Source organism: Staurois parvus, unplaced genomic scaffold (genome assembly GCF_062004578.1).
Source record: "Staurois parvus isolate SC_StPar_1 unplaced genomic scaffold, SC_StPar_1.0 ptg001089l, whole genome shotgun sequence".
Classification (NCBI taxonomy): domain Eukaryota; kingdom Metazoa; phylum Chordata; class Amphibia; order Anura; family Ranidae; genus Staurois; species Staurois parvus.
The window spans coordinates 769378-841466 of NW_028318885.1; the positions used below are offsets into that span (position 1 = coordinate 769378).

General features: G+C 41.2%; 1 pseudogene; it reads left to right on the top strand.

Annotated features, from left to right (window-relative positions):
* Window positions 1-39614: 39614 nt before the first annotated feature.
* LOC149440402 (small ribosomal subunit protein eS6 pseudogene) lies at window positions 39615-40441 on the top strand (annotated as a pseudogene).
* The last annotated feature ends 31648 nt before the right edge of the window (window positions 40442-72089 follow it).

Below are 72089 nucleotides of genomic sequence, written 5' to 3' on the forward strand. Positions count from 1 at the left end.
CAAGATACAATTTGCTATTGCGACAGCATGTGTACAACCCCGTCTGGCTGCAATGGCAGAATTTATGTGGGTGGTAAAACTGTGGCTCGATACCCTGTTTTTAATGCCCCCTAACTACCTCTGTGAAAGTACCCATACAAAAACAAGCTGGGGGATCATATTGGTTCTGGCAAAGAAGGTTCATTTTCAGGATTTCTAGAGGTAGCAGAGGAACTGGCTTGGGTAAACCTTAGTAAAGCATTGGATCCTGATGGCATTCATCCCAGAGTTCTAAGAGAACGTCAAGGTATAGTTGATGGAGGAAGTTTCCATGACTAGCAGGCAGCTAATATTGTACCCAACCACAAGAAGAGTAATAAACAAGAAGCTTGAAACTATGGGCAAGTGAGTTGTAGTTAAATTAATGGAGTCACTCCCAAAAAGAAGGATCAATGATCGTTTAACCACTTCAAGTCTGGACACGTTTACCCCCTTTCTGCCCAGGCCAATTTTCAGCTTTCAGTGCTATCACACTTTGAATGACAATTGCGCGGTCATGCAACACTGTACCCATATGAATTTTTTAGCATTTTTTTAGACAGATAAAACTTTATTTTGATGGTATTTATTCTGTACTGAGATTTTAATTTTTTTTTGCTATATAAATGAAAATTTCCAAAAATTTTGAAAAAGTGTTTTTCTTATAAAATTTTGCAAACAAATAATCTTTCTTCAGAAATCTTGGCCAAAATGTATTCAGTTATCTTTTTAGTAAAAAAAAAATAACCCGATTAGTTTATAACCAAAAGTTATAATTTATCAAAACATTTTTTTACATTTTTATTTAATTTTTTTATACTAATTTATGTTTTGTTTTTTTTTTAAACATACTGCCACCCTAGCAGTACAGTGTCACCATAGTGACACTGTACTACTTGTGGGGGGTGATGAAGATTTTTTTTTTATTTACACTGATTGCTTTTACACCCATAAAGGCTGTAAAAGCAATAATTTCTCCTTCTCTCTGACTGCATCCTTGCAGCCATTGAGAACTACTGTGAGAGCTGTGATTGGTCACAGCTTGTCACATGGTACAAGGCTGTTGTGAATAGCCCTGTACCATGTGACCTCTGTGATCACAGATTTCACTAGTAGTAAGCAATGATGTCAGTAAGTGACATCTTGCTTACTACTATTCATGTGATCACTGATTGGCCAATCAGTGATCACATGATCGGGACCTCACACAGAGGTCCTGTACAACGATCAGTGTTCTGCTTTGTCACCTGGACACAGCAGGTACCGTATCACGGTGCCGCGCGCTGCCAGGGAGTGCGCACAGGCTGTGAATGCGGGCACCATTTATGAGCGGCAACCCGCTCCTGCACTGCTCCCGTCCGGCCGTTTATGTACATGAGCCCGATGGGAAGTGGTTAAAGAATAAGTTCACCTTTAGAACATGTTACATTTCCACCTATTTTTAGGGTAGAACATGTAATATAAATATAAAGTGCAGCGCTAAAATTGTGACATAAAATTAAAAAGGGGGGGAAAAAACAAAATAAATCAAAATAAGTCCCAATGTAAAAAAAGTCCCAATAAAGATGACTTCAGGTGGCCGTGCACACTGGTCAGAGGTGCATGCAATGTGGCAAAGATGGAGTTCAAGATGTAGTCAGGGAACAGAAGTAGATGCAATCCCTGGATCAGTGAAGATCCTCAGACCAAAGCAGCACACGTTCCACTAGACAGCAGGGAAGAAATCACAGCTCCACCGGAGAAAACCACCACTCCTCCACTTCACATCAGCGGTATCTAGGAGGAGATACTCCCCACAGAGAAATCAAGAGAAATGCCCATGGTGAGGTATAATCAAATAGGTTTAATTAGTAAAACAGGATGCATCCAGTAGCAATCAAGTAAATAAGCACACGGCTAGCAAAGCAAAAAGCTAGCAGCAAAGCAAACAGGACTAACCGTCCTGTCAGATGTAGTGGCCGCCGGAGCTCCACAATGCTCCGACGGCGTGGCGTCAAGGCGTGCGCAGGTTCCTCCTTACGCGTTACGTGCCAAGCACATCCTCAGAGAAAAGAACCGGTTCTTTTCTCTGAGGATGTGCTTGGCACGTAACGCGTAAGGAGGAACCTGCGCACGCCTTGACGCCACGCCGTCGGAGCATTGTGGAGCTCCGGCGGCCACTACATCTGACAGGACGGTTAGTCCTGTTTGCTTTGCTGCTAGCTTTTTGCTTTGCTAGCCGTGTGCTTATTTACTTGATTGCTACTGGATGCATCCTGTTTTACTAATTAAACCTATTTGATTATACCTCACCATGGGCATTTCTCTTGATTTCTCTGTGGGGAGTATCTCCTCCTAGATACCGCTGATGTGAAGTGGAGGAGTGGTGGTTTTCTCCGGTGGAGCTGTGATTTCTTCCCTGCTGTCTAGTGGAACGTGTGCTGCTTTGGTCTGAGGATCTTCACTGATCCAGGGATTGCATCTACTTCTGTTCCCTGACTACATCTTGAACTCCATCTCTGCCACATTGCATGCACCTCTGACCAGTGTGCACGGCCACCTGAAGTCATCTTTATTGGGACTTTTTTTACATTGGGACTTATTTTGATTTATTTTGTTTTTTCCCCCCTTTTTTAATTTTATGTCACAATTTTAGCGCTGCACTTTATATTTATATTTATGTGAGGAATTTTTTTGGTTGTTCCTATGTGTTTCAGCTGCTTGTCCATTTAAAGCGCTCACTTCTTCCCTTGATTTATAGAACATGTAATATGTTCCCGCAGTCGTGCCCGCCGTTCCCTCCTCCCTCTGACAGATAGTGAAGGGAGAAGGTCCGCCGTACTATCTGTCAGATTTGAAAACAGCGCGGCCGTGTGGGGCTCCGCCCACAGGGCCGCATCACTCATTGACAGAGTTCTGAGAATGAGTGCCTACAAGTCCCAGCAGCCTTTGTGGCTGTCGGCTTGTAGTTTCAGTGAACTACCATGATGCTGTGGAGTGCCGTGGTAGTTCATTGAAGCTTCCTGTCAGAATATCTGCTTGCCGGTACATCCCATACAGGCAAGCAAATACTCTTGACAGGTCTGCAGGAGGACCTGCATGGCATCAGCAATCTACTGATCGCTGGTGCAATGCTTTCCAGGCTCCTTTGGACAAAAATAATAAATGCACATTTTTTTACCTGCAAAAAAATGTGCATTTATTATTTTTGTCAAAAGATGAACTTATCCTTTAAAATACACAAAACTTGCTGGACCAAAAGGAGCATGATTGTACTGAAGGCAGAGCATGTCAGACTAATCTGGGGAAATTTTTTGATTACATCACCAATGTTTTGGACCTGGGTGGTGCTGTAGACACAGCGTATCATGAATTCAGCAAAACATTTGATACGGTTCCACATAATGATCTCATAAAAAGTTGTACTAGCTAGGACTTAACCCTTGGGTGGTTCAATGGATATGCAGTTGGCTATAGGATAGATACCAGAGTGTGGGTGTAAATATAATTCATTCAGAACAGAGACCAGTCCACCACAAGGCTCTCTACTAGGTGCAAAATCCGGTGGAGTTCTGCATGGAAACCAATCTGGAAAGGTCTGTGTACTGGGAGAGAGGGTTAGGTAGGAAATGATCCTAACAGTCAAAAATTTACTACCACCTATAACATTTGCACAGGAGGACAAAAGACAGGAAGACTCGTTGCAAAGAGAAAGTACGGTAACACAACATCAGAGCTCAGGGAGCTCCACACTTTTTGAAATTTCTGAGGGCACCCACTACTTTAATAAGTGGCTTTTTAGAAATGTAACATAGTTTTTTCCAGGAGTCCACTGTTGTTAGTTCAGGGTCCTGTGCAGAACTATGGTGTGGCCAGCATAGTAGAGTACTATACCCAACAAAGTGTTGCAGCAGTGGAGGGAGTTAGAGATTCAGTTAGGACCAATAGGCAAAGGTGAGGTGATGGTTGTACAGGGATAGTTGTTAGGTCTGTCAAAGTGACCAAAGTCCTATAGGCTTTGATTTTGTGGCAAGTCCAGAAAACAAAATAGGCAGCTGGAGACTATGAACATCACCAGCATTGTGCAGATGAAGATGAGAAGGGAAGTCTCACCATGGTCAAGTATATGCCATGAAGCAACTTTAATTGGATGAGCCTCATAGGTATATATCTACAATGTGAGATCTAAGGCACTACTGCCCATACCTGCTAGTGTTAGGAGATTTGGAGTGAAATTTGTTGATATCCCTATTATTGACTGTGCATTGAGCTTCATAGTTGTATATCTGCAGTATGAGGGACTGCTGCCATTGACTGCCTAGTCTACACATTTTGGAGTAGGATTTGGTCACTACTGTGCTGCTCACGTTCTGCCTGCTGGGGGACCTGTTTGCTGTGGATCTTTGTTTTCTCCTACTATGCTGTTTCTTGAATATTCCCCCAACTTTAGTCAGATCACCAGTCATCAGGGGGCAGGTCTGACACAGGGAAGCAAAACCCTCCCTCTACCATGATGCCTACCTCAACACATAGACATGGTATACAACAAGGCATGGTAAGTCAGTAATACTGGTGACTAGAACTTTGTCTTCTTTTTAGGCACAGCTTCCATAGTTCATGTCCTCTTTAAGCTTGTCACACACATATCTGTTCCCCTTTTTTATTTGATTTTTCTGTAATTTGGGAGTATTAGGTTTTGACTTGTCCCATGTAATTTTACTCTTTTCTTTTGAACTTTTTAAAATTATACTTAGTAATGTTTTCCTCGCGATCAGCTTGTTCTGGTGTTACTAATTTTTCCATCAGAGTACCTACTCTTCCATAATCATTCTGACCATGGATTGTAGCTGATGGCACAGTACTATTTGAGACATAGCAAATACTAGTGAAATTCTCAATTAACCCTCTGCACACTGCTGTACACCCTTACGTATTTCTAGCAATCTTTTGCATAAAAACAGGGTTTCTTGGTTCACATATATTGTAATGCATAATGCCAAAAAGAATCACGAGCCAACACAACAGGCAGCATTAAAATAATCAGGGCATTTTTTCTCAGAAAATAGGTGCAGGTACTCCCCCCTTCTGAGTCACTAATTGTCTCCACCCCCTACCCTCTTTTAAGCACCATCACTTGGTCCTACCCCCTACCCATCACTCAGTACAGCCCCTTTTAGAGAACACGGAACCAAGTATTGTTTGTATGTGTTAATGATAACAAGAAAAACAGTAAAATAGATACCCTGCAGCCAGCAACATTACCTCCCCCCAGTAACAATAGAACACCACAGGAATAATAGGTGCTCCCTAGCAACAGAACACCTCTCAGTAACAATATATCCCCCTGCAACAATAGACCCTCATCAACCTTAGATCCCTCAGAAACAATACCCGCCCCAAAGCAACAATAGACCCTCTTAAACAAAACACCTCTGAATAACAATATATCCTCCAGCAACAACAGTCCCCCCCGGAACAATACAGTAGATCTAACAGCCAGCAACAATCGACCCCTCCCTCAACAGTAGATCCACCCCAGTAGCAATTGACCCCTAAGAACATAAGACCCCCCCAGCAACAATAGATCCCTACCTGCAACACTAAACTCCCCCACAACAACAGATCCCCCAGTGACAATAGATTCCCCAGCAGCCACCATCAATAGACCCTCCAGCAACCCATTCAGTGCTAGAGGTGCCAGGACTGTGTTCCCCCACATTCCCACTGAAAAACGCTCTGAAAATAGTATAATAGGTTGTCTCTAGCCAAAACTTTTTATCTTTGGATAGAAAATGGAACAAGTAAAACTCATTTCAGCTTTTTTGGTTTTCTTCAATATGTCTCTTGTAGAGCGGTACTGTGCTGTCCTGGTGACAATGTTGTCCCTGTAGTAGGAAGTCAGGGGAACTCAGACAGCAGCAACAGTAATACACAGCACCATTAAAAACAATATATAGGTTGTTCTGCAGACCCTACTGGTGCCTAGTGCAGGGGTGGATCAGGAGAGCCTATGGTTAAAAAGTAGCCATAAGAGGTACCATATATTTTTTGCTTAGTCAGTATAATCTACAGTATATACCATTGTGACCAGACCATTCAGATACCATATACCATTCATTATCTCTCCACCCACATACAGCAGTGCTGGGCTAATCAGCAATCACCAGTCCTGGCACGTTTGCTTTAAAAGTGACTGCAGTCACTGAAAAAAAAAATAGACTCTCCAATAAAAGCTAACATAACCTATAAACTAGAAAATACCTGCATACATTCTCCTTGCCCCTCTGCCTCCTTATCTGCAGTCAGAGACCTGTGACATTTAAAGAACAGGTGATCGGCAGAATGATCATACAGGGAAAGACTGCAACTTGCACTTTAGTATTCAAGTGCAAAGTTGTTATCACTAATGCAACTGAGGTTCAGGGTGGCAAAGGACACGCCTATACTGCGGAATAATGCAAAACAGACTATGAAAGCTGCAAAAACATGGACTCTTCACAGCTCTATCTTTGTGACTCAGTCATGGTAACGTGACTACATAGCATGGTCTCTATAAAGTTCTATAACAGAGAATCACTACTTCAGTAAAACAGCTCAGAACATGAACAGCTCTTATCCTCACAAACAAAATACCTCTCAGTGAAGTCCAGGGTAGCTCTGGTGAAACAGGCAATCGGCTGGAGGGATCCAGGACTCAAGGACACAGAGGGGGAGATTTACTAAACTGGAGCACTCAGAATCTGGTGCAGCTGTGCATGATAGCCAATCAGCGTCTAACTTCAGCTTGTTCAATTAAGCGTTGGCAATAAAACCGGGAAGCTGATTGGTTTCTATGTAGAGCTGCACCAGATTTTGCACCCTCCAGTTTTAGTAAATAACCACCAGGTTGTCAGAACCAGGATCTGAACCCATGACCTCTGCTGCACCTGTGTGTAGCTTGTCTTGCTGTGCCACCAGGGATGCTGGACAGACCACCTTGCCTTCTACCTTGTTACTCCTGATCCTTGAACCCTTTGCTCCTCCCACAAACTGCTTATTTAAGCCATGCCTTTGCACTTTCTGTTTGCCAGATTAGTGTGCTCTCTCCAGCCAATACCTTGCTCCTGTGCATACTCGCAGCTGTCCTTATCTCCACTACTACTCATTACCAACTTTGGCTTATTCCTCCACTATGCTTCTGCTCAATCCCAACCTGCAACCATTTGTTACTGACCTTTGGTTTGTTCCTTAGCTTTCGCTTGATCCCAACTTGCAACCACTTGTTATGTACCTTTGGCTTGTTTACTGACTTCTCTTATGCTTGATCCTTACCTGCTATATCTGCTACTGGACCCAGATTGCTCACCTCCTGGTAGGGAAATCCTGAGGACAGCGGCCTAGTTCTAACACACAGCAAGACCCATCTCCACCATCAGGAGCTCTGGTGACTACGGGTTAGTGCTTAGACCCTGAACCTCGGGTGAGCCTTCGTCATCCACCTGTGTGTCCTGCTTGTGTACTTTTTCATCTAGTCAGTGGGAGCCTCTCTACTGCTAAAGTTACTGGTCTTTGAGCCACACCCCTGAGCATGACACAGGCGAATTGGGGGGAGAGGGCATCCCACTGGAACTGGAGCAGTATGGTAGAAATTAGGCGGGGTTCCTCAAAATATCTGTAATCTGCATGCTATTAGGCTCTGGCTTGGCTTCCTGCACACCGGTTCTGACAATGTAGGGCTGCCCACGTGGCTGCAAATCACCCAGCTACCTATGCTTCATCTGTTGTGACCTTTCTGAGCTGCTGAGGGAGAAAAGCTGAGGAACATAACTTCCCTGGGTATCTCACGGAACCCAGGGAGTTGTGGAAGAAGGAGGTAAAAGGGCCAGCACCTGCATCTGAGCTTGATGAATAAATGGGCACTCTTCTAGACATCCCTGGTATTTATGGGTATGCAGTAATGCTTGACTTTCTCCTCTGCATGCCATGATGCTTGTTGCCTAAAATGGCCATTTCCCAGGCTTAGTTGCATTCACATGGTGTGGGTGTAGCTTTACAAGTATTGCATTTAGGAAAGTAGAAATTTGATCAGGACTTTCAAGGTGCTCTGGTAGCGGATTGGGCAGCAGGGGAGTATTTGCAGTTACCTTATGGTGCCTGATACAGCTAGGTCCATATATATTTGGACACAGGCACAATTTTAATACTTTCAGCTCTGTATGCCACCAGAATAAATTAAAACAAAACAATCCAAATGAATTTGAAGTGCAGACTTTCAGCTTTAATTCAAGGGGTTGAACATAATTATCAAGTACAAATTTTAAGAACTGCAACCATTTTTATACACAGTCGCTCCATTTTCAGAGGCTCAAATGTAATTGGATAAATGAATATAAACATAACTAAAATGTTAATTTTTAATATTTTGTTGAGAATCCTTTACTGGCAATGACTGCCTGAAGTCTGGAACCCATGAACATTACCAAAGATTGGGTTTCCTCCTTTCTGATGCTTTGCCAGGCTCTAACTGCAGCTATCTTCAGTTGTTCATTGTTTGTGGGTTTTTCTGCTTTAGTTTTGCCTTCAGCAAGTGAAATGCATGCTCAATTGGGTTTGGATCATTGTTCATCTGTACTGTGAAGCGCCAACCAATCAACTTTGCTGCATTTGGCTGAATCTGGGCTTACAGTATGTCTCTAAACACTGCAGAATTCATCCAGCTGCTTCTGTCTTCTGTCACATCATCAATAAACACCAATTACCCAATGCCACTGGAAGCCATGCATGCCCATGCCATCACACTGCCCCCACCATGTTTACAGATGACGTTGTGTGCTTTGGATTATGAGCTGTTCCAAGCCTTCTCCACACTTTTTTCTTCCCATCATTCTGGTACAGATTAATCTTAGTTTCATCCATCCGAAGAATGCTTTTCCAGAACTTGTCTGGCTTTTTTAGATGTTTTTTGGCAAAGTTTAATCTGGCTTTTCTATTTTTTAGGCTTATGAATGGTTTGCACCTTGTGGTGAACCCTCTATATTTGCTCTCGTGAAGTCTTCTCTTGATTGTAGATTTTGACAATGATACGCCCACCTCCTGGAGAGTGTCCTTCACTTGTCTGGATGTTGTGAATGGATTTGTCTTTACCATAGAGAGGATCCTGCGATCATCCACCACTGCTGTCTTCTGTGGACTTCCAGCCTTTTTATGTTCCTGAGCTCACCAGTGCATTCTTCTTTCCTCAGAATGTACCAAACTGTTGATTTGGCCACGCCTAATGTTGCTGTTATAGCTCTGATATATTTGTTTCGTTTTTAAGGCCTTACAATGGCCTGTTTCACTTGCATGGACAGCTCCTTTGAACACATGATGTAGGTTCACAGCAATAGATTCCAAATGCAAATACTACACTTAGAATCAACTCCAGACCTTTTACCTGCTTAATTGATGAAGAAATAATGAAGGAGTAGCCCACACCTGGCCATGAAACAGATTTTTATTTAATTGTCCAATTACTTTTGGACCCTTGAATAAGGTGGCTATTCTTAAGAGCTGTAATTCCTAAACCCTTCCTTCAATTTGGATGTACATACCCTCAAATTAAACCTGAGAGTGTGCACTTTCCATTCTTATCCATTATATAACTATACCTTGAATATGTTTTGATAAATACCTGAAAAAAAAACAAAATTGTGCCTGTATGTCCAAATATGTATGGACCTAACTGTATGTAACCTTTTAGTTGAGTATGCTTGCCTTTACTACAGAATTGCTATATGGTAGGCTAAAAAGGCTGATAATTGGGCACTGTTGCTTCCAAAACAAAGCTGTGCCAGTTACTAAGTATATGCATAGTAATTATTAGAATGTCATTTCTGTTTTATTTACAACCAAAACTTGGGATTGTGCCTAGTTATTGTTTTTGTTAAGAAGAAATCTAATGAGTAATCTGTAAAAAGGTTACTGGAATAACTTGGCACACTGGCATACTAATTATTGTTCTTCATGAAAGTCCTCTTGTTCGTAATGTTTTTATTATTTTTTCAACAAGAAGAAATACATACGTCTATATTGGCACACAAGTTGTACATTGTCACACCTGTTCTAAGTATACAATTTTGTTGCATTCCCAGTCATGTTTTACAGGTTTAAAGTGATTCTAAAAGTAAACATTTTTTTCATAAAAAAAAAATAACAAACATGTTATACTTACCTGCTTTGTGCAATAGGATGCATTGAGCAGAAATGATACTCTTCTCTTCTCTACTTTTCTTGGGTCCCCTGATGACACTCAGGGGACCCAAGAAGAGGGCACTTCAAGAAGACTCCTCTTCAGTGAGTGCCCCTATAGGAAGCTGCTTCCTATGAGGACACTCGTGTGTACTTGCTCCTGAGCCCTGCTGTCTGCGTTCATAGACACAGACAGTGGGACTCAGCCCTGTTCCCCGCTCCTTCATCATAGGATTTGATTGACAGCAGCAAGAGCCAATGATCAAGATCGCCTTATGTGAGTATAAGGGGGGATTTTATTGTACAGAAGGGTTTTTTTTCCTTAATGCAAAGAATACATTAATGCAAAAAACCTTGAACCTTTAGAACTACTTTAAGACAGTAAAGTTCCTCTACTATTAAACAAAATCTGAATGCATAATTCCCATGGGCCACATCAATTGTTTTGACTCACAGTAGAATGAAAGGAAAAATGAAAAATGTCTAATACCCAATGTAGATAGCAGACACGAGCAGCAAGGAGTAGTTATGGAATAGGTAAGAATTAACCTCCCTGGCGGTATTCCCGAGTGTAGCTCAGGGTAAATGTTCAGCACCACAAGCGGTAACCCCGAGCTACACTCGGGAATACTCTGCAGCGCTGCTCCGGGATCTCTTCTTCACTTACCTTGTCCTGCGCTCCTGCGATGTCCCCCCTGCAGTGTCCCCTGTAATGTCCTCCGGCCGATGTCGGCATCTGTCTTCTGGGTTCCGTCCCCTGCGACGTCAGGATGTACAGGGATGGAACGGCGGGAAATTTAGAATTGTGAAAAAGCGACATTCACTAAATACACTAAAATCACATAGTATAACATTACTGTATCAAACCATTTCACATACATTTTGTCCCGAGTGCTTTGTCCTGTGCACTGCCTGCATTTTTACTGTTTTTTCTGCCTGGAAAATGAGAAATGTCCATGGTGTCCATAAAGCATCCATTTAGGTCAAAAGCGGTTTTAGACCAGCTAGAGAACAGCGATAGTAAATTAGAACCACTTGCAGAATTGAGTGATAATGATTCGTGGGGAAATTCGTCATCAGACACTGAAAACGATTTTGCGCTCTATTTCAAATTTCAGTGTTTTTGGTTTGATTATATTATTGAATTAAATTTATTATTATATTATTATTTGTTATGATTATTTATTATATTATAATTTATGATTTCGTGTTTCAAATTTTATCATACCTGGGATGTTTACTAGACTCTTGTTCGGACAGATTTCAGTGAGTTATTCCTAAAAATTACAGGCCTACATTAAAAAAAACTACATATTTCCATGCAAAAAAAATGTACCGCTTTCAGCACCAAAAATCTGAAATAATCAGACCGCCAGGGAGGTTAAAGATTGTACTGTAAACCCTCACCTTATATAACAACCCCCATTCAGTGTAAAATAGTAAAATACAAAAAAAGTACCGCTTTGAGCACAGAAATACTGACATAATCAGACCGCTAGGGAGGCTACGCCCTGTATACACGATGAGAATATTGGACGAATGATTATCTAGATTATCTAGTCTCATGTCGAAAGTGAAGAGGTTACTAACGCTACAAAAATTTTTGTAAGTCAGAAAATTCAGAAGTGATGTAATGTATTTGTATTGTATTTTCAGATGAAAAATGTGCTGATTAAATGAAAATCGTATGTTCTTGTATCGTACAAAAAACATTTTCTTGCTTGTCCCTTCAAATAATACTGGATGGAAGCTGTGTAGTAACGATCAAATCATCGTACGATCACTTTGAAAGCGGTATTTATCATGCCATTTTCTGATCATGTGTACTAGGCTTAAGGTTAGGTTCACACCTATGCAGTTTGCGTTTGATACGTTTCTGCAGTGCATTTTGCATTGCATTTTGTGTTTTTGCACATGCGTTTTAGATGCGTTTTGTGTTTTTATCATTTTAGGTTTTTTTTTCTTGATGCTAGGCAGATTTAAACGCATCAAAAACACATAACAAAATGTCCATCTAAAACTACATCCACAATGAGACAACACTGCAGTTATTTCACTGCAAAGCGAACAGTGTGTTCACCCTGTTGAAGAAAGTTGAAATTCAACAGAACTACTGGTACAATCAATAGTTAATTAAACTATATTATGGGTGTGTGTGTCAGAAAATAAACTGCTTTGGTATACTATTTTTGCTTTTACTTATAGTTCTCCTTGAACTCTTGGTAGGTGTGTGTGATTATAACATAAAAAAACAACTGACCTTTGAAATAACAGTTTTCTAAACTTCTGAAAAAGTTAAGTAAAATAAAATGTTATTAAAATTGGAGAAGTTACATTCTACGGCTATTATGCTTTGTTATATCTGAATATTTATAACGTGTTTGTTGTGGGAGGGAACCAAAAGAGGACCAATCCTGTTGATGTCTGAGGAATGTATTAATGTGAAGTGCTGCACGAACACAAGACTCTGTGACAGATTTGTCACTACTAAAAAGACACCTGCCTGTCCTAGTGCCAACAGCCCGAAACATGCAGGATGCGTCTGTCATTTCTTTCCACCAGCTGAGAGAAGCAGGCAAGGTGTGTAAGTGTGTCTGTCAAGGTCATAGAAAAATCAGCATAAAGAGGTTGTGGATCATTTTCTTCCCATAGTTTCCAGGCTTTGAAATTGATGTCCAAGTGCACTTCACAGCTCTGCCAGTACATCTAAGCTCTCCAGGTACAAAATGGCCTTCATAAAAAACAAACCATCACACAAATAATAATGATATGATATAACTATGAGCGACATAATCCCATAATTTCCAGGGAGAGAGAAATAATTTTACCTTTGTGCAAATCATTAGTGATACCTCATCTAGAATATGCAGTTCAGTTTTGGGCACCAGTTCAGAAAAAAGAATATTGAGGATTGCAGAACTGGAGAAAGTACAAAAAAGGGCAACTAAACTGATAAGAGGCATGGAGGAGCTCAGCTATGAAGAAAGAGCGTAATTGAATTTATTCTCTCTTGTGAAGAGGCGATTATGGGGGGGAAATGATCACCATGTATAAATACAGTCCATATAGTGAACTTAGTGTAGTGTTACTCACTTTAAGGTCATTACAAAGGGCAAGGGGGGCCCCCTTTATGACTGGAGGAAAAGAGGTTTACGTTCTACATACGGAAGGGCTTCTTCACAGTAAGAGCTGTAGATTTTTTAAAAAGGCTGGCATGCATTCCTAAATGCACAAAATTGGATATTAACACATATAGGTAATAACACTAAAAACAGTTGAACCAGGGAATTTTTGATTGCCTTTTGGAGGATCAGGAAGGAATTTATTTTTTCCCTGCTGGATCAAATTGGATTATGATTTATTTTTTTTTTTTTTTGCTTTCTTCTGGATCAACAATTTTTTTTTCTATTGATTGGAATAGATGGACTTTATGGGCATTATTTACTAAAACTGGAGCGTACAAAATCTGGTGCAACTCTGCATAGAAATCAATCAGCTTCCAGGCCAAGGGTTTTTGAACAAGCTGAAGTTAGAAGCTGATTGGCTACCAAACACAGCAGCACCGGATTCCGAATGCTCCAGTTAAATCCCCTTTGTTGTGTCTTTTTCCAGCCTGATCAACTAAGATGACAGGAAGCAGCCTGGGGTTCTTGCTGCAAAAATTAAAAATACTTTCATGTATGGTAAGGGTCATATCTTTAGAGAACTATCCATCCTATCCAAAAAATCTAGCGCTTCAATGAATTTCCCCCTTTATGATATAAAACATCATTTACTTACTTGATAGATCTGGAAGGATGAGGTTTGTGGGAAAAAGCTGCTTATGACAGATAAATCATGCTAATATATTAAAGTTTATCCACCAACTTCAGACCAAGTTTTCCCTTCTAGGATCTATGTCTTTCAGGTACCTTCAACTACATCATGCTATTAGTAGTCAACAAAAACTCACTGATCTTCCATTATAACTCATAAACTGACTTCACTTGCAGCCTGTTCTCAGTCTCAGAGGGGTCTTACAGTATATCCCAAAAATATAAACTTTTTTATTATCTGCCAGGTACCACAGTCCATTAACATCATCAAGTAAAAAAAAATAATACAAGACCTGGGACCACTTACAGGTGAGCAGTGGGTTAAAGCACTGCAAAAGGTTCCTCAAAAGTCAACATCTCCTTTCCTGAAACTTACAAAGTTATTTCTGTTATAGTATAATGGACCCCCTTAAAAATGTTTATTGACGAAAAAATCTGCCACTGCTTGGACTTTCCTGGATTGATCTCAGCTCTTCTGAACACCCCTTTCCAGTATGTAGCCTGATCTTTATTGTGAAATCGACACCTTTTTTCTGATTCTGTAGTCTGGAATATAAATCTTGGAGGCATACAAATAAATAAGCGCACACATCTTATTAAAAGGCTATCGGCTAAAGTGATGAAGCAATAGCCATAGAACTCTTGCAGCTCTATAAATCAAAAAAATTGTACTTACAGTACTGACAGCATAAAATATTTTTTAGTATATTGTGATTGTAGTTTGGCTGAATTGCTCTTACATAGTGACTATAGCCAGGGGCGGACTGACAACTCACGGGGCCCCCAGGCAATAGGGGATCATGGGGCCCCTGTGTCCTGGCCCTCACTCAAAGCACACCCAAAAGAGCCTATGAAAGGTACCAGCGACATCTTATGGGGCCCCCTACTGACCCTGGGTCCTCGGGCAGTGCCCAAGTTCCCCAGTGGTCAGTCCGCCCCTGACTATAGCCTACATTATCAAACAAGCGACAAACCTCCAAACCTGTTTTTTCTGGATTCATCATGATTCATGATGTTAACTCCATTAATAAAAGCTGCACTCCAGGCAAAAACTTAAATACACAGATAATATGTACAAGGGATCTGGTTTACCTGCCAAAGGATTTGTACTTCTGTCCATCCAGTCCTGAGGTTTACACATCTCTGCCACCTAGTGCAGCCCTGTGTGGCAGACTAAAGGACCTGATTTTTCTCTGCTGTACTTAAGCAGCACTAACATAGTTACATAGTTTATAGCAGGGGTCTCCAAACTTTCTAAACCAAAGGCTAGTCCTTCAGACTTTAGGGGGGCCAGACTGTGGCCAAAGAGAGTTTAAATTTTCCTGGCATCAGTGGGAGTAAACATTACCATATTAGGTATTAGGGGGAGCAATAGTGCCCCATTGTTGCTGTCAGTGTGAGAAATGATGCCCCACTGTTGTTAGCAGAATAGTGTCTCGTATCATTGGGAGGAATAGTGCACCAAGGGCCAGATCAAGGCAAGCAAAGGGCCACATCCAGCCCCTGGGCTACAGTTTGGAGACCACTGGTTTATAGGATTTAAACAAGCCACACGTCTATCCAGTTCAGTGTGTGTGTGTGTGTGTGTGTTTCTGTGTGATTTTACTTCTATACCAATTCCCATAGCTCTGTATATTCTGCTTCCCAAGGAAGACAGAAATGTTTTTTTTTTACACTGTCGACACTCTCATCTAGTACCACTTCCTGAGGGAGGGAGTGCCACATTTTTACTGCTCTAACAGCAAAGAACCCTGTCCCCCAATCTAAGGTTAAACTTCCTTTCTTCTAACCTCAGATTGTGGCTGCCTGTGGTTACACTTACAGGTCTTGAATTCTTGACTCACTGTGGATGGACAGTGAAAGGAGAAGCAGAAGACTAAAGAGGCAATTTCTCTGCCACTCGGCTCTCTTCCAATCAGCATGTTCCTTGTCACTACCTGTGCACTGTAGTACAAATGATTGTCTCCTTTTGCTGCTTCCTCCCCCCCTCTCCCCAGTCTGAGTCAGGAATTGCAAGAGGCTGATACCAAGCCAAATTCAAGTACTTTCACTGCTTGTACAGTTGTACCTCAGTTTACCCCAGTTTTTGGGGTGGGACTGTAACGTCACTCGGAGGGAGTCAGTTCGTTTGCCGGACCACGGTTACATACCTCCGACAGTCAGCGGAGGACTCGGTTCACATTGTGAGACGATTTTCTGAATACAACACATGTGAGTGTTATACTTTGAGTCAATAAAGCCGATCTTTATAAAAGATAAAACACCATGTCGAGATCTTTTTCCTATGTGGAGAGTCGCATGGAGATGAGAATATAGAGGAGTTGAATCCTCTGGAGAAGGGATCAATCCCACAGCACATATCCGTAATTACGGATATCTACTATCCCAAAGAAAGAGTTCTAATCAAGTAGGTTCCAAAGGAGGAGAACCAAAAGCACATATAGCCTAATTGCAGGCAAATAAGGAGGTGAGCGTACATCTGCACTAATGGGAGGATTCACAATCAGTCACGGATTTACATGCAATATGGATTGAAGATTAATTTTCAGCACAAAGTCACTTTTATTATATGGGACACTATCTTCACTGTTGCATTTATTTATATATTTATGCACATTGATTATTTGAATTTTTATAAGTATATTAATATTCATGTTTAATCACAGTTATTATTTTTAGTATTAATCATGGAGGTTTTCTAATTATTTAATTCAATATTTTTTGATGGTATTTTTTATATATATATACACAATTTTCATTTTTTGTATATGATTTTAAGGACAGAGATTAAGTCATTTAAATATATTAATTGGAGGTTTGGGAGCGCAACACTATATGATTTTAGAATGCATAAAGGGGGGAGGTGCAGCGCTAACTTAATAAATATACACTTAAATAGTTACACAAACCAATGTTAAGGTGCTATTAAAGTGCAAAACGGTGACTAAAATGAGTATAGTCCATAACGTGTTCAAAAGGTGTTCAAAACCCAAGAGTCTTCAAAAAGCTCCAATGCCTGGATTCGTGGATGAGGTGATAAAGGTATAAAGATTGCGCACTCACCAGATACGCAATCCAAATGCGCATTCAAAGCAGATAATCCTAGGGTCCTCATATGGATCTGGTCAGATCTGGTCACAAAAGCCCCTCGTCACTCGATGGTGTTTGCCACGCATAGAAGAAATACATTGAAAAAGGCAATCAGCTGATTGCCTTCTGTGCAGAGCTGTACCAGATTTTGCAGTCAGTTTTAGTAAATCAACCCTATAGACAAATTAGACTTAAAAACTTTTTCAATGTATTTCTTCTATGCGTGGCAAACACCATCGAGTGACGAGGGGCTTTTGTGACCAGATCTGACCAGATCCATATGAGGACCCTAGGATTATCTGCTTTGAATGCGCATTTGGATTGCGTATCTGGTGAGTGCGCAATCTTTATACCTTTATCACCTCATCCACGAATCCAGGCATTGGAGCTTTTTGAAGACTCTTGGGTTTCAAAACACCTTTTGAACACGTTATGGACTATACTCATTTTAGTCACCGTTTTGCACTTTAATAGCACCTTAACATTGGTTTGTGTAACTATTTAAGTGTATATTTATTAAGTTAGCGCTGCACCTCCCCCCTTTATGCATTCTGATTATTGTGAAGGTTTTATGGTACCTTTTTGGTGTTCAGCTGCTATTTTCTCGTTTAATTTAATTTAATTTTGTTCACTTATTGATTTTATAAGTTGTTTTAAGCGCTCACTTGTCTTGAGATTTACTATATGATTTTATTCACATTTTTTCCACATTGGTAGTTATGTGTTAGATGTTTGCGATCCGACTACATAGAGGATATATATTTTATGGTGTACAATAGGGAGCCTTTTTTTTCTGTTTTCTGGCTCGCAAGATACTTTAAATATTTTAGATATAACTGTACAGGGACATGATTAAAAATTAATTCATGGACTTAAAGCAACCTGTTGCTTTAAATATTGGAATAAAACTCCAGGATCAGGCTGTGCCTTTAAAAACAGAGTGACATGAAGGTGGGGGGAACAGATGGACCATTGTGTCCTATGGAGAGAGACAGGGGGCGGGTCAGCTGTAAGCCCACCAAAGTTAACGGAAATGACTTCACAGTCACTCTCTGGATAAACGTGCAAAAGGTCCCCACCTGCCCTCCCCTGTTTTTTTTTCTTGTTTTGGTTGATTTGTCATTCACTTTTGTATAGGCTGTCTGAGTCAGGAATTGCAAGAGGCCGATACCAAGCCAGATTCAAGTACTTTCACTGCTTGTACAGGCGTACCTCAGTTTACGAGCTTAATGCGTTCTGCGGGACGTTTCTTATTGTGCAAAATTTGTAAACTAAAACACTGTTTCCCATAGGAATGCATTGAAAACCAATTAATCCATTCCAGAGGTCAGAAAAAAGTAGAAAAAAGTGTTTTATCTGTTCAAAACTCTTTATAAAGTGCACTTTAAAGGCATAAATACTGTACAGGGACATGATTAAAAATTAATTTGTAAATGCACTGAAAACCAATTAATCCATTCCGGAGGTCAGAAAAAAGTAAAAAAAAGTCTTATCTGTTCAAAACTCTTTATAAAGTGCACTTTAAAGGCATAGTACTGTACAGGGACATGATTAAAAAAAAATTTGTAAATGCATTTAAAACCAATTAATCCGTTCCAGGGGTCAGAAAATCAAAAAAAGTCTTATCTGTTAACGCTTTATGAAGTGCACTTTAAAGGCACGGGGCCGGCTCTATAAATGCTTCGTATTGCGAAAAAAATTTGTAAACCAAGGCATTATTTTCAATGGATTTTCATTTGTAAACCGAAAATTACATAAACCGAGGCATTCGTAAACCGAGGTACGCCTGTATTTTAAAAAAGTACATTGAATGATGCATTCATACAAAGCTGATTTTTGTGTAATATATAGTTGCATGGAGTTCAGCTTTAAGAGGTAGCAGCCTCTCTACAGGGAACACTACACTGGTGGTAAGGTCAATGTTAGCAAAGTTTAGCTGGATTATTTTAAGCATCCTTTTCAAGCTGAAAAAATATCTGCCATGGTCATTATGAAACTGAGATAGGCAAACCACATTGCAACTGTCTGGGGTTTAGACATCTGAGTTTGGAATAAAGGAGCATGCTGCATTTAGTAAGTATGAAAAACCATTGATATAATCCTTTATTATGTATGAAAGCTACAGAATTTGACTGCTTTGATATAAAGTTTTTTTTAAGTGATATTCACGTTTTATATGCTTTATTGTCCTTATGTTTGTTAATATTAAATATAGAGATTGCTTGATTATATACCAAGGAAAAATCTTTATTTGACCCGTCTTCATTTAACTTCCCCGCTTAACTATTGTGATCAGGAGCGGACTGACCATTTGGAAACTCGGGCACTGCCCGAGGGCCCGGGGTCAGTAGGGGGCCCCATGAGATTCCCCTGGTACCTTTTTCATAGGCTTTTTTGAGTTTGGGCAAGGACACAGGGGCCCCATGATCCCCTATTGCCCGGGGGCCCCATGAATTGTCAGTCCGCCCCTGGTTGTGATATGATATCGGCCACAATGAAAATGCATCGTAATCAATTAATTAGCTGACTCATAGACTTGCATTGTAAAATGTGGACTTATAGGAGCCTGTTGCTTTAAATATTGTAATTAAAACTGTGCAATAAAACTCCAGGATCAGGCTGTGCCTTTTAAAAACAGAGTGACATGATGGTGGGGGGAACAGGTGGACCATTGTGTCCTATGGAGAGAGACAGGAGGCAGGTCAGCCCACCAAAGCCAATGGAAATGACTTCACAGTCACTGTTTGGATCAAGGTGCAAAAGGTCCCCACCTGCCCTCCCCTGATTTTTTTTCTTGTTTTGGTTGATTTGTCATTCGCTATTGTATAGGTATCTGTACGTGTTCATGTTTTCTGCTTGAATGTAATTTTTTTTAATGAAAACGTAACAAAAAAAAAATTTTCCATTTGTCTTTTGATTTTCACATTTTTTGTATGCTCTTGTTTTTTTTCCCCCTATTTTTCACCTTTAGTAGGCATTATTGTCCCAGCAAGCTGTGTCCCTTGGATGACTGAGATGGCAGTAAAAAGTCTGGCGGAGTGGCCCAGCTTGGAGGTTATTGATGAGGGCTAGAATCGGCGCAACAAAATGGTTGGCTTATCATTCCCAATAACACCAGGGAAATGGAAAATGTTGTCTTTTTAGATATATCAGTTATATTGTAACATTTATTGCAGGTTTTGGAATGGCTGAAGATCTGTTAAGTTCCATAAGCAGAATAAGCAGTTGGGGGCAGTATTGGCTTCAGGCATAAATGTTTTATGTGTTTTTGGAAGAATCGAGTGATTTTTGTTAAAAACTTAGATCAGCCAAAAGGGGATTGTTTCTTTGTAAGTTTTGGACATCAATCTCTATGTGTGTTAATTTTGAAGCTGTGGCTGATATATACATTTACATAAAATATATATCATTCCAGCCAAAAAACTGTGTTCTTTGTTATCGGGGATGTAAGGTAATTGGGAGGGAGTTGTGGTTATTGGGGGAATAAAGATGTCCACTACACCAGTCATGCAATAGTCTTTTGAATACTTACCACTTCAGCAGTCTTTAAACACTACAATCGCCATCAGAATCATTCATTATATGAGGAACTTACAGAAAAAGAACTAGTTGTGGACTCAACCGGAATAGGGACTTTGTAAATACTCAAGAAAAATGAATTCAAACAAAGGAGAAGGTGATCAGTGGCGCACAGAAACTTCTTTATTACAGACAAAGTTAAAAGTGTTTGTTTTATACTTTTAATTTTGTCTGTAATAAAGAGGTTTTCGTGAGCCACTGATCACCTCCTTTGTTTGAATTCATTTTTCCTGAGTATTCACAAATTCCCTATTCCGGTTGAGTCCACAACTCGTTCTTTTTCTGTAAGTTCCTCATTGGCTTGGTGTCTAGGGATTACCGGAATACATATTTTTTTTTGATCGTATATATATTTTTAGGTACCTTGAGGCTTCTTTTTGGAAGTTTTGCATCATTCATTATATACAGTCAGGTCCATAAATATTGGGACATCGACACAATTCTAACATTTTTGGCTCTATACACCACCACAATGGATTTGAAATGAAACGAACAAGATTTGCTTTAACTGCAGACTGCCAGCTCTAATTTGAGGGTATTTACATCCAAATCAGGTGAACGGTGTAGGAATTACAACAGTTTGCATATGTGCCTCCCACTTGTTAAGGGACCAAAAGTAATGGGACAGAATAATAATCATAAATCAAACTTTCACTTTTTAATACTTGGTTGCAAATCCTTTGCAGTCAATTACAGCCTGAAGTGTGGAACGCATAGACATCACCAGACGCTGGGTTTCATCCCTGGTGATGCTCTGCCAGGCCTCTACTGCAACTGTCTTCAGTTCCTGCTTGTTCTTGGGGCATTTTCCCTTCAGTTTTGTCTTCAGCAAGTGAAATGCATGCTCAATTGGATTCAGGTCAGATGATTGACTTGGCCATTGCATAACATTCCACTTCTTTCCCTTAAAAAACTCTTTGGTTGCTTTTGCAGTCTGCTTTGGGTCATTGTCCATCTGCACTGTGAAGCGTCCAATGAGTTGTGAAGCATTTGGCTGAATATGAGCAGATAATATTCCCGAAACACTTCAGAATTCATCCTGCTGCTTTTGTCAGCAGTCACATCATCAATAAATACAAGAGAACCAGTTCCATTGGCAGCCATACATGCCCACGCCATGACACTACCACCACCATGCTTCACTGATGAGGTGGTATGCTTAGGATCATGAGCAGTTCCTTTCCTTCTCCATACTCTTCTCTTCCCATCACTCTGGTACAAGTTGATCTTGGTCTCATCTGTTCATAGGATGTTGTTCCAGAACTGTGAAGGATTTTTTAGATGTTGTTTGGCAAACTCTGATCTGGCCTTCCTGTTTTTGAGGCTCACCAATGGTTTCCATCTTGTGGTGAACCCTCTGTATTCACTCTGGTGAAGTCTTCTCTTGATTGTTGACTTTGACACACATACACCTACCTCCTGGAGAGTGTTCTTGATCTGGCCAACTGTTGTGAAGGGTGTTTTGTTCACCAGGGAGAGAATTCTTCGATCATCCACCACAGTTGTTTTCCGTGGTCTTCCGGGTCTTTTGGTGTTGCTGAGCTCACCGGTGCGTTCCTTCTTTTTAAGAATGTTCCAAACAGTTGTTTTGGCCACGCCTAATGTTTTTGCTATCTCTCTGATGGGTTTGTTTTGTTTTTTCAGCCTAATGATGGCTTGCTTCACTGATAATGACAGCTCTTTGGATCTCATCTTGAGAGTTGACAGCAACAGATTCCAAATGCAAATAGCACACTTGAAATGAACTTTGGACCTTTTATCTGCTCATTGTAATTGGGATAATGAGGGAATAACACACACCTGGCCATGGAACAGCTGAGAAGCCAACTGTCCCATTACTTTTGGTCCCTTAACAAGTGGGAGGCACATATGCAAACTGTTGTAATTCCTACACCGTTCACCTGATTTGGATGTAAATACCCTCAAATTAAAGCTGACAGTCTGCAGTTAAAGCACATCATGTTCGTTTCATTTCAAATCCATTGTGGTAGTGTATAGAGCCAAAAATGTTAGAATTGTGTCGATGTCCCAATATTTATGGACCTGACTGTACATACATTTCCAGGAGTGTTGAATGCCTGGGTCCCTCACCACCACACTGTGATTCTGTCTACCTGCTCTACATCACTGCAAGACAAGTGGTGTTGTAAGGGTCAACTGGAGGAAGCAAGAAATGCAGCAGGAGAACAGGCATCCTAAAGTGTGTCAGATGTATAGTAAAGATCCTGCCAGAAGCCTGGCTTACCACCCACCTAAGGACTCATTCACATGGGCAGAGAGGGCCATACCCCATACATTTCTGCACCCAGGAGTCACAGGTATTAGCATATAGCCACCTCTACAAGTTAAAGACAGGCTGTGGTTATAGGCTGGAAGCCAAATCAAAGCATACACAGTACATGTGCACAGGAACAGATTTGCACCCCTGGACACAGACAGTTTGGGGTTAATTTACTAAAACTGCAGAGTGCAAAATCTGGTGCAGCTGTGCAGGGTAGCCAATCAGCTTCTAACTTCAGCTTGTTCAATGAAGTTTTGACAAAAAAAAAAATGGAAGCTGATTGGTTTCTATGCACAGCCGCACCAGATTTTGTACAGTTTTAGTAAATCAACCCATTTGTGTTCAGGACCATTCCCCGTTCCTGCCTGCATGTAAAAACTTGGATGTGCCATTAGCAGCGTAGAGCTGAGCCTGTCATTGATTTATATAGACGTCTGCCCATGGCTGTACATAAACACCTCTACACCAGGGTATCTATTAACAGTGTGCAGTGTGCATGAGCTCTAAGAGAAGTATTCAAAGGTTTCTATTACAGGTCTTTTATTGCAGGTACATTTTTGAAACACAGAATTTCTCTAGAGCACAAATGTTATATAGTACTGCAAAGCAGTCTGCGTATTCCTGCATGTATGTGTATAAAATACATATACTGTATACTATACATAGAAACAAGATATTTAAAAAAAATAACATGATTTATATCATGTTTATCTCTTTTATACATATTTATTTATTATAGGTACTTATATAACGCCATCAATTTACGCAGCGTTTTACATATTTTGTACATTCACAGCGTACAATCTAAGGTCCCTAACTCACATTCATACATACATATACTAGGGCCAATTTAGACAGGAGCCAATAAACCTACCAGCATGTGTTTGGAGTGTGGAAGGAAGCCCACACAGGCACAGGGATAACATGCAAACTCTAGGCAAGTGGTGCCATGGGGACTCGAACCAACAACCCTAGTGCTGCCAGGTGGAAGTGATAACCACTTAGCCACTGTGCTTCCTGTATAGCTATAAATAAACAGCGCAAATTTAGATAATTAATCAATATAATAAATCATTAAAATAAGTGCATAAATTATTCGTGTTTCCCCTTAATAATAAACAAAAACACCCAAAAGTCCATGTGCTGAAGACATAATTAAATTGTAGAAATAAAAAAATAATATAATAAAAGAAGAATCATAAGTTATTGCTCTATAAAAGATTTATAGACGATATAGTGATAATCTGGAAGGGTACTAAGGAGGAACTAGAAGACTACATTCATGAAATGGGGTGTAATCCTTATAATATATCCTTTACAAACTATATTAGTACAGAAGCAATTAACTTCTTGGACTTAACTATTTACAAACTTAACTATTTTATACCAAGACTCATTTCAAAGAAGTCGATAGAAATGCATATATCCCCACACATAGTTGCCACCACAGGAATTGGCTAAGATCCATCCCTAAAAGCCAATTGATAAGACTGAAGCGCAATTGTGATGATAAGGAGATCTTTCATAAGCAAGCAGATACTCTGTTAGAGAGATTTAGGGAGAAAGGTTATAAAGAGGAGATATTAACAGGTGCAGTTAATGAGGTAAATAAAATCAGAAGAGAAGATTTGTTAAATAAAATTAAGAAAGAAAATAGAAGAGGGGAACTATCCTTTATAACGGGGTATTCTAATCAGCATAAGGCTTTTGAAAATATAATGCGAAAACATTGGCAGGTTTTAAAAAGGGATGAGGTTCTTCATGACCTATTACCTAAGAAACCTTCATTTGTTTATAGAAAACCACCCACACTTAGATTAAAATTAGCTAAAAATGTTCCAGATATTCCAAAGAAAAAGGTGACTTTTCTTGATAGTGTGGGGTTTTTTAAATGTAAAAGATGTTTGGCATGCAAAACAATGAAAGGAGATAATATCAGAAGGTATGATACGTTTCATTCTTGTTCAAATGGTTCCTCTTACAAGATAAAAAACTTTATATCATGTGATAGCTCGTTTGTCACCTATTTGTTAGAATGTCCATGTCATCTTCAATACGTAGGGAGAACATCTAGAAAATTGTCAGTGAGACTAGGGGAACATATTAGAAATATTAAAAAAGGTTATAAGTATCATAGTCTTTCCCACCATTTTAGAATTTATCACAATAGGGATCCATCTTGTTTGAAATTCTGTGGGATCGATCGAGTTTCAGCACATTGGAGGGGAGGAGATAGGGTCAAGTCCATCTCACAGAATGAAACGAGATGGATCCTAAAATTGGGGTCTTTGTTGCCCAGGGGGTTGAACTCAGATATAGATATCAACTGTTTCCTGTCAGATTGGTAAGAGTAGAGGATTTAGTGTTTAAAGACTATTTTTTATTTTTATTTTATTTTATGTATTTATATTTATTTTCATTTTCATTTTCATTTTTATTTATATTTATTTTTATTTTCATTTTCATTTTCATTTTTATTTTTTTATTTTTATTTTTATTTTTATTTATTTTTTTTTTTTATTTCATTTTTATTTTTATTTTTATTTTATTTTATTTTTATTTATTTATTTTTTATTTTTTTTATTTATTTATTTTATTTATTTTTATTTTTATGTTTATTTTTATATTTATTTTTATTTATTATTTTTTATTATTTATTTTTATTTTTATTTTCATTTTTATTTTATTTTATTTTATTTTAATTTATTTCATTTGATTTTGTAATCTGTTTTTAGATAGATACACACTTGTTAATATGAATTATATTAAATTATAAAGATATTGTTTTTATTTGAATTGTTTACATCAATTGTTAAAATTCATGTTGTTGTTATGTGGATTGGCATCTTGTAAAGGTCTCTCACGTCTTGTAGTGGGAGGAGCAGCCTCTGTAATTATCCTGGGAGGTGGTCTGACCAATTAAATTGGAGGGGAGGGCATTACATTGATATTTAAGTAAGTGAGGACAGGAGATGGGTGTCTTGATAACGCCCTATGGGAGGGGCGAAACGCGTTGACGCATTTCCAGGCCACACTCTATGCGCCTGACGTCATTTCCGGTGAGTGGAACGCACGCGGAGCGGTGCGTTCCAGCGGCCATCTTGGTTCATTGTTTGGTCTAAGAGGAGTTTTGTCCTTGTTCCATTGTGGATTTGAGAGTCCTGGAAGGAAAAGGTTGTATATCTGCTGGAACTGAAGCCTGTTATACATAATAAACATGCCTTTAGCAAGTGATTAACATGTGAGTGGCCTTAATCTCTATTTGGAATAAGTTACTATGGTGTGACAATATTATGCTATGTGAGTTTTTTTCTTTTGGTTGGATGGTGGAGTCTATTCGGAGGGTGAAGATTTTCCCTAGCGTGGCACCAAAGAGGGTTTAGGATCCCTAAAATTCCTTAAAAGGTCTTTTACTCACCAAGTTCTGGTGAGTGTATTCAATGTTGGTGTGTGCACTGGTGGAAGGTGAAAATATTTTTTGAAGAAAAGAAGTTGGCACTTTTATTATATTATTTTTTTATTTCTACAATTTAATTATGTCTTCAGCACATGGACTTTTGGGTGTTTTTGTTTATTATTAAGGGGAAACACGAATAATTTATGCACTTATTTTAATGATTTATTATATTGATTAATTATCTAAATTTGCGCTGTTTATTTATATTTATATTGTTTGTGTTTTCACGATTGGCACAGCAGCATTTTTAGAGTGTTATTTGGAAAGCTTTGGCGCAGGAATACGTTTTTTTGTTTAAACTTCCTGTATAGCTGCCTATATAGCTAAATATTTTTGGAAAAACATAATTTTTGTCAGATCATTAAGTAATTTGGAGGTGAAATTACGCCCCACTCTAGGCAGGAAAAAAATTACCCAGTAATAGGGCCCGTTGCAATTTAAGCATTACATGCTTGTTAAGTCTAGGGGTGTGACACTTACCTTATTCCTCATTCCTGCCAGCTTCCTCCACCTTGTGTGACTGGTCCCACAAAGCCTTTTGGCTGACGGTTGCACACGGATGTCATCGAGAACAATGCAGGACCAATAGTCTTGCATTGTACATGAGAACACATTAAGGACCTGCACACAACCTGGAGCATCGGAAGGTATAGGAGAGCATCAAAGCTTGTTGGAACTAGGAATAAGGTAAATATTTCTCCCAGTAGGGGGGGGGGGGGGGGCACTGCAAAGGTAGTCTTTTTACCAATCCTAAAGTTCAGATTTAGGAGAATACATTTGAGATAGATCTCCAAAGACCTAAAGGACGGAGTGAAGATATGAAGGTAAGATCAAAAAGGCTTGGCTAATTATTGTCCCAAATCATATGTATAAATGTGTGTTATGTTATGACTGACAACTCACGGGGCCCCCGGGCAATAGGGGATCATGGGGCCCCTGTGTCCTTGGCCAAACTTAAAAAAGCCTATGAAAAAGGTACCAGGGGCATCTCATGGGGCCCCCTACTGACCCCGGGCCCTCGGGCAGTGCCCGAGTTTCCAATGGTTATGAGAGATCCAGCCAAGAAAGTCACCATCTTTTAACCATGGAAAAAAATTCAGTTTACCTAAGATTGGAAATATGTTTGAAGGAGAAGGGGAAATACATTTAAATACAAATTATATTTTTATGTGATCCAACAAATGGTCTGCTAGAGTATTGATGGATTCAGATTTTCAGGAATTAATTTGAAGGGTGTAAAGAACACCATGGTTTTGAAATTCATTGAGTAGGTTGGGGATAGTTGATTAGTAGTAATGAAAATCAGCCAGTCATCTGCATACACTCAGGAACCTGGATTATGGCCCTTGGTTTAAACAGGAAGTTCCTTGAAAGGAAGAGAGCAACCACCAAAGAAGGACCAATCTAATCTGGTATAATTTAAACAGAATTCATAGATGCATATGCATAAATTGATGTGGCAGCTGCATCAAAATGCCTTTGTGTAATGCTATCCTGCTGTGATTTATGACAGCTTTGACAGCATTGGTCAAGTTCAGGGGTGGACTGACCATTTGGAAACTCAGGCACTGCCCGAGGGCCCGGGGTCAGTAGGGGGCCCCATGAGATGCCCCTGGTACCTTTTTCATAGGCTTTTTTGAGTTTGGGCAAGGACACAGGGGCCCCATGATCCCCTATTGTCCGGGGGCCCCATGAGTTGTCAGTCCGTCCCTGGTCAAGTTATATATAAGGTATTAAATAAAATAAGAGCTGGCTTACCAGGACCGTTTTAACTTAAGGTGTATGTAGGCAAGTGCCTACTAGAGATATGTTGTAAAGCCAGCAAATTTAAATTGCCCAGGTTAAGGAAGAGTTAAACTTTGGGTTTCCGGCTTCCTAGGCTTTCTTTGGGTCCTGCCTTCCTTCCTGGTCTACAAATAAATAGGGGGAAGGCTGGGCACAAGGGAAGCTTTTTGACAGGACTGCATAGGAACAGGACTGGATTTACATCTCAGGAGCCTATAGGCAGAGAATTCCAAAGCGCCCCCCATCCTCCAAGAAAAAGTCAGTACAATCGATTTTTTTTCCTTGATAAAATATTTTTATATAAATTATTTTTATATGTGTAAAGGTGAATGCTACAGATTTTGATGTAAAAGGGAACACTAAGGACTGTGATGTAAAGTGACTCTGTTGTAAGGGGGTCTCTGATCACCAGAGCCCCCCCCTTACACAAGAGTATCCAGAGTTACCCTTACATCAGAGTCCTCATAGTTCTCCTTTACATCGAGATCTGCAGGGTTGCCCGTAACACTGTGGACTGTGATGTAAAGGGGAACTCTGATGTAAGTTGATCTTTGGTCACCATAGCCCCCCCCTTCTTAACATTACAGTCAGCAGAACTCCCTTTTACATCATGGTCCGCAGAGGTCCCCTTGCACTGTGGGGCACTAGTATGAAAGGGGCCTAATTCATCATGGGCAACCCCAGGGCACTGCAGTGGGGAAAGGCACACACTTTGCTGCGTATCTCTTTTACTGACTACCTTTTCTGAGAATACTCTGCAGACTTGATTAATGGAAGATGGATGGAAGATCCCTCACTCAGTGTAATCCTGTGCCTGTGTGTTCACTTCATGCTTCCAGCTTCCTCTGCCCACTGCACTGATGATGTGATGTCTACCACATGCCACCTTCCAACCTGCCGCTGATTCCCTTCCCTCAGCACTTCACTGAAAGAGGCAGGCAGTGAAGAAGCGGCTGTGAGTGATATCACTCCACTAGCAGAGAATGTGAGACAGATCTATAATTTTATTCCCTCTCTCTCCAGACGGGTGCCCCTCTAGGAAGGGCACCTGTAAGCACATGCCTAAAGTGCCTATTGGGAAATCTAGCCCTGCATGGGAAGCAGAAAGGTCTGAACCACCGTATGCAATGTAACCTGAAGCAGCCTTCGCCATCCCCCGTCAGGGGATTCTCCAAGTATGGACTTTGCCAACTAAAAAATTTTCCAAGCTCTTTAGTAAAGGTTGTTAACTGTTCCAAGCCTGGACTGAAGTCATCGAAAGGGGTGCATGGTGATTCCTGGTGTATTAAAGTGGTTCTAAAGGCTTAGGGTTTTTTACCTTTATGCATTCTAAAACCTTCTCTGTGCAGCATCCCCCCCAGCCCCCTCTAATACTCACCTAAGCCCTCTCTCAATCCAGTGATGTGCACTGGAGTCTCGGCTATCCCAGGACTCCCTCTGCTCAAGGGTTGAGACAGAAGTGGGAACCATTGGCTCCCACTGCAGTCAATCACAGCCAGTGAGCCAATGAGAAGAGAGAGAGGGCAGAGCTGAGCCGCAGCACCATGTGTAAATGGACACATAGAGCAGCGGGTGCCCCCGTAGCAAGCTGCTTGCTGTGGGGGCACCCAACAAGAAAGAGGGGCCAGAAGAACCTGTGGGGGACCCGAGAAGAGGAGCATCTGGGCTGCTCTGTGCAAAACCACAACAAACAGCAGGTAAGTATAGACATGTTTGTTATTTTTTCTAAAACAAAAACAAGCCTTTAGAATCACTTTAATAGAACAGGGCTTGTATAGCACAGATGGAGTATGAGAGCCAGGCCACTATGATGTGTTAACTCAGCAGAAGGGTCATGGAAATGTGTAGTTGCCACGGGTAACCAAGAACTAGTAGATGGTGAATAGGAGACGCTCAATAAAGGTAGTACCAGGCATAGGCGACAGGTTCTCCTGAGGGGGTCGGTGTGCTGGCTCCCTCCCTAGCAGTCAGCTCCCCCAAAAATGTCTGGGACTGAACTTGTGCTACGGAGACCACTGCTGCATGGTAAAGGAGAGCAAAAGGAGTTAACTATGTACATGTGTGAGGTCCGTGCAAGTGCATGGTGGGACCCCATTCTATCACTAGGAGTGAGGTGACAGAGATATGCCGGACTGATGGAGAGGGCATAGGCTCAGCGGTGTCCATTATAAATGTAATATTTCACAGGCAGAGTGTGTAGTAATATGGGACAGCATGTTTTACAGAGGGACTCTGTACATTTATCTACTGCACATGGTGTACAGCTCAGCTCTAAGCCAGGGTACCACCATAATGTTGACTTCACATGAACGTGGCCCCGCCTGGTCCCGGACATTGATGAGCGCATGCACAAGAGGAAAGGTACCCCCATGTGTAGGGCAAGTAGGCCCCACCCATATGTAAACACATGAAAAATCCAGACTCGCAAAAGGAAGCAGAAGACTTCTCACGTGCATAAAGGAAGCAGAAGACTTCTCACGTGCATGCACTACATTTTCTTTGTTGTAACAAAGAAAAAAGAACCCTAATTTGTTTACCATCAGCATGGACAGTACACAGTGGGAGGTGTAATGCACAAACTACTTACTTAGTATAACATTCACAACTCGCTCCATACAGGCTGCAAGGTGCATCTCTCTAAAAGTCGCATCAAGATGTCAGGTGCTGCACTGTACATGCGCCTGTGATCTTGGTGACCATTGCTCATACGGAACTGAACCAGGAGTCGAGACAAACTGACCTCGGATACCACCACTCTCATCTACTTGTGTTATAGGGCTCACTAAGGACACAAAGAAAACCTTCCTCACCCTAAGGTGTCCGTTTATGACACACAGAATAGCTGAGATTCAGAGGATCACAGCTATTCTCTGGTCATTCACAGTTTATGACACCCAGGAGAATATGTTCAGCCCTTCTCTGGAGATCTGTGTTCTCCCTCCAGATTCTCCAGCCCAGAGCTGGAGAATCGGAGGGACCGAAAACTAAGCAGAGATAATTTACCTCTGCTTAGTAAACTGATCTTTTACTGTAATCTCGCAAGATTATAGTAAAATCAGCCGTTTTCCAGAGTTTGTAGACCGTTCTCCAGCGTTTGGAGATCATTCTCCCTTCGTTCGGAGAACTGCTTCATAAACTGCATTCACAGGAGAAGTGTGTTCTCCGAGAATGCCGGAGAACTGAGCAGCGATCTATTACCACTGGTTCATAAATGGACACATAAATGTCTGCACTTATGCAGGCCATAGACGGGTCGAAAATCGGCCGATTTTTCTTTAAAAAAACGAAAAATCGGTCATTCAAGCGGCCGACATTACCAGCAACGGTAAAAAAAATCAGCCAATTTTCATTCTGTCTACAGCCGGCAAAAAGTGTCCCTGCAGAGAGCTCCGCTATTTCTTTGACAGTTCCTTGACATTTATAGCGGTTGCAACAATGTATCTATTTGTATCCATTTAGGATACAGATGTTTTTATTTGGAAACAAATAGATACATTGTTGCAACCGCTATAAATGTCAAGGAACTGTCAAAGAAATAGCGGAGCTCTCTGCAGGGACACTTTTTGCCGGACTGGAATGCCTCTTCTTCTTCATCCTCTTCTTCTTCATCCTCTTCTTCCTCTTCTTCTTCTTCATCCTCTTCTTCTTCTTCATCCTCTACTTCATCTCCTTCATCCTCTTCTTCATCTTCCTCTTCTTCTTCATCCTCTTCTTCTTCATCCTCTTCTTCTTCTTCATCCTCTTCTTCTTCATCATCCTCTTCTTCTTCTTCTTCTTCTTCATCCTCTTCTTCTTCTACTCCTTCTTCATCCTCTTCTTCTTCTTCTTCTTCTTCTTCTTCATCCTCTTCTTCTTCTTCCTCTTCTTCTTCATCCTCTTCTTCTTCATCATCCTCTTCTTCATTTCCTTCATCCTCTTCTTCATCTTCCTCTTCTTCTTCATCCTCTTCTTCTTCTTCTTCATCCTCTTCTTCTTCTTCTTCTTCATCCTCTTCTCCTTCTTCTTCATCCTCTTCTTCTTCTTCTTCATCCTCTTCTTCATTCTCTTCTTCTTCATCCTCTTCTTCTTCATCCTCTTCTTTCTCTTCCTCTTCTTCCTCATCCTCTTCTTCATCCTCTTCTTCATCCTCTTCTTCTTCTTCTTCATCCTCTTCTTCATCCTCTTCTTCATTCTCTTCCTCTTCTTCTTCTTCTTCATCCTCTTCTTCTTTTTTCTTCTTCTTTTTGTCTTCCTCTTGCAGGTCACTGCTCATGCGCAGATTTTTTTATCGGTAAAAGATCGGCCGATTTGCCCATCATTGCCGCAAAAATCGGCCGATCGGCAAAATCGTCCGATTTTTTTCCGACTTTACCGATTAAAAAAATCTGCCAAAATACCGAAAAACAGCCGAACATTTAGCCCACTAACGATCCGAAAATCGGCTGATTTTATTATCGGCCGATTTTCGACCCATCTATGGCCTGCATTAGAAAGCAGAATGTGAGGCTAGAGTATGTATTAAATATACATAAAAAGACACAACCAGGATGATTTTGTAATCAATGTGATCATTCGACCATTGAATGATAACAATCACATCTAATCAGTGCTCGTGGTGAGATTTTGATTAATCATGTTTAAACATTTCTGTCTACTTTTTATTGTTCTTTGCTGATTAAGCAGACATAAGCAAAAGCATGCAATAAAGCCTATAGAGAATGCATCCAGTGTCTGCTATTCAGTGGATATGCATATCTGATGAAAAAGCAAAGCTCCAAGAGACTAATCCTTCCTGATGAAACAATCAAAAGCCCACTTGTACCTTTATTGCACAAATCTGTATTCTGAATGATTAAATAAGCACTGTCTGCATTCACTTATCGATAACTAGGATTCAAAGTCACAGAGAAGTTGAAAAGTCAGTTCACTGAAAAGCGATATTTTGGTTGTAGAGGTTGGTGGACTGAGTCATCTTACTTCTTATACACTATATTGCCAAAAGCATTAGGACACCCCTCCAAATCATTGGATTCAGGTTTTCCAATCACCTCCATGGCCACAGGTGTATAAAATCAATCACCTAGGCATGCAGACTGCTTCTACAAACATTTGTGAAAGAATGGATCGCTCTCAAGAGCTCAGTGAATTCCAGCATGGTCCCATGATAGGTTGCCACCTGTGCAATAAGTCCATCTGTGATATTTCCTTGCTACTAAATATTCCACGGTCAACTGTTAGTGGGATTATAACAAAGTGGAAGCAACTGGGAACAACAGCAACTCAGCCATGAATTGGTAGGCCATGTAAAATGATAGAGCGGGGTCAGTGCATGCTGAAGTGCACAGTGTGCAGAAATCGCCAGCTGTCTGCAGAATCAATAGCTAAAGATTTCCAAACTTCATGTGGCCTTCAGATTAGCACAACTGTGTGTAGAGAGCTTCATGGAATGGGTTTTCATGGCAGCTGCAGCCAATCCTTACTTCACCAAGTGCAGTGCAAAGCGTCAGATGCAGTGGTGTAAAGCACATCACTACTGGACTCTAGAGCAGTGGAGAAGTGTTCTCTGGAGTGATGAATCATACTTCTCTGCCTGGCAATCTGATGGACGTGTCTGGGTTTGGCAATTGCCAGGAGAAGGGTACTTGCCTGATTGCATTGTGCCAAGTGTAAAATTTGGTGTAGGGGGGATTATGGTGTGGGGTTGTTTTTCAGGGGTTGGGTTTGGCCCCTTTGTTCCAGTGAAGGAAACTCTTAAGGTGTCAGCATACCAAGACATTTTGGACAATTTCATGCATCCAACTTTGTGGGAACGGTTTGGGGATGGCCCCTTCCTGTTCTAACATGACTAAACACCAGTGCACAAAGCAAGGTCCATAAAGACATGGATGAGTGAGTTTGAGGTGGGAGAACTTGACTGGCCTGCACAGAGTCCTGACCTCAACCTAACAGAACACCTATAAAGGCAGGCGTCCCAATACTTTTGGCAATATAGTGTATCTCTGTGGTTGAGGTGAGTGTCATCCACTGAATCAGATATTCAACAAATGGGAGTGACCCCTTTATAATAATGGCCACAAAGTATATAAAGCAGCAAACTCAAGCACAGATATCTCACAACTTTTTGAATACATTTCCTGGCATCTTACAAAATCAGAATTCAGTTTTTGATTAACTTCCAATTTTATTTTCCCTTTGCCCAGTTTCCCTTCTTTCACATACATCTCTTAATCTCACAAAGCAAAGTACTAGAATGTGCTGCAGCTTACATGGGGTTAAAAGAGGAGGTCTAGCAGCATATGCAACATGGGAGCGGTTTACAGATATCTGCTCCTCATCACGTACAAACTGAGATACGGTAGACAAACTTATAAACGTGAAAGGGCTGAGGTTCGGGTGTGGTTACCACCCACCCACTACATGGAGTTAGCAATATTTCATACGTTTTCTGCAATAACACAGAAACAATATAAAGCCTCAGGCAGCAATTTACAGCTAGATCTTGTGAAACGTTTTGTTGTCACAGTATACACTCAGAAAGAAACTAAAAATAAAACATTGGATATATTAAATACTGGCGCTGAGTGTATTGCTGCATAACTGCTTTGATAATTGTGAATAATGGATAAAGCCAGCCAAATGTTAATTACCAAGCAGTCCACATCGTTGTAAACTAGCATTTCCACATTATTAGTTATCTTGGTAAGATTCCCTCATACACTAAATGCTATATGTGTTGAAATTGCTAAATGTTCTTAAAATTGTATTATTCTTTAAACTGGTAGCCCAGGTGGTCAACCATAAAGATCTCCAGATGGGCTTCACAAATGAAAGGTGGAAGGAGTCTCTGCTCTGGTTGTGTGGATAGCGATGGTAGTTCCAGGGACGAATGTAGAAGCAGGCGACTGAAGATACACGATCACCCCACTGGAAAGACACTATTCTGGGGCCCGTTAGCACAATACCCCTACAGGGACTGGGACTTAAGATGAAGCTGCTTGTTAACCAATTCAATACACCTTCCTGCCCAGGCCAGTTTTCAGGTTTCAGCGCTCTCACACTTTGAATGACAATTGCGCGGTCATACAACATTGTACCCAAACTAAAATTGTATCATTTTCTTCACACAACTAGAGCTTTCTTTTGATGGTATTTAATCACCGCTGGGGTTTTTATTTTTTGCTAAATTAACAAAAAAAGACCAAATATGTTGAAAAAAACACGTTTTTCTTTGTTTCTGTTATAAAAGTTTGCAAATAAATAATTGTTCTTCATAAATTTAGGCCGAGATGTATTCTGCTACATGTCTTTGGTGAAAATAACCCAAATTAGGCTGTATTTAGTTTGTAGGAAAGTTATAGAGTTCACAAACTATGGTATAGATCTGAATATTGATCAATCCTGAAGTACTGACAGCCAATCTAATTTCTTGAGGTCCAAGAATGTCAGAACAGTACAGATATCCCCCAAATGACCCCTTTTTGCAGAGTAGACAGTCCAACGTACTTCATAAGAGGCATGGCGAGTTTTTTGAAGTTGAATTTTTTTGTCATTTTTTTTGGAAAATTAAAAAATTAAAAAAATTAGTTTCACTATTTTTTTTTTACATATTGTCACCAGTGCAGTACAGCATCATCATATAACTGGCATGGCAGTGATCAGGGACACTGACTAGTGACAGTATGAAAAAAAAAAATATATATATATATTTTTTTATTATTATTTTTTATTACTTTTTTCTTTTTTTTAAGATTTTTTTTCATATTTCACTATGACCAAAGTAGTACAATGTTACCATAGTAACATTGTACTACTTTGGGGAAGTGATCAGTATTTTTTTTTTTTTACACAATTTACTTATAACAAAGAATTACTTTGCTAAAAGCAAGCATTTACCTGAATGACATCGATTCATTCAGGGTTTTTTTTTTTTGTGCTTATCTGTGATTTGGCCACAGCTAATCACATGACATGTGCATGTGATTAGCTGTGACCATTCACAGCTAGACACTAGTATACAATAGATGGCATGAATGAAGCCATCCATTGTATACAACTGTCATGTGACCTGCTGTGATTGGTCACAGCAGGTCACATGGTACCGGCAACGGGGGCCGACACTCAGATATGTCATCGGCCATGTCCGAGGTACACGGCCAGTGACAGATCGCGCCGCTGCGCGGCTCTGCAGGAGCGTGATCTCCGCATGTGCGGGAGGACGCCATATGGCGTCCACCCGGAACGCTGCTGACATTTGCCAGCCGCCATTCGGCCATAGGGTGGGCGGCAAATGGTTAAACATGTGCATTTTGTAACAATTCAATTTTTGAATGAAAATTTGATATTCAGAGATTCAGATATATACAAATCTCTGAATGGACATAGTAACAAATGTGAACGAATCCAAAGAAAGTTATTACAAATTTAGCGAATGCATTTGTTTCATTTGGATGACGTCACATGATGCAATAGTAGTTCGGGCCTACGGGGAAATAAATGCAATTTTCAAATTGGTTTGATAATTCGGATTCAAGTAAATTTGTGTTCTAAATTGAATTTGTGAAATTGTCACAGTCAGTCCGTTCAGTTACACAGTGTAATGCAATTCTTCATTTTGCATTATTTATTCCGGTGCATCCAAAAATATTGAATCGTTTTGATATGTGAATAAGGAATCCACCTGAAATATTGAAACCGAAAACTAATATATACCAATCTTTCAAAAAAAAAATGCAGACTTTTTCTAATCCACCCAGACCAATGAATGCCGAAGATACAAAATGAATTCTGAAAATTAATCGGTTCGACATAAAGAATATGACAAAAAAAAAATTCTTCAATGAACGAATGCATTTGAAACGCAATGAGAATTTCCGACATGCACATGAGAGCAAGAAACAATGGAAGTTATATCCCTTGTGCGCTTTTGGGAGTCCTGCGGATTGTTGGAGCCCATTGTATCATGGAAAATTAGATTTAAAGGGTTTAAGAGTTAAGAAGGACTTCACTAGACTATTTTGAACTGTCCCTGTACCAGTGACCATATTTTTGGGTAGGGTTTCTAATTCACAAAAAGATCAATGTCCACCCTAGATCTCATCAGCTTTTGGAGCTAAATGTGTAGATAAAAAAAAAACCTACGAGTGACATTTGTATGCTTCTTGTCCTTCAGGCTGAATTGCTTTATGTGGACAAGTAACATACAGTATACAGTATAAATCCTCCAGGCTACAATGTGAATGAATTAAATAGCTTCCTTTTTAATTTTCGTATCACAAAGTTTGGAAGCCACTGCGACCTAACAGGCATGCCTGCCCTAAATCATTGCAACATACCATGTCAACCACTTTGTTTAGTCACCACCCATCAAAAAAAAACAGGGTGTGCAATGAACAATATACAAAGAGTGTTCCAACTCTCAGCTTGCACGCCATGTACTAGTATACACTGGAATTCTCAATAAAAATGGAAGGTTGTGTTTTTATATGGCCACATAATTAAGATCATTTGACCAGCTGATACAATGTTTCCATACATGAACTCAAAATGTACTGTAGCTAAAAATAATTACATTTAAGTTTTCCCTAAGTGTGAATACCCATGCGATCCGATTCTAGTGCAGACCAAAAAAAGGGTCCTGCACCTTTTTGGTGTGGATGCGGTGCGATTTGAGCCATACAAAATGTATGGCTCCAATCGCACTGCACACAATTTCCATGTGATTTGTACAGGAATGCGGTGCAGTTCCTGTGTGAATCACATGCATTATACCGCACCGCATATGTGTGAACCCAGCCTAAGCGTCTTAGTAAATGTCACTGTAGTATAACTGAAATTATTTTGTTAGGTTTGTTCAGTAAATTGCGCAATCAGCAAAATGCAGCAACCAGTCAGAATCCATTACTGCACTGATTTCAGTGAAGTGAATTCTTAGTGGTTTTGCTGGTACATCCAACATGCCACCCCCCCCCCCCTTTCACTCAGGTTGACCAGTTGTCTCCATATGATTTTTAGCGTTGGAATACCATGTGTATTGTATTTATACTGGCTGCCTTAAGTTTGCATGTTCTTATGTACCTTGCCTTGTTATACTTTTGTACGATTTCAATAAACGCAACTGTTAAAAAAAAAAAATCCAACATGCCAAAAACTGCCCTTGTATGTGTAAGGTTTCTGTAGTAGTGAGTCCTTGTAGAACGCCAACTTAGGGTCCCCCAGGATGCGCAATCTAAGCCTCTTCCTGCTTCTTTACTCAAGGCCCCTGATGGTGGGAATGGACTTGCAGTAACCTGGAAGCAGGTTGCGGCCCCCAGGTATATCCATCTGACAATGCGGAGACAACTCGCGTGTGCAGAGTACAGACAGCAAGAGACAGAAGAGGATCTGAGAAATAAGCTGGGGTCAGAGCAGGCGGGAGACAAGCAAAAATGGTAGACGAAGCCAGCAAACCAGGAGCTCAACTAGGAGGTTGCTCAGGCAGTACTGGCTGCTTTGAGCATGTCTTACATAGAGAGGCAGACAGAGAGGAGGGCCAGGGTGTGATAGAAGGGGAAGGGATATAAGTCTACAGCAGAGCAGGCAAGACCTGTAGGTGGACAAAGGTGAGCAGCACATGTGAATAAAAACATAGGCCACCTCAGCAAGGAGGTAATAATTTCACAGGCAGGAAAACTCCAGTAACCAAACCGTATTCGCACACTTCATAAAATATAATCTCTCAGTGTATAATGGCATTAAAAAAAAAAAAAGTATACTGTCCTTTGAGTTATTTAGATTCAGATTGGGCATGATACCCATCTCTCAGAGTTGTAGGAAAATATGGTAGGATATTGCTTTAACACTTATTTTATTAATTCTGAAATGATAAAGGGTAGATAGAATGATTCTGATTTAGGTTTAACCATGTCTGGGTTCTGGAAAAAAATAAAAAAGCAGCATTTCAGGGATTTGCCACACTCTTCCATTTCATGATCACATTTCCCTCTAATATAAGCCTATAATGATAACCATTATGATATTATCATTTCAGGTACTTATAGAATACACTCATTTTCTAAGACCTATGGATCGTTATAGGCACAAAACTGTGTGCAAATATTTGGCGTTCTATCACAGCTTTTTCACATGTTTTATACTCATCACACCAGAATGCGAAGTTATCAACCAGAAAAAAATTATTATTTTTTGCATTAAAAAAATAGTTGCTGACTTTTAAACTTGATCTTAACCCTTAGGGCTCATTTACACTTGTAGCATTGGAGACACTTCTTTAATGTACTCTGCATGCCAGTCAAAGCTCCGGTCACTAAAAAAAATGGTAAGCTTACAGTACTGTTTACATTTTGCTTTTGTTTTGCTTCAAAAATTATCCTCCATGTTGCTTTCTTGGTGCCTCAAAGCGTCTCAAAAGCCTCCATAGAACTCTCTTTCCGGCGGGGGACCTGAGATAGGCTGAGCAGACATGAAGCTTAATATCTCTTTCCCAGCTACTGGCTGCCAGAAGTTGATTGAAGTTGATGATGAACGCAAACTGCATACTTTTTATGAGAAACGCATGGCCACAGAAGTTGCAGCTGATCCCTTGGGTGAATAGAAGGGATATGTTGTGCGCATCAGTGGAGGCAACGATAAGCAAGGTTTCCCCATGAAACAGGGAGTTCTTGCCCACGGACGTGTTCATCTGCTGCTGAGCAAGGGTCACTCCTGTTACCGCCCCAGGAGGACCGGCGAGCGCAAACGCAAGTCTGTGCGTGGCTGTATTGTAGATGCCAACTTGAGTGTGTTGAACTTGGTGATTGTCAGAAAAGGTGAGAAGGACATCCCTGGCCTTACAGACAACACTGTTCCACGTCGTTTGGGTCCTAAAAGGGCAAGCAGAATCCGCAAACTCTTCAACCTGTCCAAAGAAGATGATGTGTGCCAATATGTGGTTAGAAAGCCTCTTGCTAAGCAAGGGAAGAAGCCCAGGACTAAGGCCTCCAAGATCCAGCATCTTGTAACACCTAGAGTTATTCAACACAAGCGCAGACGTATTGCCCTGAAGAAGCAGCGCACTCAGAAAAATAAGGAGGAAGCAGCAGAGTATGCCAAGCTCCTTGCTAAGAGAACAAAGGAAGCCAAGGAAAAGCGCCAGGAGCAGATTGCCAAAAGGTGTAGACTTTCATCACTGAGAGCCTCCACATCTAAATCTGAATCCATCCAGAAGTAATGCCTCATGGTTTAAATAAATTTTTGTCGTAAATGAAAAAAAAAAAAGCCTCCATAGAAGTCTATAACAAAGCTCCCTAACAGTACCTGCACTTTTTGGGGCTGTTTGTCAGAGTTAGCTTTGCTTTGTTTTGGAGGTATTGCAGGTATGAGATATCCAAGGATACACTGGGAAACCAACAAGCGAACCGGTAAGATGTAATCAGTAGTCACTTCCAGTTCATGTGTATATATAGTATTCTGGAAGCATCTGGTGGAGACATCACATCTGGTGTGCAGAGTGGAGCAGCAGGAAGGTGAGCGGGGTCTGGACTGGAGCAGAGCCACTAGCAGACAGCACACATGGTGTGCAACATGTGAATGGTATAGCAGAATGTGAGCAGGAGTCGGACAGAGAGGACAGAGCGGCAAAGGATCAATAGAGCTGGGTGAGTGGAGCAGGAGACACTAGCAGCGTTACATGTGGTGCGCATGGGAGCAATATAGCGGGAGGTGAACAGGGACCAGAGAGAGAGGAGGATCAGCAAACCAGGTTATCAGCAGGGCTGGGGGTAACTACTAAGAAGGGGATCAGTAGAGCTGAGGATTACTGTTGAATGGGGGATCAGCAGAGCTGGGGGTTACAACTGAGTGGGATCAGCAGAGCTGGGGCTTACAACTGAGCAGGGGATTTGCTGAAAAGGGGTACTAATGAGCTGGGGTTTTGCTGAGTGGGGGTACTACTGAGCTGGAGTTCTACTGGTCTCCTTTAAAACAAATAGAAAATCAACACACATACAGGGTATTTGCCAAGTTTCATTAAAGCAGAAATCCAGGTTACATTTTTATTTTCTCATGCTGTGGGGCTGTGCCCGCACTGCATGGGTTAACTGCTTGTTTTGTCCATGGGTTTGGGGAAAAGCTATACTTACCCTGTCCTCCAATCCTCCAGAAACCCACGCTCCCTCACGTCCAGCGGGGGACTGTTCCTGCCATCCTCATGCCCGGAGCTGGTCTATGGGCATGATGACATCAGGAACAGTCCATTCACAAGACTGCTAGAGTGCAGGGGGGGCAGAAGCAGCAGAGGATCAGCGGATTCAGCAAGTATATCTTCACTGTTATCATCCCTAGACAAAAATGAGCAGTTAGCCCATTCAGTAGGGGCACAGTCCCACTGCATGGTTCAAAAAATGTTTTGTCCAGAATCCTGCTTTAAAGCTTCAAAAAAGCATCACCAAAGCATCATCGAAGCATCATAGGTGCATCAAAAACACATCAAAAAAGCAATTTGAAGCGGGAGGCACTTTAATGTGTGTTAAAGTTGAATCAAGTGTAAACAAGCCCTTACTGTTCTCACTATAATGCCTAACTGTATTCCTAAAGCCAGCATTACTCCTGTAGAATTTTGTTAGAAATTGTAAAAAAAAATTATCATTCAATAATATAGAAGTTAGAAGGGGATGATTTGAAAATTGGTTTCAGCCAAGGCTAGCAAAAAAAAAATCAAAGGACAAAGATGGAGATTTTTTTTCAAATTGGATGGGAGTAAATTAATTTCTAACTGTTGAATTTGCTCCCAGACAAGAAAAATCTTAACTAGTCTTATGCACATTCACTTGTCAAAGTTAATATGGAGGTTAGAACGTTCACTCTAGGAAAACTGGACATTGACATGGTACTTGAAGGAAAAGTTGTTCAAAATTTGTCAGTTCCATCAAGGCACCACTGAATGGTCAGAAGAGTAATTTTATCTTTTCTCTTCCGAATGTTCGACCAAAATACTACAAGTGTAAGGTCCTTATAAGCCAGTGGTGTCCAACCTTTTGACTTTCCCGGACCACAGTGGAAGAAAAGGAATTTTTTTGGGCCACACATAAAATACACTAACAGTAAGGATAGAGGAGAAGCAGAAAAAGTCAGGCTGATCACAAGTTAACAATTACTGATATAAATAATGTACCTATCTATGTAGTAAAACTTAATCTTCTGTAATACTTTTTATTTTGAAAGAGGGCACCATAAAACTAATGTGGTATTTGACACTGTTCTTGATAACACATCAATATCTGGTTTGATGGATGTAGTAGTAATTCTCAATGAATTCTCAAGGTGCTCATCAGATAATTTGGTTCTAATTTTGCCCTTCATGTGCTTCGTCCTTGAAAATAGTTGCTCACAATTATAGGTACTGCCAAAAATTGATGACATGAATAAGGTGTGATTGTGAAGAGTGGGAGATTTTTCTTTGGGAAGATAAAGTACCGTATTTTTCGCTCCATAAGACGCACTTTTTTTCCACCAAAAAAGGGAGGAAAATGTCAGTGCGTCTTATGGAGCGAATATAAAGCGGCCGGTCCGGTATTTCTGCCGCCACCATGTCAGAATACCGGGCCGGCCGCTCAGCTCTTCTCTCCTGCAGGACCTTACCTGTTCCTTGCTCCAGCGCTGTAGTCTTCCCGCACTGGCTTCTGTGACAGCCGGGTGCCCACTGCACATGTGCGAGACGTGCTGCGCTTTGTGAATGGTCCGGCGTCTTCTGGGACACATGACAGGTCCCAGAAGGCTCCGGGCCATTCACAAAGCGCAGCGCTTCTCACGCATGCGCAGTGGGCACCCGGCTGTCACAGAAGCTGGAGCGGGAAGAAGGAAGGACAACTCTGTGGAAGTGGGAGCGGGTGCCTGTCAAATTCAGGTACCCGTTCCCCCTCCCTCCCCAAAGGTCCGCAGTCTCTGATCATGCCCTGCACTGTCTGCAGTCTCTGGCCATCTGTACTATGTCCACAGTCTCTGGTCATTCCCTGTACTATGTTTGCAGTCTCTGGTCATCTCCTGTACTACGTCCGCAGTCTCTGGTCATCCCCTGTACTGTGTTTGCTGTCTCTGGTCATCTCCTGTACTGTGTCCGCAGTCTCTGGTCATTCCCTGTACTGTGTCCGCAGTCTCTGGTCGTCCCCTGTACTGTGTCCGCAGTCTCTGGTCATCCCCTGTACTGTGTCCGCAGTCTCTGGTCATCCCCTGTACAGTGTCTGGAGTCTCTGGTCATCCCCTGTACCGTGTCTGCAGTCTATGGTCATCTCCTGTACTGTGTCCGCAGTCTCTGGTCATCTCCTGTACAGTGTCTGGAGTCTCTGGTCATCCCCTGTACTGTGTCCGCAGTCTCTGGTCATCTCCTGTACTGTGTCCGCAGTCTCTGGTCATCCCCTGTACTGTGTCTGCAGTCTATGATCATCTCCTGTACTGTGTCCGCAGTCTCTGGTCATCTCCTGTACCGCAGTCTCTGGTCATCTCCTGTACTGTGTCTGCAGTCTCTGGTCATCTCCTGTACTATGTCCGCAGTCTATGGTCATCTCCTGTACTGTGTCCGCAGTCTCCGGTCATCCCCTGTACTGTGTCCGCAGTCTCCGGTCATCCCCTGTACTATGTCCACAGTCTATGGTCATCTCCTGTACTATGTCCGCAGTCTATGGTCATCTCCTGTACTGTGTCCGCAGTCTCCGGTCATCCCCTGTACTGTGTCCGCAGTCTCCGGTCATCCCCTGTACTGTGTCCGCAGTCCATTGGTTCAGAATATTTTTTTTCTTGTTTTTCTCCTCTAAAACCTAGGCACATCTTATGGTCAGGTGCGTCTTATGGAACGAAAAATACTGTATATTAAAGTTCATTAAAGAGACACTGTAAATTTTTCTTCGGCCACTTGTGTTCGCTAAGTGTAAATGCATTTTTAGAAAACAATTGTAAAAAAATCAACATTCTTAAGTAAGTTTATGATTTGTGTTGGCGTGCATTCATAGCTATCTTGGGCCGCATGCAGCCCGTGGGTCACAGGTGGGACACCCCTGTTATGAACCTTAGAACCTTATGACCTTTATTCTATCACAATGACAACAGAATACGCACAGTGACACTAGCACAAAATATCATAATGTCAAAAACATCATTTATAAAAACTTGGGAGGCTACAATGCAACAAATCATCCATGTAAAAAACTGAGCTAACAGCAGTACAATCACATGAGCTGATTCTGTTTAAACATTGTACAATGTATCGTAGAAATTGTCCTGTTCAGCTGCATTAGTTCGCCAGAATAGCATTAGCATGAAACTTTAAACCAAGTTTGTCAGGCAGCCAGCTAGGTTGTAAACTGATGTGACTCACAATGTTTAGGGCAGCATCAGCTATGTATATACAGTGGCTATAGAAAAGAAATGCCCCCCATAAAAATAATCACATTTTGTTGCTTTGCAGCCTGAAATGAAGACAGACACAGTTTTTGTTTCATCCAGCTGTATTTACTCCAATAACATCCAAGTGAAAGATATAACACCAGCATGTCAGAAAAAAGTTAAAAAAATTAAAAAACAGAATCACTGAGTTGGAAAAAAAGTCACCCCTTGTGCTATTATTTTGTTAAACCACCTTTTGCTTTAATTCCATCCTTCAGTCTGTTGGGATATGTCTCTTCTAACTTTGCACATCTAGACTTTGCAATATGTGTCCACTCTTCTTTGCAGAACTGCTCAAGTTCAGTTAAATTTGATGGTGGCCATTTGTGGACTGCAGTTTTCAAGTTATTCCACAGATTTTCAATGGGGTTGAAGTCTGGGCTCTGACTAGGCCATGCAAGGACATTCAACTTTTTCCCCTCCAACCACTGTGGGCTCATTTTTGCTGTGTGGTTTGGGTCATTGTCATGCTGGAAGGTAAACCTTCTTCCTATTGAAAACAGAGGGCAGCAGATGTTCCTCAAGAATTTGACGGTATTTTGCCCCATCCATTCTTCCTTCAATCCTGACAAGTGCTCTAGTCCCTGCTGCTGAGAAACCCTCCATAACAGGATAACAGGAATGGTATTATTTGGATGGTGAGCTGAATTGGATTCCCACCAGACATATTGTTTAGTGTTGAGGCCAAATAATTCAATTCTGGTCTCATCTGACCAGAACACCTTTTTCCATGTGGCCTCAGAATCTTCAAGGTGCGTTTTGGTAAAGCTCAGTCATGACTACATGTGGCCTTTCTTGAGGAGCAGCTTTTTTTCTTGCAACCCTCCCATACAAACCTAATTTGTGGAGAATTTGTGTTGTTGTTGTCACAGGCACACAATAACCTCTCTTTGTTATAAATTACTGCTTCAGAGTTGCTGAAAGCCTCTTGGTAGCCTCTCTGACCAGTTTTCTCCTGACTCTTTCATCCATTTTGGAGCAACGTCCTGATCCAGGGAGGGTCTGTGTTGTACCAACTACCTTCCAATTCTTAAAAATAGACTTCACTGTGTTTCTAGGCATTGATAAAGCCTTTGGAATGTTTTTGTATCCATCCCCTGCCTTGTGCCTGTCCACAACCTTATCCTGGAGATCTTTTGACAGTGCTTTGCCACCCATAGTTGATCGTTTGCTTCAGGTGCACTAGCAGGGACTGAAAAGATCATGCTGAGCTAATCAAAATGACCCCAGCTGATCACAGATGAAAGTCAAATGGCTTTGTGTGCCTTTGAGAGGGTGATTAGCTAAACCTAATTGAGTGTACAAGTCATTTATAGGAGGGGGTGGTCCTTTTTCTATCTCAGCAATTCTCTTTTTGAATTTTGTTTATTTTTTTCTGACATGTTGGTGTTATATCTTTCACTTGGATGTTTTAAGCTGCACTGAGTAAATGCAGCTGGATAAAACAAAAACTGTGTCTGTCTTCATTTCAGGCTGCAAAGCAACAAATGTGATTATTTTAAAGGGGGTTGATTCTTTTCTATATGTCTGCCATTAGCCCTCTGTATTTGCCTAGTTAAAATCCTGACTTTTGCTGTTCTTCATGGTTATGGATGCTCAGTTCCACAGACAGTATCAGCGGTTGAGTACTGTATTATATGACTTGTTATGATAGTTATTCTATAGGGGTCAGAACTCAAACAACACCTTCCCTCGTAAAATGTAATTTCTCCAAAATGTTTTTTACATCACAGTAATATCACATTGTAGCATAGCTGTGCCATTATTCCAACATTCCATTTTAGGCTGCTTTCACGCTCATCCAATTTAGGTGCGTTCTTCAGATAAAAAAAAGTGGAAGAAGAGTGGAAGAAAACTGGATCCCTTTAAATCCTATGTAGCTCTTAACACAGGTCCATTGCACTTCAGCTGTGGTTAAAAAAATCCTGCTTGCTGCACTTTTGGTTCATGTTTTGTCTAGTAAAAAAATGCACCAAAAACGAATCCCTCCATTGAAATGAATGGAAACCACATCAAAAATGCATCAAAATCCAACACACCTGTGGGAAGTTCTCAAGCCCGAGATCACAGAATTGCATTTACAAGGGAAATCATATTATATTCAATGGTGCCCTTCTAATCAACTCAGCACAGAGTGATTTTGGAAAAGGTTCCTGATGGACTTCAGTTCAATTTCAGCCCCATATACTTTTACGTTATCTCACAGAAGTTGCATCAGCACAGATAAGAAGCATTCCTACATGACTTTGATGGATTCAGTGTTTTTTTAACCTTCACCTCTCCTCCATGGTCATCCTTCATCCGTAGATTTTGATACCGCTGAGATTTTGGTACCTTCATGCAATCGATCCTTCCTTTGATCAATCGGCCCTTCTATTGATTGACCCTTCAATCAATTTATTGAAGGAAGGATGGACTGATCAATCAAAGTCAGGATCGATCAATCAAAAGGGAAGATCGATCAATCAAAGGAAGGATCGATTGATTGAAGAGAGGATCAGTTGAAGGATCAATCAATCAAAGGAAGGATCGAATAATCAATGGATCTATTGATTGAAGGAAGGATCGATCGATCGAAGGAAGGATCAAAACAGCTTCAGTGTGAACCTAGGTTTTAGGCAGCAAGAATGAGGGAGGAGAGCTGAAGATCAAAAAAAAAAAAACACCAATCCTTCAAAGTTGCATAGGAAAGCTTGTTATCTATGCTGATGTGACTTTTATGAGGTAACATAGAAGTCTATGGGGCTGAAATCGCACTGAAGTTGGAATATAATGTGATTTCCCTTGTCATGCAATTGCATGAACCCAGGCGTGAAAACTTCTGAAGTTGCATCTACAGTCTCATCAAAGTCAAATCAATAGTTGCACTGGAAATTAAATGAAAAATGCATTAGAGTAGTGGGAAGTGGAAAATGCAGTGCAAAGGCAGGCAAAAATGCATCAAAAACACATAATACATTGCATTAAATTTAACACAATGAGGGAAAAACACTGCAAAAACGCATATGTGTTTTTGATGCAATTTTCATATAGAGCAGTGTGAAAGTAGCCGTAACAGGGGCGGACTGACCATTTGGAAACTCAGGCACTGCCCGAGGTCAGTAGGGGGCCCCATGAGATGCCCCTGATACCTTTTTCATAGGCTTTTTTGAGTTTGGCCAAGGACACAGGGGCCCCATGATCCCCTTTTTCCCGGGGGCCCCATGAGTTGTCAGTCCGCCCCTGAGCCGTAATCACTTAATCATCCCTTATTGCCCCTTGTCCTGCTCTAACTTTGAACCTACCAGACAAAATATTTCCCTACAGAGTGGCCATTCTAAATCATAGTTCTGCGGAACCCTAGGGTTGCTCCGGAGGTTATTAGGAGTTCCCAGGGTTGAGGCTGATTGACCTCCTTTCTGATGGTTCTGGATCCAACATCACTTGGCGTTGCCAGCAGAATGACACCAACAATCTTTGCAAGAATGCAAAGGGCATTCTTCTAACATGGAGTCATTTTAGCTGGGGTTCCCTGACACCTGGAAACTATTTGAAGAGTTCCTCTGGGTTACTATTATTATTATTATACAGTATTTATATAGTGCCAACAGTTCGCTCAGCGCTGTACATTACAAAGGGAGACAATACATGAGACAGTACAATAACAATACAATGCAATACACGAGGGGTTCGAGGGCCCTGCTCCTTGGAGCTTACAATCTAGGAGGGAGGGGATAGTGCTACGGGAGGAATAGCTGTGGGGGATGGAGTGGTAGGAAGAGTGGATTACAAACTTTGAGTAAGGATGCTACAGAGGTTTGCAGATATGCCCCTCAATGCAGTGTATGGGGACGAGGGTAGGAAGTGCTCAGCCTTTCACTCCAAATGTATTAACACCTTTGCCTCTCCTGGCCCACATTTGGCAGAGCCATTTACAGCAACCTGAAGTCCCTTCCTGCTACCCTGTTTACCCAAATTCCTAAAATTCACAATATAGAGGAGTCTCTGAAATACTTCTCTTGATGGCTGAAACAGAAGCTCTGTTCACTTTATGACCCTGACACTCCCATTCAGCATATAACTACATTCCTGGGCATTTTCCAGCCACTGTCAGCTCAGAGCTATGGTTTCTGGAGCCAAGGTAAGTGTTTGATGACTCCTATTACATTTTATGACTTTTAGGGAAGGGAGTGGGCCTGATATTATAGGGATATCTTATAGAAAGAATGTCTGCTTTAGGCATCATGCACACTGGACATTTTACAGCTGCTTCTAGGGGCGTCTGCCATTTTTTTTCCTTCCTGTAAACTCCTCTTCGTGTTATCCTATGAGTCCATGCACGCATAGGCTTTTAGCAGCATTTAGAGGCAGAGTTCAGAGACAGAATAAAACCCACTGCCAGTGCATTCAGGAGCAGCAGAATTTTGGCAGAAAAAATGATTGGCGCTGCTAAACGCACCTTAAAGCTGGGCGCGGTTAGCATTACAGTGTTTATTAATTTCAATAGCCAGAATAAAATAAAAATTCTGTCTCATGAAATAAATAAATGCCCAAACACTAAACGCTGTTAAACTAGTTTTAAAAAAATGTCGTTTATGTGAGTTTGTAACGCTGATCGAAAATGAAGAGGTTACTAAAGGTATGGAAATTCTCATACAACAGAATACAATTTAAGAAGTGATGTAATGTATGGTATTGTACTGTAATGTATTCTTTCCTTTCTGAGCATGCGCTGTCTTGGCCTTCTGATTTTTTTGGGACGCATATTGCGCTAATTAAACGAAAATCATACATTATGGTATTGTACAAGAAACATTTTCGTGTTTGTCCTTTTCTCATGAACTGTCGTGATCGGCTCTCGAACGCTGTGTACTAATGATCAGATTATTGTCTGATCACTTTGAGCCTGGGTTCATGCAGTGCGGAATTTGCAGCGTTTTCTGTGTGAATTCCGCACCACATCAGAATCGCACCCGTTCATGCGAACCGCTGCGGGTGTGTATGTTAAGTTAACAACACCCCGAAATCGGTCCCCAAAACGCGGTGCGATGTGCAGAATCAGATCGCATAGGTGTGAATACCCATGCGATCCGATTCTAGTCCGGACCCAAAATAAAGTCCAGCACCTGTTTGATGCAGGTACGGTGCAATTTGAGCCAGACATAATGTATGGCTCCGATCGCACCGCACACAAATTGCATGTGATTTGCACAGGAATGAGTTGCGGTTCCTGTGCAAATCACATGCGATGTACCGCACCGCATTAGTGTGAACCTAGCCTGAAAGTGGTATTTTTCTTCCTGATTGTGTGTGCTAGGCATTACTGTCTATGTTTACTTAAAGTGGAACTGCACTGCATCTGAGCAATACACACCAAAATGCTATATAGTTCAATTTTAATATTCAAAACAAACAAAACAAACGCCTCCATCAATCCATGTTCCATGCTTTATTGTGCTGAGAAATCATTTTGAAAAACACCTCCTGGCATTTCTGGCCATGGCCATCTTGAGTCTAGGTTCACACCTAAGCATTTTGCGGTGCATTTTGCAGAAACGCACTGTAGTACAGTTAACATAATTTCCTATGGGATGCATTCACCGCGTTTTTACCCGAGGCTGCAGAAATGCATATGGTGCGTTTTTGACACGTTTTTCATGCATTGTGCATTTTAATCTGCCCAGCAACAAGTTGGCAAAAAAACCCTGCAAAGCGCATAAAAAATGCATGTGCAAAAACGCAAAGAGCAACGCAAAAAGCACTGCAGAAATGGATCAAACGCAAACTGCATAGGTGTGAACCTAGCCTGAGTAAGTGCAGATGATTTGTGCAGCAGTTACATTCTGTAATCCCTCTGTCCTTAGCTCAGGCATTGGCTGAGCTGAGAACCCTCCCTCCTCTCCTGAAGACTCCTGGGATGTATGACATCACTTGCTTAGGTCTGGAAACCAGGAAGTTAATGAAGGAAAGCAAAAAAAAAATGGTTAAAACAAGTGCAATATGTTATACTTTCTTATCTATTTACTAATGTTAGCAGCATAAGCATTAGAAATAGTCCACGCTGATTGAGAGAGTGAAGTTCCGCTTTAAATCTTTCTGAAAGTTCTGGTCATCTCAGTGACCCACCTTCCTAAAGTAATGAAACTTACAATGGTGCAAAGTAGACCAATGATGAAGGGGTATCAGAAGGTCTTCTAACAGCGCTGTGCAGGAAAGCTGCTGATCACCATGTACAAAGTGCAAAGATGCCACCGTAGACACCCTTGTTCTTGGTCATGTGATATCATAGATTACAACACCAAGTGCAGGGGACGCATAGAGAAAAATCACTGGGGTGGTCATAAACAGCTTTCTGCTCATCTCTACATGTAGGAACCTGCCTAACTTTGTGGGAACAGTTTGGGGATGGCCCCTTCCTGTTCCAACATGACTGCACACCAGTGCACAAAGCAAGGTCCATAAAGACATGAATGAGCGAGTTTGGGGTGGAGGAACTTGACTGGCCTGCACAGAGTCCTGACCTCAACATTCAGAAATTCTCATAGAGACACTCCAAAACTTGTGGACAGCCTTCCCAGAAGAGCTGAAGCTGATATAGCTGCAAAAGGTGGGCCAACTCAATATTGAACCCTACAGACTAAGACTGGGATGCCATTAAAAAATTTACAAGATTACTGTTATTTTAGGGTTGCAAAGCTGTCTTTTCTGGAAAGCAAACTGACGTAAATATGATAGAAGCTTCAGCTGTGAAAATCATATAGCTAAAACACCACGATATAGATACTTAGGCAGACTATAGATGATGTGATTTTCTTTCCTGCAGCCATGGGTTACAGGAACGAAAATTACTAGATTCCCCCATCAACACAGTCAGTATTGATGGAGATCCCTCTGGCAAAGCTATTCTGTTCTCCTGGCAGGGGTGGGGGGAGCCATCCCTGCCAGGAGAACACAGTGAATATTGGTAGTGGCTATAATAGCCACCAATAATAATCGTATGAAAAATCAAACTTGCTGGTTGTACCCAAGTCATACAACAATCAACTGTACAATCAGCCTGATAATAGATGGATTTACTCCTGTCCCGTCCTGTCCCTGCTGCACCGGGTTGGATTCGAACCATCCATAGCTGTGTTTATTTTTAAACAAATGACAATTATTTTCAACTAAGATCAAAGAGATGTTTAAATTAAAGTCACATGGCTGAAAATAAAGATTCCTAGCCAGGGGCGGACTGACAACTCATGGGGCCCTCGGGCAAAAGGAGATCATGGGGCCCCTGTGTCCTTGCCCAAACTCAAAAAAGCCTATGAAAAAGGTACCGGGGCATCTCATGGGGCACCCTACTGACCCCGGACCCTCAGGCAGTGCCCGAGTTTCCAAATGGTCAGTCCGTCCCTGTTCCTAGCTCATGATACTGGAAGCACTAGACTACCTACTCAATGCCTTTACGACACCCCAAACTCGACTTGTGGAGGGAAAAAAGGGAGAATTCTAGGGGTGAGCAGATCTGGTCTTTGGTGCCCCTCTCCTTTCCACCCACCCCCACTTCTGCCCCATAGCCACAAATTGGTCATCACCATATCATCCCACCTTCACTCCTTCACTCTTCCCCTATCCCCCAAGTGCCCCCCCTTTTTTTTCTTTTTCTGTTTCTCTCCCACCCACTTTCCACTCGCCTTCAATAGGTAACCACCTGCACAACTGCCCTTTAAATGTATCTTCTTTTCTGTGTCTGTTCCCTTGCCTCTGTCTTCAGTGCTTTCCCCTCCAACCTCTTTTTGCTGTTAGTCTCCTCTTTGGCCAATTGAATCCTCCCGAGCAGTTTGACGGTTAATAGCTCCTAGCGCCTCCATGTACCGTACACTTCACCAAGCATTCACCTGAAGCTCCACCTGCCCCCTTGCTTAAATTGGGTCTTGTCTTCTATCAGTTGGGCCCCTATTGCACCAGGTTTCTGATTCATCCCATGATGCTATCCACTTGGCCCACCCTCCCCCTCCTATTTTTTTCCTCTATAGGGACCTTAGAAGAATCACCCCCTTCAGGCTGTTATTTAATCATAAGGACACACTTTGCCTTTGTGGCTTAGGTTATTGATATTGCATGGAATGTTCTGCATGATGAATGACTTCCCCCTTCCCCCTGGAATGAAAGGCAAATGCAGTTATAGTAGCCAGAATAATTACATGGCATAGACCGAAAGCTTAATAGGCAAGGCACTGTTGTATCCATCCAGTGTTACCGCCTATAGAGGAGCCTAGGCCAGGCCTAGCAGTGACATGGGGCAGTGAAGCCACCTACATTATCAATCAACAAAGTAGTCTACAAAACCTTAATGCTCATCTTTATAGTTTTTTGGGAATACAAACTGGGTAGAGGTAGAGATTGTAATGATCATACCATAGCTGGACTGCACAACCATACTTTTCTTTCTCTGCATAGTCATTGCAGAAGGGAAAGCTGTGTAGAGTGAGCGTAGGGGGTGCAGGAGGCACAGCATTTTATTGTAGCATACTAGTGGTGTCACTGACAGGATAAAATGCTCATCTATTATTTTTTATTGGAGCCAGATCATGTAGTGAAAACACAGGTGGATAGATATTGGAAATGCACAGCACTGAAAGAATAAAAGACTTGAGACATTGGAAGTGGCTATGCACAGCGCTATTTCTTGTGTTATTGGCTGATATGTACAAGATTTCCACAAGCCACCTTCTGGCTCAAATATTTCATATTTGCTAGCTTCCAAAAAAATGTAAAAATGACTATTTTAAAGACAAAAAAAGTGTTTTGTTTTTTAAAAAAAAAAACCCATCAAGTAAACTGGCACTAATACAGAACATGTTTTGGAAAAGCCTGCAACACAATAGAAAAGAAATACTTGTTTTGCTTTCATTTTAAATTTAATTGCAGCAAACGGAGGGAGTGGTTTGGTATATATTTGATAATATATAAAAGCAATGGCAACAAATAAAAACAACAGTTTGCCAAGAATCCCAGGAAATTAGGTAAAATTGGCAAACAAGCGTATGTAACATTTGAATTGCATTGTTCAAAGACAGCTTCTGCCTCTCATAAAACAGCAACAGAAAAGAAAACAAAGTATAATTACAGCCAATTTTTTTCTTTTTATTTTGGATAAAGTAGGGAATTGTGAAAATCCCTGAATTAATATAATGTATTTTAAGCAGTAACTAGAACTCCCGCATCACAAATAGGTTTATTTTATAGCTGTAAAATTTGGATCTACTCCCTGGGGGGCAATATTAGGTGAATATTTCCCATCAATGGCCCCTAAAGACTTCCCAAAAGACTTGCAGGTATAATTGACTGTAATGGAACTGGACCCCAGACCGCACTTGGGGTATTTTCCTTTATACTGCAGCTTCCCTGTCCAAACACAAATCCCCAGACACCACCCACTGATCATGCAGGAAAATAAGGAAGCACCCGACTCTTCTTAAGACAGGAAGTCAACGCTTTTATTTTTACACAAAACACAATATATATACTCAGGGCGGGGAAACACAACCAGGAACAGGAAACACACCATCAGCCCATCCCATCAGTGGGGAGGGCTACAGGAAACACCCACCCAACCAAGACACAGAAAAATGGGATGCAGCACATGGCAGAGAACAATGGGATGCAGCACATGGCAGAGGACAATGGACAGCCATTTGGCAGGGAACAAAGGACAACACACCAATACACCAATACACAATAGACATTCACATCCACACCCTGCACCCCTTAACAGGCACAGGGTGGTTAAACATAAGAATTTGGGAAGATGATACAGGGGTCCCCCCCCCCCCCAAAAGTCACTCCTGTCACATTGACAACGTTGCGTGATGGAGTATAAAAAAAATAATTCTGCTAGATGTCAACAGAAGAGGACTTGGAATGGCTCGTCATGGGGTTTCCAAGCAGAATACCTACATGCTAAGGAGCTTGAGTTTTTAAATACAGTGCTGGGGATACACAAGTAAGGACTAATGTGCATGAATGTGTTAGTATCCCATCATTTAAATTTTTTTGCGCCAAATTTTATAATAAGTAATTGCCAAAAACATCCCCCCCCCCCCTCATTTCTGTTAAATAATGCACCACTTTGCCCAGAAAATTGTTGCAATTACAAATGTTTAGGCGTTTTGTTTGTATTGATAACACAAAAAAGTGGAGAAACAAAAAGCCAAATCCGACACATTCAACTCAAAACTCCAAAAACAGACTGGACAAAATCATTGGCACCTTGTATATTTGGTAGCACACCCCTTGGAAAAAATAACTGACAAAGTCAAATCGCTTCCTGTAACCATCAATGAGTTTCTTACACCTTTCTAGTGGAATTTTGGACCACTCTTCTTTCTATTTCTCCAACTGCTCCAGATCTCTCAGTTTGAATAGCACATATGGAAAAAACTGAAAATGTCTTCCTGTCCCTCAAAAAAATTCCCACCTTATCCTTGATGAGGGTCTGTCATGAATTTTTGGGGGGAACCCCAAGAAAAATAAATTATGTTGCCTCCCACTCAAAAATCGATAGCAAAACCCTCATCTTAGCATGGAGCCTGGCAGTCCAGGAAAGGAGGGGAGCATATGGCCACCCTCCTGAACCAAAGCAGGCAACATGCCCTCAAATGGTAGTGGTGCCCATGTTGATCCGGGCAAGGACCCACTAACCAAATCCCTGTCTGGTGGATGTGAAGGTCTGCAGAAAGGGGGCTTTTTGGAATCTGGAAGCCCACTTTAAAATAAGAGGACTTTCACATATCCACCCTCCTACGTGAATTAGTACCCCTACTTACAAAAAAAGTAAACAGTAAACTAAAACACACATTTTGACAAACCTTTTATGAAAAATAAAAACCCCACAAATTGTCCTACAATGTAAATCCAACATCAATCACATCATCCAATGATGCAGATCTTCATCCAGCTTGGAAAAAGATGCCCAATGCTTGCCAAAACAAGCTGAGACCTGCACAACATGTTTGATCATGTTGCTCAACTTTGCCAAATGAGAGGTTCCCTACTGACAGATTAAATGTTAACAAATGGGCCAGGATGAATCTGAAGCTCATCCCTAGTTTGCACCATACCTACTGCAGAGTGGAGTAGCGCTCCATTTCTAGTGGTGCCCAGAGCATGTGCCATACATGCAATACCCTGGATAAGCTACTACATGTCTGTGAATAACACGAAAACACCTCTTCTCTTTAGAAGTGACAGCTTGCACAATAATTATTAATAAATGCAAAAGGAAAAATAATATGACGCCATACGGAAAAAAAATGCTTGACTTTGTTTATGTTTGTTTCGATATTTTTTTTTATCATATATCTTGGCCCAGTGCTTGGTTGTAGGCTTTTTCATAACAATGTTGCTCAGTACTTCCAAAAAGAGTTTTGGCTTGATATTTTAGTGCTCATTACCACAAACGCTCTTTCCTTTTTATGGATATGTGTGCATAATCTACAATTTTGTCCTTGTGATTGCATAGTTCATCATAAAGGACCCAAAACTGGCCCCTCTGCCTCTTGGTCCAAATAAAGGGATGAACCCAAAAACTCCTTCTCTTCTAGTGTGTTCCACCTCAACAACTACTGCATAACTAGCAGCAGCCACACACAACACATGACCATCAGTCATCTTATCTTCACGTGGGTCCTGGCCTCTGTTTATTGGCTACCACATGTCCTGGTTCAAGCATGAAAACATAAGTAATCTTTTGACCTTTTAAGATATTATTCTTCTTATATATTCTCCTTCTAAGAATTCTAAGTGTTTGGCTGTGTTGGTCTTCAACTACTTGGCATGAAAAAAGGTACATTGCCTCTGTTCAGGTTTGGGGGGGAACACCACAGAAGCCATGTGAAATGATTAGTCAGAAAACCAAAGAATAAATATTTTGTAAAAAAGAGTCAGCAATGGGTATATGCATTAGCCCTCATGATATGGCACCACCTAGAAATAAAGCGCTATTCTGTTTCCACCCATTCAAATACAACACTGTTGAAAATGCAACTAGGATGCCTGTGTTGTAATGGCATGATAACGGATGACAGCGCACATAAAAATGTAATACAATGCAAATGCAAATGTTTCAAATCCACCAGAATCATTAATCTCCCCAAAAAACTCATATCAGATGATGACTTAAAGTGGTATTAAAGTCTTGATTTTTTTTTAAACAACAAACATGTAATACTTACCTGCCCTGTGCAGTTGATTTGCAGTTGATTTGAACAGAGCAGCCTGGAGCCTCCCCTTCTCGGGTCCCCTGCTGATGCTCCTGGCTCCTCCCTTCTGCTAAGGTCCCCCAGAGCAAGCTGGCCCCCTCCCTCTGCTGATTGGCTCACTGGCTGTGACTGACAGCCAATGGCACCCACTGCTGCCAATTAGGAGTGAGAGTCCCTGGAGAACCGAGGCTCTCAACGACATCGATGGATTGAGATCGGGCTCAGGTAAATGTTTGGGGGGGCTGCTGCACACAGAAGGTTTTTTTACCATAGAATGTATGAAAGTAAAAAAACCTTGAGCCTTTAGAACCACTTTAAGCTGGCCATACACTATTAGGCTCCATGCACACTAGCTTATTTTTAAGCTCCTAGAAGCTGTTTATGAGCGTTGTTTTTCTGCCCCTATAAGCAAATAGTGTTCTCCTATGTGTCCATGCACACTATTGTAGGCTTGAAGCTTTTTTCAAGCTTCAGCTTCTAGGACCAGAAAAAAAAGCTTCTTTTTTTTTGTTTAGTTTTTGGGAGCGATTTGTGAGCAGAAATAAAAATACTGAATGCTCCTAACAGCTTTTTTTCTAGCTTGTTTCTTTCTCTACATGTACTGAAAAAACTAATAAAACACTAATGCTTCAAAACGCTACTAAAATCTACTGAAAAACACTATTGCCAGTGTTTTTTATCCAGCGTTTTTTGAGCTTAAAAAAACACTACTGTGCATGGAAGCGCATGAATTGTTGTTGAAAGCACATTCATTCGATTTTCTAATGATTTGTGGGTCAAATCTTCCATTTTGCTTGAGGTGATTGTAGCCGTATTAGTGCATTTGCGACAGAAACAATTGAGTACTGTCCATGATACTTTTTTTATTTGCACTAACATACAATTTTGAAGACTTGGACTTTGAAGAAGGGGACATTCCCCGAAAGCTTGTCCTCAAAATTGTATGTTAGTGCATATAAAAAAAGTATCACGGACAGTACTCAATTGTTTCTGTGGGTCAAATCGGCATTCATTTTCAAACATAGTTAAGAGACAATTCTAAGGAGCAGGATGGAGAATCTTTCTTGAACAAATATATTTTTAATAGCGTGTTTTTTGTTCAGGAAATCACATTAATTCCAAACCCAAATGTTAAAGGCAAATGCTGTAATGAAAATTTTCAAACCAATGTTTGTTTGAATACACAGATGACCGTTTGTTCACTAGTGTATGGCCAGCTTAATTGAAATTATACCAGAGTGTGTGTATCTATGTATGTACTGGTCCTGTAGGTGTTGAGGGCGGTGTTTCAACCCAGGGACATGCTGCCATGGAGTTGCCAAGAAAATAAAAATGCTTTAAGTGAAGTTTATGAAAATCCACTAATATTTGTGATTGTGTTGCTACAACAGCTTTTTGTGATCCTCTGATAACAAACAAAAATAGCATAGTTTTCGTTTGTTGCTTAATATAGTGCTAAATGGCCACAAGGAATGAAAAATGTCCTCTTTTTTTTTTTTTGTTAAATATAGTATGTTATCTTTAGATTAGAAAAAATAGATACTGAAAACAACCCTCCAGTTCACATGTACTGTTTTGTCTGCAGCTAAAAGTGGTGTATAGGAAAATCTTGGCTTTTCCATACAAATACCAGATGGCTTCAATGCTAAATGAAAGATTACAGGAAAACAAGGAAATAAACATCAAAGAAATCTTGGCACTACCAGTCATCCAAACACTAACACAGGGAGAGGAATATCCATGCGCCTTTTATAATGCTTGATATAATACGGATTTTTTTTATGTGTTATTTATATGATTTTGACAGTATAATTTTGCATTTACACTTATTTAGCAGGATTTTTTTTTCACTCCAATTGATGTTAAATATTGGATAAGGTTGTTTACAGAATAAAGTTGGCCATACACTTGTGGTACAGCGGCAGCAACTACACAGAGTCCAGATGCAGTAAACAGAATTTGTATTGAAGGCAACATTCAATGATACAACAGCCCAGCAGGAAGGCACCCGATTGGGAAACACTGGGTTTCAACAGCAGGGTTTGTCTCAGAGGGCGGACTGCTGCCCAAATGGAAGGGTTCCAGGAAGAATGGCATGTCCTTACTCTTCTGGAACCTTTCCCTACCACTATTCACTTCCTCTGTCAAACAGGAGACCTGACCCTACACTGTGCACTTGCAAAAATGTGCACCTAGCCCAGAAGACAGTCTCTTAAATAGACCCTGCCTGACCCAAGATGGCCACCAAAGTCATATGGGGCAGCAGCAGCCAACCGGATTGCCTTCCCAGTGACCCAAGAAATCATAGAGAAGTATGTTCCTCCTGACTTCCTCTCCCTCTGAAATGCTGATGTGGTTGAGCACCACCTGCAGTGGAGAAAAGAGACTGCACTCGCCTACACACTAATAGATTTTGAAATCAACATTCATATGAAAATTCTCAGTACATTCGATGAATTGATGAATGTAATTTGAAAGTAGTTCAAAACTGTGTTTGCTTTTAACAATTGATTTTGGAATGAATGGACTTTCGTGAACAAAAACCACATACACTGTTAGAAATTTGTTCATACGAGAAAAAATTTTCATTCTCCTTCTTTGAGTTTTCTTGCCACTGCAGTTGAAAAAAAAACATTGATTTGACTAACGATCAGGGTTGAGCTCAAGAGTGTTTGGACATGAGTCTGAACCTGCCTGAGCTATTGCACCAGGAAGCTGTCAAAGTAAACAGCCAATCATAGGTGCAGGAGGCATTCCCCATCCCGCAGCTGCATGTATGCTTGTGACATGTGTATGTGAGGCTGTGGGGTATGGAATGCCTATGATTGGCTGCTCATTTTGACAGTTTCCCAGCTGGATAGCTCAGGCAGGTTCAGACTAGTGTCCAAACAAACCTGAGCTCATCCTTACTAACAAATAGAAAATGGAAAAATGTTCTTAAAAAAAGTCATATGAAATTCTACTAGTATATGGCCAGCTTAAAGTGGTTGTAAACCCTCACATGTACCTGCTGAAGTGACTGGTGATACACAAAGATGTAACACATCCTCCTACATAAGTTGTACCTTTTAATCTGTAGCACTCTCTTCTCTACAGCCTTCTAAAACACACATTTTACACTGCATTTCTGGGCTTTCAGAGGCACGGGGTGGGGGTCAAATATCACACAGTGCGCAGCACTAGGTGCTTTGGGTTGAAGCTAGTACACACTGTAGAAGGGTATGATTTGTTCATTTTTTATTTCAGGGTTTAGAACCACTTTAAGTCACACAGAATTAAAACCGATGATACAATATTCAAAATGTTTTCTGCTGGAAATGTGTTTTGTACATATTTTTCAATATATTGGACACCTGGCTGCATCAGCCTCAGGGACGAATTTAAAGGGGCAGATTTTCTGAAACATTCTCTATATTTGTGAATCATAAGGTACAGCTTTGGGTATCGCCTGCATTTGCTGTTTTTATAGTTTTTTAGCGGGTTTTTTTTTCCCCAAAAAATAATTTTGCTCAAAAAAATCTATTATCGCCGCTTTACCGCGTTTTTCAGCGTTACAGCCAGGGGCAGACTGACCATTTGGAAACTTGGGCACTGCCCGAGGGCCTGGGGTCAGTAGGGGGCCCCATGAGATGCGCCTGGTACCTTTTTCATAGGGTTTTTTGAGTTTGGGCAAGGACACAGGGGCCCCATGATCCCCTATTGCCCGGGGGGCCCATGAGTTGTCAGTCTGCCCCTGGTTACAGCGGTTTCACAGCTAAAAATTCCTCTAGAAACCCGCTAGTCCTGTTTTTTTTTTCCAGCCTAAAAATGCCCCTGCCAAAAAATTCTGATTCCAGTCTATATGTGCATGGACACACAGGATAACATGCTGGGGGGGATTTACTAGCTGCAGAAAAAAAACGCCAAAAGCCAAAAACAGCCGCTGTAAAAATGTCAAGTGTGCATGAGGACTTATACCAAAAGAAAAAAAAACAGTTGCTGTAGCTGCTTGAATAGCTGCACCGTAAGCTGGAATTTGGCTTCAATTTGCCAGTTTATCTAAATATCCACGTACATCTAACACTCCCCTCCCCCAGTTAACAGTGCGGCTGTCTGCTGTGCCCGCTGTGGTGCTTCATCCAGAGTGGTGGCACTCTACTACAGGAGGTGTGTTACTGGCCAGATCACCAGGTGAAAACAGAGAGAAAAAGCCTAAAAGGAAAACTAATGCAGCCACCACATCTATCGATTGCTGAAATATATTACTTTTTTGGTTTTATGTTTAGTACCACTTTAAGAGTGTACACTTTGTGGAGGATATAACTCTGGCAGTTGCAACAAAGAGGATCATAGAAACATCCATAATCTGTATGATCTTTGTTGTTTTTGTTTTATTTAGTAGGATTAGGAACTCACAGGTACTAAGGAGATGGCCATGCACACATTGCTTAGGATAACTCATTCATGATACTACTATGGAATTGCCTTAAACTGTCATTAAACCCGCATTATAAAAAAAACTATCAATAATTGCTGTATTACATGCTGTTCATACTCAGTTACTATCAACTTGTAATATTCCTGATATGTACCTGCTGTACTATGTACTTGTATGAAAAAATATCCTCTTCTCTTTGTATCACTTCCTTTGTGTAAAATCCCTGGTGGTGTTCCTGCCAGTCCCTTTGCTTTCCTTTTAAAAACTGACCACACTAAGCAGGAGAATACAGCGTGGTCAGTTTTCTATCTATGCTGGGAACATAGTCTGCTCTTCTACAATGATCAGACTTGTCCTGACACCCCCCCTGCACAGCCTTTCACTGGATAGATCAATGTTCTGCTCTTTCTCCTCCCCCAGCCCTTATACAGCTGAGAACAGGGGGCATGTGATCACATTTAAAAACGGGGAAACAAGTATTTATAATTTTTTTTATATCTATACACAACTGTTTTTTTCTATTTTACACTGAATGGGGGTTGTTATACAAGGTGAGGGTTTACAGTACAATCACTTTAAGTGCATCCTATGAGGATGTGATATATACTTAACATTGTCAGATCAAAATGTAATGTATTTAACAACCTTTAGGGCTCGTTTACACTTGACTAATTTCTAACTGTTCCCAAACGCCCCTATAGCCTTTGACAGGCGTTAGACAAGCTTTTGGGAAGTGTTTTTAACGCTCCCCAAATGTCCTATGCGCATTTTTGAGGCATTTTCCAAGTGTTAAAACCGCACCACAAACGCCTATAATGAAGTTAATGGCATTAATGCCCCAAAAACGCCTCGCAAACGCCTGCCAGGCATTTGAGGAGCGTCACCATAGACTTGAATGGGAGGCGTTGAAAGGCTTCAGCTCCTCCTGACTCTACAGGAGGCTTCAGTGTGAACACCACTCTGTGCTGCCATGTGTATAATTTTCATAGGCGTTTGCGGAGCATTAAAAACGCCCCTCAAACACCTGAAAAATGCCTGCCTACAAAGCTACTGTGAACTTAGCCTTACACAGTTGCTACAAACCCTCCTATCTGTGTAATTTAACCCCTTCACGCCTATGGGTAAAACAAATCGAAATGCCTAAGCACAATTCTGCAACATTGACATGTGTTAGTAAAACCGTACATATCATCACAACTACTTTGTACATCCAGGTGGATTATACCGCGTTTATTTCAGGACAAATTGGGCTTTCATTTGGTGGTAAATGGTAATGGACAGCTTCTAATTTTTTTTATTATCAAAGGAAAACTGGCCCAAAATAGTAAAACAAAATCATTTTTTTGTATTTAGCTGTGTGTTTCTTGTTACGACCATAACCTACCTCCATAGAACAACCCAAAATAAATTCTCCAGCTCTTGACGATCGCAGCGATACCATATATGTGTATGTTATTTGTTGTTTGTATCCGTAGTACAGCCCAGAAACAATAGTACACATTTTGTTTTTGTCTTTTTTTTTTTTTTACCTAAAACACACTGAGACTGACATTAACACTAACTGACACTGATACCAATTTTTTTCTTAAATCCTGACCTTTGACCCTGACCTTGACCCAAACACTAACCCTGGCACTGAACTAGATCAAACCTTGAGCTAGGTATTTTTCTTTATTTTTTCTTTTATTTTTTAATATTTCTTTGTTTATCTTCTTTTTTTTTTTTTACAAACATTTTTTTATCTCTCTATGTCAGGAGTTAGAGAGATACAATGTATCTCTCTTCTCCATTCATAGAGAGATAAAAAACAAGGGGGTGGGCTGTACAGTGACTGATCACTGTGATAGCCAATCAGAGGCTATCACAGCGATCACGTGACCCGGAATCGGGAGTCCCGGGTCCCGATCGTTAGAATGGGACCCAGGGCTCTCAGTGACACCGCGATCTCTGTGCTGGGAGCGTGCCTTGCGGCGTGCTCCCAGCACAAAGACAGGTGCGCAAATATGCGGCCCCATGGAAAAAAGCCCAGTTCCCTGAGGCCACATATTTGTGTGACGTCTGCGTCAAGGGGTTAAACAAACCATTGAAGAAGGTGGGGGTAATGACAAGGACAGCCTTGCTTCAGTGGGCTGGTAGGTCAATCACTATGAGAGTTTGCCAGGATCTAGGAAGACGTTTGTTACTCCACTTTCTAGATGTAAAATGTATGCTAACACATTTATAGTGAACAAGCCCTACAGTCAGGCTGATCTGAAATTACACATACTGTACTCTGCTGAGTATTTTTATTTGAGGAAAAGTATTTTTAGAAATAAAATTATTGGTAATTGTAGAGCAGGTTAAAAATTACTCTACCTGGCTTGAGTAAATAAACTTGTGAGGGTGGAGGGATCACTAGTACACAGATCCCATCTGTCACGGAGCACACATAATCACGCTAAGTTAAAAAACATATACAATACCTGAATTCTGCTGGGGGGGGTTATAGGGTTGGAACCATGTTTCACATTACACCCTAAATATGGTAAACGCATGTGAATAGACACTCAGACCTTACCTGTGCATGTCCAGCTTCTTATGTTACCATCTGGTAAAGGAGCCACAGAATAACCTTAATAATCAACATAAAATACAAGATCATCTGAATCTGTCACCTAGGCCACATCCACACTGCAGCTGTCAAATGCCTGTTTTACAGGCATTTGACACCTTTTTCTGCCCCTGAATGCCCCTCTATGTTAGCCTTTATGTCCATGTAAAGGTGAGTGGGGGGGGGGGGGAGCGCTAAGAGATGGTTGTGCGTTTGGAGATGGACCATCAGCAATGGGGGTTAGTAGAAGGTCCATATGGAGGTGATGTCCAAGTCCATCTGTAGTGGGGGCTTGTAGTAGTATGGACTTGTCCAAGGAGGCAGCCGGCTGTAAGAGCTTGTAGATAGTCCTAATGCAGGTAGAGAAGAGAGACAGCAGCACCACTCTGAGTGTAGACGGTCAGGCAGATTTAATGGTAAAATTGCACTCACATAAATAGGTAACGAGTAGGCATGTCAAGTAATGGAGGTCCAGTGGGAGCGTCAGGTCCTTTGGCCACGCTCTGGGTGTTTTCCCACCGCTCCGGTGGTGTCCAGGGCTCAGGGAGTAGCAGAGGGGCGCAGGGAGGCTTGCAGGGATGATATTACCACATCGACCGGGTTTCCACGATGGCGCGCGTTTGGAGCATGCTCACGCCTTCATCAGGACCTCCATCACTTGACATGCCTACTTGTTACCTATCTATGTGAGTGCAATTTTACCATTAAATCTGCCTGATTTTTAACCATTTACACTAAGAGTGGCGCTGCTGTCACTCTTCTCTATATATCCATGCAAACACAGGCGATAACAGGCCTTTAGAGACCAGGGCATTTATGGGGTAGAAATATGAGTGCACCCAAACTGTGTTAAGGAGAGGAGCTTTTGAGCAGAAAAAACACCAGACGCTTCGAAATGCTAGAAGTATTTAGTGCTTGAATGTTCATTAATTTCAATGGCCAGAATAAATTACTATTTTGGCCAAAGAAATTAATGAATTGCCAAATGCTTGATGCACCTGAACAATTCAAAACACATTTGAAAAACATGTCTTTAGGCTCCTTTTTAACATTGATTTCTCCTGTTAGGAAAAAAGCATTCAGAAGAGCCTAGTGTACATGAAGCCTTATGGTGCCCATTGACATTTCATCCCTTCTGTTCAAAACCCTCAATTTCAAAAGAAAATCTATTAAACTGTCTACAGGCACCACAGTACTTAGCAAAATACGGGGTGTGTCCAGAATGTAATGACAATGAAGTTCCTACGCTTGAGAAGGGCTCTGTGAAGAGAAAAGCTGGCCAAGGTCACTTAGGGTGGGGTGCCAGGTATACATTAGAACACTGATCAGTTGCGTTTCAGCCCTGTCAGAGTCGAGACATTCTTTTTTGTGACACCCTGTTCAAGTGCCTTGTATTAAGAAAATTGCAAGCGAGTTTGAAATAGCGGTAAGCAATAAAATGTTGTGTGAAATTGGGTAAAAGTGCATCAGAAACTTGGAAATGGTGAGGAAAGCTTATGGAGAAGCCATGCTATCATCTGCACAAGTGTACTGATGGCACAAGGCCTTCATCAAAAAGGACGAGAATGTTTTGAAGACGATCAACGATCAGGATGCCCCTCTTCATAAAAAACAATGAATGTTGTGAGGTCTGTTCTCAACCGTGACCAACAACTCACTATCACAAAGATTGCAGAGGAAACGTGAACTGCCAAGCCAATTGTTCATGAAATCGTGGTTCAGGATTTAAAAATTAGAAAATTGTGTGAAAACCTGTTCCAAAGAACTTATCACCTGATCAGAAGGAACACTGTCAATTTGTTAGCCAAGACCTGTTGGCCCGTTTGGAAATAGAGCCTGATTTTTTGAGTTGAGTAATCACGGGAGATGAATCTTGGGTGTTTGAATACGATCCCGAGACAAAGAAACAAAGTTCACAATGGCACACAAGCACGTCACCTTGGCCCAAGAAAGCTCAAATGAGCAAATCAAAAGTCAAATGAATGGTCATTGGGTTTTTTTTCAATTCACATGGAATTGTCCATAAGCAATTTGTACCTACTGGTCAAACTGTGACTCAAAGATTGTACCTGAAAGTTCTTTAGTTTTTTGTGTGCTTCCTGAGATTGGCTCAACTTAGATCCTACATCACGATGATGCACCAAGTCACAATGTTTTGGCTGTCAGAGAGCTTTTGGCTGAAAAACACATCATGGTGCTTCCCCATCCACTCTACAGCCCTGACTTCGCTCTTTTTTCATATTCCCAAAGATGAAGCATTTAAAAGTACCATTTTGGTAGTGTGAATAACATCCAAAGCTCTGAACACTATCCCACTTGAAGACTTCTAGGGATGCTATGAGGAATGGAAAAATTGCTGGTAGCATTGTGCACACTCACAAGATGCATACTTTGAAGATGACAAAGTTCAATTGTAACATTTTTAATAAAATAATTTTTAAAATATAATTTTCATTACTTTCTGGACACACCTCGTGTTTGAAGTGGAAAATGGATATAAGACCCAGTGCAAAAACTTCCTCTTGTAGACCCCGATCCCAAATGAATAAAAAACTTTACAGGTACATAAAATACACATTATACTCTGGGATAAAAATATATTGTGTAAATGCGGCATGTGTATTTCTACTTGGATCTTGATGTGCTTTGTGTATTTCTTCCAAAATTGTGCAGTAATCCAGTGTGAGACTTTGCCTCTACACAGGAGCTTCCTGCAATAAAGTCCAGTCACTGCTGCTCTCTCTGCTTGTGCAGGGTGACTGGCCTTGTCTCCTCCCCCTTCTTTAGTTCTCTGCAGACAACCTATACTGGGGCATGTTGAGTCCCTCCCACAGCTCTGGCAATGTGCAGCACAGTGATGATGTCACCACTACATTTACAAGGCAATACCTGAGTTTGCAAGGGCATATGGTGGATACAAAGTGAGTTTATATCCACTTGTCAGCCAGCGATGTACCAGTACCTCAAGTGGTTATACTGGGATGATGCCGATATTGTTATTTTCACCCAGTAGTTGGCTTTCTTGTAATTAGCCTCTGGATTGCTTTTACAAGCAGTGGAAGGGGATGTCCCCCCCCCCCGCGGGAGGGGATGTACACCCCCCTCCCGCCACCTTCCACGCTCTTACGGACTCTCCAGTGTCACTGAGATACCCGAGCATCCAGCTGGTGGTTCCACCAGCTGACCAAAGAGCTGATCAGAGACTGGAATGGCTCTAATCATCTCTATGGTTTCAGAAACCAAAAGCGATGAGCATTTCATTATTCCAGTTTTGCCAGATGTGAACAGCGCCATTTTTAAATTGGGAAAGCATCTAACCACACCGATCTTTGTGTGATCAGATGCTGTGAAGGGCAGAAGAAAGATACCCCAGATCTCTCAGTAAAGAGTACCTGTCACTGCCTATTGCTATGACAGGGAATATGTATATTTCCTGTGATAACAAAGTTATCACAAAAAATTTAAGTAATAGTGTAAAAAAAAAAAATTATGAAAAAAAAACATTTAACCCTCCAGAGGATTTATTTCCCTTCCTGACCAGGTCATTTTTTTGTGATACGGCACCGAGTTACTTTAACTGATAATTGCGCAGTCATGCAATGCTGCACCCAAATGAAATTTACATCCTTTTTTTCCCACCAATAGAGCTTTCTTTTGATGCTATTTGATCGCCTGTGCGTTTTTAAATTTTGTGCGCTATAAACAAAAAAATAGACTGACAATTTTGAAAAAAAATAGATATTTTTGACATTTTGCTATTAAACATGTCCGGTAAAAAAATTATAAAAATCAAATTTTGTGATAAATTTAGGCTAAAATGTATTCTGCGACATGTCTTTGCTAAAAAAAATCCCAATATGTGAAAATTAATTGGTTTACATGAAAGTTATAGCGTTTACAAATGGTGGTATATATACTGAAATTTTTTTTTTTTTTACTAGTAATGGTGGCGATCAGCGACTTAAAGTGGAATTGCGGTGGGCTTTCTGACACTGGGGGGAACTGACTTGGTGTCACTGACATCCCCAGTGACACCAATACAGTGATCAGTGCTAATAAAAAACACTGTATTAATGGCACTGGACAGAAAGGGGTTTTTATGTGAGGCGATCCAAGGGTTTACTGTGTGCTGTGTTTTACTGTGTAAGCACACTGCTTTGTATGGCTCTGCTATGCAGAGCCATACAAAGCAGTGTGCTGGTGCTGACAGGGGAGAGATCTGTGTTGTTTATACACAGGTCTCTCCCCCATTGGTAATACTCGGAGATCACCGGGTGCCTGCGGGGAATTACCGGCTGGGACACAGTGATTGACAGCCAAGGCCACGAATGGCGGCGTGGGTAGGGCATGCATGCTCTCCTACCCAGAACTGCAAAATCATGTATATATATATATATATATATATGATTTTGCACACCAGTGCCGCCCTGTAGCAGTATTTCTGCTATATATAGGGTGGTGCAGAAGCAGTTAATATGCCCCCATCCTCTTCTGTCCCACAAGCACGCAAACAGCCAAACCAATGTGAGGTATTACAGCTAACGTCAGATCAAGGGCAGTAATTTTAGTACTAGACCTCCAGAGTAAATCTAAAATGGTAACCTGTAAAAGCTTTTAAAGTGTCGTCTATGGATAATAAAATTTACGTTGCTGCACAGGATGCACAGTTTTAAAGTGTGACATGTTTGGTATCCATTTACTCAGCGTAATATCATCTTTTATATTTTACCAAACAACAAAGAAAATGCATTTGAAAAACCACTGTGCAAATACCATGTGACATAAAAATGGCAACACCCACTATTGTATTCTCCATTTACTCTCTCCTCTGTAAAAAATATAACTTTTGAGGGTTTTCAGTAGTTTTCTAGCAAAAAATACAGATTTTTACATGTAAACAAAAAGTGTCAGAAAAGGCCTGCCCTTCAATTGAATAGTCTTCGTGCCTATTGAGCTAGATGAAAGTATTCATATATGGAGTCAAGCTTTAGGCGCGATCACACTATGCATGCATGTTTATGTGAACAATAATTAGAGAATGTTTTATTTGATTGTTTCACGTGAAGCCCTACCATTTCACACTTTAGTAGCCATTTAATGTTTTTTTTGTACAGAAAAAATAGCCATGCTCCATGGAAATGATTTTCTAGTGAGCGTGATAGAAAAAAGTCCCTGTTGTTTTACATTTGGAAGTGGATATTTTCTGACTTGAAAAGAGATTATGTTGAAAAGTTGCCACAGACCTGACAGACTGTATACACACTGTAATGAGTATTTATAGCTGACACAAGCTACGTGGTGAGTGCAGTGTGAGCAGGCACGGCAAGTGCTGGAGGCTCCCCTGCCAGTTCTCAGAAGCGCTATGCTTGCTAATCATTTCCTGATAGAACTGTACAGAAATTCCTGGCTGTGGATGGAGGAATAATGTGTCATGGAAAGGATGGAGGCCGTGAACTGTCAACTATTGTTCAGTCAACTTGAACTTCCACTAATGCCTACATATTCTAATTGTGCCACATATTTTTCTGCATAAGTGACTTGCATATAGGGTATTTTAAAGGGGAAGTGTGGATTGCAGAAAAAGAAATATCCATGCGCACCTCTATGATGCAGAATTGGTGTGATGCCGAGAACCAAACGATCACATGACCGCTGATCCCTCAGTTCTTGGTCTGCTCGGAGTGGAGAGCAGTGACTGTCAGTCTCTGGAGAGCTGGGCAACAAAAGGGGGTGGGCTCAGCTGGCTCCAGCTCTCAGCCCTGTGCTGAGAGGTGGAGCCAGCTGTCAATCAGGCAGCTGGGTGGATCCTGACAAAGTTGGCTCGCCCTGGTCAGCTGACAACGAGCTCTAAGGCTCCATGCACACGGGAGTTTTTCAATGTTTTTAGCATTTTTGTATTAGCGTTTAGCCGGTTTTTTTTGCATTTGCGTTTTTTAGCGTTTATTAGGGGATCATGGGGCCCCCCGTGTCCTTGCCCACATCCAAAAAAGCCTATGAAAAAGCCAATGAAAGGTACCAGGGGCATCTCATGGGGCCCCCTACTGACCCCAAGCCCTCGGGCAGTGCCCGAGTACTCGAATGGTCAGTCCGCCCCAGGCCAAACATATAGAATATACTATCTCAAAAAGTCACAGAAATTGCTCAGCCACAGAAAAAAATTAACCAAGGTTATCAGTGCATTGCTCCTTAAGCCTGGACATCATTACCATGTACTCAGACTGGCCCAGTGCCAGAATGAGGTGGAAGCATGAGGTTCCGGTGACGGGACTTCTGTGTTGGTATCTTCAGGTACTGGAGGGAAAGTGCTCCCAGCTGAAATCACTGCAGGTACTTGCTGGCTGTGTGAACAGTTATTAAAGTGTTTCTAAACCCACAACAGTAAAATCAGTCTGTATATGCAGTAAAGCATGCTTGTTATCTCCATTCTTCTCTTCTCTACATCCATTCAAATTGCAAAATGTATACAGCTTGTCTGAGCTTTCAGAAATTGGCGGGTAGGGAGCTGAAGTTACACTCTGCAGAGCTCAGTGAGAGTTAATTGAAGGGAAGGGGTACTCCATCCTTCACACAGCACACAGGAACAGATTTGAGGCTTTCAATCAAAGGCTGTGTGCTGGAGATCCCTCCCCTGTCACTTATTTAGCTTTTGGTGTCATGCAGAGAGCAGAGGAAGGAGGTGGCAGACAGATATGACACCTAGTGACTGGATTCAGTACACACTATGGAGGGATATGCTTTTTTTATATTTTATGTCTGAGGTTTAAAACCAGGGGTGGGCGAAAGGGGCGGTTGCCCTGGGTGCAATAGTTTGCTGTAGAGAAGGAGGGTGCCTTTTTTCTGTTACAAGGGACATGAGTAGTGACAGTGGCAGTGATTTTGACAAGCAAGTGACTGCTGGGCATAGGATTCCCTAAGCTTGCACACCATGAATGGGATGGGCGGGCACAGTTTGGCATCTTTGCCCTGGGCACTGGATGACCTTGTTCCAGAATTGCTTACAACCACGTTAAGGGAGGGTTAGTTTTAGGGTTACAGGGAAGCAAGTGTGACACCCTTTAGATACAACTCTTTGTGAATAAAGCAGTAGTAAACCACAGCTAAAAAAAATCAGTGGGCGTGGAAGTCCTGGGCCACAGCGCAGTGCTCTGAAGGAACGGCACGAGTATGCAAGTATACATAGTGGATATAATATATAATGTACACCAAAGGATCCAAAATGGAGCTGAGTGATATAAAGAACATACACCATACTGAACAGCAGGGGTCTCCAAACTTTATAAAGTTCCAGTTCACAGTCCTTCAGACTTTAGGGTGGCCGGGTGTTGGTATGAGTGGTAGGAATAGCGCCCCATCATTAGTAGTGGGAGGAATAGCGCCGCATGATTGGTGTCAGTGGGAGGAATAGTGCCCCATCATTGGTGTCAATGGGAGGAATAGTGCCCCATCATTGGTGTCAGTGGGAGGAATAGTTCCCCATCATTGGTGTCAGTGGGGGAAATAGTGCCCCATCATTGGTGTCAGTGGGAGGAATAGTGTTCCATCGTTGTTAGTGGGAGAAATAGTACTCCATTGTTGGTGTCAGTGGAAGGAATAGCACCCCATCACTGGTGTTAGTGGGAGGGATAACGTCCCATCATTGGTGTCAGTGGGAGGAATAGTGCCCCATCATTGGTGTCAGTGGGAGGAATAGTGCCCCATCATTGGTGTCAGTGGGAGGAATAATGCCCCATCATTTGTATCAATGGGAGGAATAATGTCCCATCATTGGTGTCACTGGAAGGAATAGTGCCCCATCATTGGTAGTGGAAGGAATAATGCCAATTCATTGGTGTCACTGGGAGGAATAGTGTCTTATACCAGTGAGAGGGCCAGATAAAGGCAAGCAGAGGGCCGCATCCGGCCCCCGGGCCACAGTTTGGAGATCATTGCTGTACAGAGTAATACGCAGCACAGTATACAGCACAATGTAAGAGCAATATGGTGTGGAATGTATATATATCCACTCTGTACAACAGTGTACAGAGTTGAGTGGTGTGAAGAAAAGTACTTTCTAAATATTTAAACATCTGCGTGTTGCCAGATGCTGAAACGTTTTGCAGACATGCAAGTATACGCTATATTTCAGGTTGGTACATTTTAATGTTTCATTAACTTTTACTACTAACTATATTAACTATTAACGTTTACTATTTTGGGTGCATGCATTTGTTCTGAAACATACATTCCAGGCATTGTAGGTTATTTTGATATTCATTT